Source organism: Hyla sarda, chromosome 2, assembly GCF_029499605.1.
Source record: "Hyla sarda isolate aHylSar1 chromosome 2, aHylSar1.hap1, whole genome shotgun sequence".
Classification (NCBI taxonomy): Eukaryota; Metazoa; Chordata; class Amphibia; order Anura; family Hylidae; genus Hyla; species Hyla sarda.
Window position 1 is genome coordinate 302,225,545 of NC_079190.1, and position 72,089 is coordinate 302,297,633.

Here is a 72,089-nt window from a genome sequence, read left to right on the forward strand (position 1 = left end):
GTGTGCCTCCAGCTGTTGCAAAACTACAACTCCCAGCATGCACGGTCTGTCAGTACATGCTGGGAGTTGTAGTTTGGAAACAGCTGGAGGTTTGCCCCCCCCCATGTGACCATACAGGGTACATTCACACGGGCAGGTTTACAGTAAGTTTCCTGCTTCAAGTATGTGCTGCCGCAGCGCATACTCCTAGCGGTAAGATTACTGTAAACCGCCGTCACTGTGAATGTACCCTAAAAACACTACACTATCACAAAATAAAGGGTAAAACACAACATATACACCTCCACACTGTTACCCCCCCCCCCCCCCCCAATAAAAATGAAAAACTGTATTGTACGGCAGTGTTTCCAAAACAGAGCCTCCAGCTGTTGCAAAACAACAACTCCCAGCATTTCCGGACAGCCACTGACTGTCCAGGCATGCTGGGAGTTTAGAAACAGCTGGAGGCACCCTGTTTGGGAATCACTGGCGTAGAATACCGCTATGTTCACCCCTATGCAATCCCTAATTTAGTCCTCAAATGCGCATGGCGCGCTCTCCCTTTGGAGCCCTGTCGTATTTCAAGGCAACAGTTTAGTGCCACATGTGGGGTATTCCCATACTCGGGAGAAATTGCACTACAAATTTTGGGGGCTTTTTCTCCTTTTACCACTTATGAAAAAGAAAAGTTGGGGTCTACACCAGCCTGTTAGTGTAAAAAAAAAAAAAATTACACTGACATGCTGGTGTTGCCCTATACTTTTTATTTTCACAAGAGGTAAAAGGAAAAAAACGACCTACAAAATTTGTAACGCAATTTTTCCTGAGTACGGAAATACCCCATATGTGGGTGTAAAATGCTCTGCGGATTCACAACACTGCTCAGGAGTAAGAGCGCACGATGTACATTTGAGGCCTAAATTGGTGATTTGCACAGGGGTGGCTGATTTTACAGCGGTTCTGACATAAATACGAAAAAATAAATACCCACATGTGACCCCATTTTGGAAACTACACCCCTCACGGAACATAACAAGGGGTATAGTGAGCCTTAACACCCCACAGGTGTTTGACAAATTTTCGTTAAAGTTCAAGGGGAAAGCGAAAAAAACATTTTTTAGCTAAAATGCTGGTGTTACCCAATATTTTTCATTTTCACAAAGGAAAATAGGAAAAAAGCCCACCAAAATTTGCAACCCCATTTCTTCTGATTAAGAACATACCCCATATGTGAATGTAAAGTGCTCTGCTGGCGAACTACAGGGCTCAGAAGAGAGGGAGCACCATTGGGCTTTTGGAGAGAAAATTTGTCCAGAATTGAAGGCCATGTGTGTTTACAAAGCCCCCATAGTGCCAGAACAATGGACCCCCCTCATGTGACCCCATTTTGGAAACTACACCCCTCACGTAATGTAAAAAGATGTACAGTGAGCATTTACACCCAACAAGTGTCTTAATTTTCACGGATCACTGTTCCAAAAATCTGTCAAAGTTATTTTTTATTTGCACAGCCCACTGTTCCAAAGATCTGTCAAACGCCAGTGGGGTGTAAATGCTAACTGCACCCCTTATTAAATTCTGTGAGCGGTGTAGTTTCCAAAATGGGGTCACATGTGGGGGGGGGTCCACTGTTCTGGCACCACGGGGGGCTTTGTAAATGCACAAGGTCCCCGACTTCTATTTCAACCAAATTCTCTCTCCAAAAGCTTAATGGCGCTCCTTCTCTTCTGAACATTGTAGTGCGCCAGCAGAGCACTTGACATCCACACATGGGGTATTTCCATACACAGAAGAAATGGGGTTACAAATGCTGGGGGGGGGGGCATTTTCTCCTATTACCCATAATCTCCTATTTGGGGAAAACCCAGCATCTGATTTTAATGAAAAGTCATCAAACACCTGTGGGATGTTAAGGCTCACTGTACCCTTTGTTACATTCCTTGAGGGGTGTAGTTGCCAAAACAGTATGCCATGTGATTTTTTATTTTTTTTTTGGCTGTTCTGGCACCATAGGGCTTCTTAAATGTGACATGCCCCCAAAAAAACCATTTCAGAAAAATTCCCTCTCCAAAATCCAATTGTCACTCTTTCCCTTCTGAGCCCTCTAGTGCACCCACGGAGCACTAGACATACACATGAGATATTTCCTTACTCGAGAGAAATTGGGTTACAAATTTTAGGAAGATTTCTCTCCTTTTACCCCTTGTAAAGATTCTAAAACTGGGTCTAAAAGAACATGCCAGTGTAAAAAAATGAAGATTTTGAATTTTCTACTTCACTTTGCTGCTATTCCTGTGAAACAGCTAAAGGGTTAACACATACTGAATGTCATTTTGAATACTTTGAGGGGTGCAGTTTTTACAATGGGCTCATTTATGGGGTATTTCTAATATGAAGGCTCCTCAAATCCACTTCAAATCTGAACTGGTCCCTGAAAAATTCAGATTAAAAAATTTTTGAGAAAAATTGGAAAATTGCTGCTGAACTTTGAAGCCCTCTGCTTTCTTCCAAAAGTAAAAACATGTCAACTTTATGATGCCAACATAAAGCAAACATATTGTATATGTGAATCAATATATCATTTATTTGGAATATCTATTTTCTTTATAAGCAGAGAGTTTCAAAGTTAAAAAAAAATGCAAATTTTTCATCACATTTTGGAATTTTCCACCAAGAAATGATGCAAGTATCGACAAAATTTTACCACTAACATAAAGTAGAATATGTCACGAAAAAACAGTCTCTGAATCAGAATGAAAAGTGAAAGCATCCCAGAGTTATTAATGCTTAAAGTGACAGTGGTCAGATTTGCAAAAAAGGGCTGCGTCCTTAAGGAGAAAATGAGCTGCGTTCAATAAGGGGTTAAATAACAATAAAGACGTGGTCTCAAATGGCAGGAGGTGCTCAACCCCAAATGCATTTATGCTGGGGGAACAGATCCTGCGCTTGTGATCTGTTGCTAAGGGCAATCCCCAGCATAAAATGCATACAATGGGGGATTCCTGCAACAGACTACAAGGGCCACAATGGCATCCTACACCAGATGAAAAGTGTGGATGTGTAACATATAGAATAATACATAAATTTATAGGTGCACTACTATGGTAGATGTAAACAATGACATATGGCTAACCCTCAAACTGATGATAAAATTGAGACATTAGCCAGTACAGGGGGAATTTATCATTGTATATAGAGCTTTTTTTGTCTATTTTTTAACGCAAAAAATTGTGCAAGAGTTTTTTTGCAGTTTTTTTTGTTGCACAAAATCTAATAGAATTCTTCATAGCCATGTCTACGGTTAAGTTTACCATATAGCACTTTCTACTGTAGAATCCAATTTATTAACTGCATGTTTTTTTTAACGCAAATGCACTTATCTTGCGCAAATATACACCACCTTGGAGGACACGTACCAAAGTGTTCTAAAGCATCTGAGAATGTGAAACTTGTGTTCCCTTTGTATTTTGGAAACATAATATATTAACTATTTTGGGACAGTTGGGACTACTACTCCCATCATGGGATAGTCCAGGGGCAGATCACACCAGGTCATTCTCCAGAGACCCGCTGCGATCCGCATTTATTAACTGTAAAAGCCGGCGGCACATGCAACTACAATGCGCTCCCGGCGGGGAATACTATATACAGCTGTCATCATTCATAATCCCCGCCACCGGGAGCTCTGATTGGTGAGTAGCTATAAGACAATATAGTTTTACAATATACTTTTACAAAACTGACATGAACAGTGTAAACCACGGCACAAAGCTCTTTGAAAAATGTGGTCGATACTTTTCGTGCCAAAATTGCTTTTTTTGTGCTAAATTCTTTGAGAATCTCCCCCTCTGTGTACTTTATAAAGATTTATGATTTTACTATTGTGCAGAGTTTTGTTCGGCACACACTGCTGCTCCGGCACTTCTAGCTATGTGAGCAGTTTACCATGTGAGGTAGAGAAGGAGTGTTTCTATTCTAACTTTAGTAAATCTTGGGCGAGAGTGTAAATTGACAAGCAGTGTAAAGGGGTAGATCTGTGTCTACAATAGACACCTAATGATAAATCTCCCCCTACATCCTTATATGAAGGACATACCTGAGCCTGCACACCAACGCCAAGGTTTCTCAATGCTGCTGTAATTGCCCGCTGGCCCCTGGTATTGCCCATACGGCACAGGTAGGTTTAGTGTTAGGTCCCGAGCCACCAGAGAAACCTTGGCGTTGGTGTGAGGGCTCAGGTATGTCCTTCATATAAGGATATACTGGTTAATGTCTAAATGTTATCATCAGTTTGAGGGTTAGCCAATGTCATTGTTTACATCTACCACAGTAGTGCACCTAAATTTATGTGTTAACGATATATATTATATATATTTAAGTATATATATATATATATATATATATATATATACACACATACATATATATATATACACATATATATATATATATATATATATATATATATATATATACATATATATATATATTTGTGCTCAGTGCTTCAGAATAGCTACCCTACCTAACTATAACTAACTTGACTAGGCAGTCTGAATTGTGCCACATACTGCTGCGTGAGGGTACACCTAGGGTAAATAAGAGGGCATACCTTAAATGAGAGCAGAGAGAAGAAAAGAGGGGAGGGCAGGGTGGGACAATGCGAGAGCCGTGGCGTACATGATGTGAGGAGCCTCTGGCTTTTAAAGGTGAGTACCACCCCTCCCACAAACACAGGTTAATTAAATAATCAATTAACCTTCACACTTGTGCTCAGTGCTTCAGAATAGTGAGCCTACCTAACTATAACTAACTTGACTAGGCAGTCTGAATTGTGCCATATACTGCCGCGTGAGGGTACACCTAGGGTAAATAAGAGGGCAAAACTCAGAAATCAGAACACAAAGCTTTATTAGCAATTACAACACAAGAGATTCAAAAGCATACTGCATTTCCGACTTCGGATTTGGAACATAACACATATAGGCGCTGGACCTCCAGAGACCTAATTTCATGATAACATGTGCAGGAACACCATGACGGGAAGCCGATGATGCTGCTCCTATTCGTAACGAATGACTGGATATAACTGAAGCATCGTGGTCTAAAGATTCAACTAAAACAAATAAATAACGTACAAAAACTGAGGTAGTAAGGGGAACATTATTAAATAACAACATTGGGCTCTCTGGATTGGCATGCATACGGAATGCAAGTAACGATTTAATGACCGACACTGGACACCATTTGTGAGAGGTTTTAAAATATTTGACAAGCACCTCCTGACCGGGAAGTGACGTCTTAGTTTCGAGAAGTACGAGAGCGTAATGATCCGTGACCCACTGCAACTGACCCAACTTAAATGATGTGGCACTGGTTTTACTCATAAATTCGCCTGGCCACAGGAATCCATAGTAAAGAAAGAGCAGCTTTCAGTATTAAACTATTACCTAGACCAAACGGAGAGCAATCAAGAGCATCTGACAACTCCCTAAACAGAGACCCTGAAATAGGCTGCCTACCGGAGGCTTGTGCACTCTGCTTTTGGCAACCCCTTTAAGAGCAGCCTTAATAGCATGCAATGAGAACAGTGATGCCCTATCTGGGAACTTTAGAGTAACAAAATGTTGTATGCCCGCCAAATAAATTTTTATAGTGTTGTATGCCAGCTGTAAGGAGGAGTGGCAAAACCCTATAAAACCTAAAAGAAAAGGCACTGAAAGAAAATCATCATGCGGATGAGACTGACAGAATTTGGAAAACAGATTAGAGGCTGTACGGTAAATTCTCTGAGTGTTGAGCGACAGTGAACTATTAATCAAGTCATGACCTACGGACACATAAGCATTCAGTTCATTACTAATTCGTGGAACGCGGGAACCTGGCATCCTGATGGATCGGCCTCTGGCATCACCTGGAAAAAGAGCGGAAAATTTAACCTAGACAGTGCATCGGCAGCCGTATTCTTTACACCCTCTATATGAGCACTAGAGAAATGAAAATTATGCAACAACGACAGCCACACCAATTTACGCAACAAAGACATAACCTGTGAGGACGTGGATCTACCTTTAAGCAAAATGTGAACCGTGGCTTCATTATCTGACACGAACAGACAGACTTCCTGAACCATAGGTGGCCCCATACCCTGGCGGCTGCAACTATAGGGTACAACTCGAACAGTGCTGAAGACCTGCTAAAACCCGGAGACTGGGAAACCTCAGCTGGCCAAGCACTAGCTATCAAATGATTATCCCAAATGGCTGCAAAGCCCAGTGATGAGGAAGCATCGGAATACACTAAAGGAGAGGTGTTGTCAACACCGGGAGTGAAGAAGGATACACCATTCCAGTTGGCCAGGAACGTATTCCACATGGCAAAATTGGCAACCGCGTGTCTATCAAACGTGACTACGTCATTCTGACCAGGCACAGAGTTCATAGCGTCTAACAACCTAGAAATGAAACTTCTACCCTGAGGAATCACACGCATGGCAAAGTTCAACATACCAAGAATGGATTGCAGCTCCACCTTGGTCACCCGAGGCGAATTAGCAAGATTGTGCATGGTTTGTTTAATGCGTGAGAGCTTGTCAGATGGCAGCTTAGCTACCATGGCCTGAGTGTCCAGGACAATACCTAAAAAAGTCAGTGACTTACAAGGGCCCTCCACCTTTTTATCTGACACCGGAACAGCCAGTTGCTGAAACACTGCTAACGAGGTTCTCAAGTCTCTAGGGCACGAACCACCTGGCTCAAACAAAAAATCATCTAAATAGTGAATAACGTGGGAACTGTCAAATCTGTTCTCCAGGAGCCAGGGTAGGGATTGCGCAAATTTATCAAACAACCAAGGACTGCTCCTGGAACCAAACGTTAACTTAATGGAAAAATAATACTTGTTGCGCCATTTAATACCGTACCACTTCCACAACTGAGGCATAATAGGCAGGAGTTTGAAGGCATCAGAGATATCAATCTTGGATAGCCACGTATTACCGTCCATGCTCAAAATCCCAGCTATTGCCTCATCTATGGAAGCATACTTCAAGGAGTACTCCTCTGCAGGGATAAGGGAATTCAAACTAGGTGTGTGTGCGCAGAGTAAGGGGCGGACAAATCATAAATTAAACTGTGTTTATTACTGAATTTCCCAGTCACCAACCCCAACGGACTTACTCTCCAAACGTCAAACGGGGACTCATCAAAAGGACCAATAATGAAACCCTTGTCTATCTCTGCTTTTATCAACAATAACAGGGTCCCCTAGAGCAGAACGTAAATTGTCACATTCATAAGTAACAGAGGGTAAAGTAATGAAGCCCGTGTGAAAACCTGACCGGAACCCATGAACCAAAAATTTAACAAAACGTTAATTTGGGTGATCAGCCAGAAAATATTCTAAACATAACACATCTATTACAGCTAGTCATGCTTTCGACTTCTGTGGACAACTGGATTTTGGGTGGGCTCTGAAACAGACTGCACAGACATGCAAGAGTCTACACTGGTTATAATTGCATGACCCAAAATTATAATTATTACAAATCTGCGATTTGCCAAGGTATTTAATGGGTCTACCCAGTTTGTCAGTTCAGCCGGCAAGTTTCTGATTTCTAGGCTGGAATGTGGATGAAGATGTACCAGGAGATACTTCAGACAGAGAATTAACAGTATTGCACCATTCAGTGGTATGGGTGATAGACTGACACCAAGAACAAACAGGTGCTTTAAGACCTGCAAAATGATTTCAGAAAATCTCGGTATCAACCAACGCCCAGTTAACTGTGTAATTATATTGAACCAGAGCTGCTGCCACCTTAGCTGAAAAAGACTTATGATAATCATAAAACGTAGACCCACCGTACTTATGTGCCAACTCGGTAACCTTGTAAAGGTACATATCAAACTCTTCACGTCTCTCTGGCTTGACTGAGCATATGACGTCACGATAAATGGCAAACTAAATTCTGCTAGCGAGAGCTTGCGATTTAATCTGTCGTCTTTGGCTTTCGGAATAACTGACACCTCCCCACAAGCTATAGTCTTGTTTTCTGAGAAATCATGCGATACAATAAGCAAGGAAGCGAGATTAATATCCTTACCATCGAGAATGTCCTTCTTCAGATTAGCCGGGATAAAGTGAGCTGGTGCGATATTCGGCACGAGCATATTAAGACCAACCGGTAATACTGAAGCTTGCGGAGTGCCAGAAACCTGAGGGGCAACAGAAATCTGAGGTAGGGCGGGAGCCGAATCCACCACTGGAGCGGGAACCTCAGAATTTTTACTCTCCAAGGTATCAACTCTAGAACACAGTGAATTAACTAACGTATGCAATTGCAGAATAGACGTATTGAGTGTCTGCATGGACACTTCTCCACTGCTGGTGCCTGCTTGGTCACTAGGACCCGACTGGTCAGAGACCAATATACGATAAAGTTCCGCCTTGCGAGCAGTGGCAGGGAACGGAATGCCTTTGCGGTCAAGTTCAGCCGTCAGCTTGGGAATAGTCCAACTACAAAGTGACGGGACGCTACCGTGATCAGATGTTATAGCAATGTTGTCCAGAACAGAGGCTGCATCTTCAATGTCTGAAGCATGAGACATTTCTGAAAATAAGATACACAACAATGAGACCCTGCCATAAACAAGCGTTAAATAAACCAGAGTGTAACTCACCTACCAAAACCAGACCAACACAGAAACCAAAGCCACCGACATAATGCAAATAGTACTGAAGAAGCTAAGTCTGAAAACGAACAGACTTGAAAAGTGAAGAGTGCCGTGTAGTGACAAAAAAACGTGCTAACAACGTGACAGTTACTGATGTTGAAACGAATCTCTGGCCCAAAGACACGATGGGCATGAGGTAAAGTTTACCCAAGGACGTGATGGGTAATTAACTAAAACACGTGACTACTACCTGTGCTTCCTGATAGTCCAAACAGAATGCGCCTAAAAGAAAAACGAATGAGAACCAAGATCCTGCTTAAAACAATATCTGAAGGAATAAAACTACCAACCTTAATTAGTGAGCGTCGTAGACTAGTAACGACCCGAACAGGTCGCTGGACCAACGGAGAAACAAGGTGAGGTGAGAACACCACCAGACTGAACTCTGCAAGCTAAAGGAGAGCCGTATAAACAAAACATCTAATACCACCACTAGGAGTGTAGACTGCACATACCTGTAACCGTAGACAAGCAAGCCAACTGGTCGTACACGACAGCAGACGTTAAGCCACTTGAGCGCACGTGGACAACTGCTGAAAAAAACAGACATATAACTAAAAGCATATGCTAATACGGATCCACACGAGGACCCAAAGACGAGTTGAGTCGGTGGAAGGATATTAACCGAGGCCCAAACACGAGTTTGGAGAAGAATAATCAACCTGCATGAACACAAAACATGATGTTATTTTAAGATTTTTTATATATATATTTTTTTTTTATGATACATATGAAGCGACTGGGCCTATGGTGAGGAAACCACGAACTCACGAAAAAATGATGGACTCGAGGCCTAGAAGGCATAGGATCTGGAAAATATTGAGATTAGGAACACACAGATGAACAGAAACAAGTGAATAATATTAAACCATAACCTAAACGAGACGACAAGTGCATACCTGACCAAGTGATCCGATCAACGTAGTACCAAGGGTTGGCACCCCCTAAGAACGGGGAAGGCAAGTATCACAGAGCAGCACCTACCCGCAAACGAAGTAAGCAGACTAGAAGAAAACGGAGAGTTACTAAATAACACATAACACTAAACCAAACCTGGATGAAAACGAAAAGAAGAACATTACCGTAACAACGAACAATGAGTCAACAAGAGAACGTACTGACGCAGGAACTGCTTTCCTAACGGGTATACTGAAATCAAAAAAACATGCGTAAATATACCGCCTGACCGGAAATAAAGCAAACAACTGCAGGAAACAACCCTACGTAAGCCACCATGTGTTTACCTAAAAAGATACTCAGTCACACAACTAAACTACCTAAAACTGCAAAACTGAGAATGAGCACTAAGTGTATATAACGGAAGTGAAAGAAGAACGCGCAACACAGCATGACTATGTTGGGTCTAGTAGATAGGTGGACTGAAAAGCAGGGTGCACAGTGAGGCTATAAAGGTAAAATCGAACCAGATAACCAAACAAAAAAGGTATCACATATAACAAACCTACTAGTAAAGTATGCCACGAGAGTATAAAATGACAAACTTGCAGCGTATACTGGAGAAGTATACTGCAAGGCCAACTGGACAGAGAAAAATCACATAACCGCCTACCACAACCAGTGGAGTATGATACTGAGATAACAGCGAGAAATGAATACCGTAAATGACTGACTAGTAATACAAGCTGTATAAGTGACCAAGCAGGAAATAACATGTATTAGAACAGGAGTGAAAATTAAGCGGCAGGCAAACCAAATATATAGAAAACAACGTTATTTGCACATGGTAAGTATCGGAGAATACAGCAGTAGCGAGACTGAGCAGATAATATTATAAACGATTGACAGAGTATGCAGTAGGAACGTAACTTTAACAAGCTGAGCACACAGTGATTTATATAGTACGTAATACAGCAGTGTGCAGCGAAAACATAACCGAATAGTGTATAAAGTAACAGCAAAGAACGCAGTTGAAGCGTAACCGTAACACACAAAACTTAACCGTACGGACCTACGGAACAGAGACAAGGTGCCACCTCCACCGAAAAATGCACTTATGCAAGAAGAAGCCCCCAAAACGGCATCTATTCTCTCTCTCTCTTTATTTTTTTTTTAAATGTTTGTTGTACAATGAACCCCCTTCTCTTATGCCTATACAAAGTAACCGATAATACATAACATGACTAGCAGAGTATGCAGCAGACGCATAAAGGTGACAAAAAAAGGAGTAAATGTGCAAGAAATGAGTAGCAGCGTAGGCAATAAGGAGCAATAGTGCGGAATAAATAGTGTAATAAAAGGGGGGGGGCAGAGTTTGCCGTGGAAATTAAGGTAGAGCTGAGTGTACATTGAAAAAATATAAGAAAGAAATGCAGTAGCAACACACTGAGCAGGCATGCTGAGACCTGTAGTCATCTCTGGCTGAAAACAACGCTAATACCCAAAAAAGCAAAAAATAACAGCAACCCCTACCATAATTTCACAAAATAAGCACCCAGTATGCAGAGACGAGCAGCAGGAAGCGTGCAACACTATATTACAGCCTGCCGCGGGTGCCGAGTGGTTAACAGTGCCGCAGAGCTCCTGGCAGAAAAGACAAGCTCCGGAGGTAACTGCCGCTGCCACCCCCCGGACCCGGCACCCATAACTAACCTTGACCATGAAGAGGAACGCGATCCGACGGACAGAGAGAGCACGAGGCAGGAGGAACAGAGCAGCGGGGAGCTTCCAGCGTCATGGGCCCAAACAACGCAAGAGCCGTGGCGTACAGGATGTGAGGAGCCTCTGGCTTTTAAAGGTGAGTACCGCCCCTCCCACAAACACAGGTTAATTAAATAATCAATTAACCTTCACACATATGTGTGTGTGTGTGTGTGTGTGTGTATATATCAGTTATTGAGCCAGCATGCTATGCACGCTCATTTTCATGTATTGAGCCCGCATGGTATGCACGCTCAATATCATGTAATGAGCCAACATGGTATGAACGCTCAATATCAGCTATTAAGCCAGAAAAATTCCATTAGCCCCAATAACTCAATAACTACAATTAGCCCCATTAATTCAAAAAATAACATTAGCCCCAATAACTTAAATAGTACAATTAGCCCTTATAACTCAAATAATAACATTAACCCCAATAACTCAGAAAATCCCATTAGTGAGACTATATGTGTAAAACTTAATGGAAATGTAAAGTGTATGTTCACAAATGCCAGAAGCCTAGCAAATAAAATTGGGGAGCTTGAGGCCTTGATACTGGAGGAACATATTGATATAGTTGGGGTCACTGAGACATGGCTGGACTCCTCACATGACTGGGCTGTCAATCTGCAGGGTTTACATTGTTTCGCAAGGATAGAATGAACAGAAAAGGTGGTGGAGTCTGTCCGTATGTTAGAAGTGGTATGAAAATCAGTGTGAACGATGCCATAGTGTGTGATGATTCTGAGGATGTGGAATCACTGTGGGTAGAATTACAAAAGGAGGGAAATACTGAAAAAATTATATTTGGTGTAATCTACAGACCCCCTAATATCACTGAAGAGATAGAAGGTCGGCTGCATAAACAAATAGAGAGGGCCGCCCGGGCAGGTACAGTGGTAATAATGGGAGATTTTAACTATCCAGATATAGATTGGGGCCGGGGGGCTGGCTAAAACTACAAAGGGGAGAAAATTCCTAAATTTATTGCAGGATCATTTTATGGGCCAGTTTGTGGAGGACCCAACAAGAAGTGATGCCTTGTTGGATCTGATCATTTCCAACAACGCAGAGCTGGTTGGTAATGTAACTGTGCGGGAAAACCTTGGTAATAGCGACCACAATATAGTTACTTTTGACTTAAAATGTAGAAAACAAAGACAGGCGGGGAAGGCAAAAACATATAACTTTAAAAAGGCAAATTTCCCTGGGCTGAGATCTGCACTACAGGACATAGACTGGGGGGAGGTGTTCTCAAATACTGATACAGAAGGTAAATGGGACATCTTTAAATCAACTCTAAATAATTATACAGCTAAATATATACCAAAGGGGTACAAATATAAACGATTAAAACTAAATCCTACATGGCTGACAAATGATGTTAAAAGAGCAATAAACAACAAAAAAAATAGCCTTCAAAAAATACAAATCTGATGGGTCAGCTATAACATTTAAAGGGAACCAATCATCAGATTTGACCCTATATAATGCTTGGCAAAGCGTTATATAGGGTAAAATTGTTGTCCTCACCATCCCCGGGGGACGCTCCTGCCCCCAAGGATGGTGAAGATATGAAGTTATAAACTAGTCACCGCTGCCGCCGTAAGTTGTCACCTGGGCAGGGAGCTCTTCTCACCTATTCCCGTTCTTCGTCCGGCAGCGACACCCCCTCTGCTTGATTGATGGGCCGCGTCATTGTTCCGCTCACTGAACAGACGGAGCAGAGCGATGATGCTGCCCATCAATCAAGCGGAGGGGGCGTCGCTGCCGGCCGAAGAACGGGAGTAGGTGAGAAGGGCTCCCCGCCCAGGTGACTACTTACGGCGGCGGTGGTTACTAGTTTATAACTTCCTATCTTCATATCACTGGGGGCAGGAGAGTCCCCCGAGAATGGTGAAAATAAAGATTTTACCCTATATATCACTATGCCAAGCGTTATATAGGGTAAAATCTGATGATTTGTTCCCTTTAACCTGTTCAGGACCCAAGACGTATGCATACGTCCTGAGTCATTCCGGTTTCCGCCGCTCGCAGGGCGGAGATCGGAACTGCATGCCTGCTGAAATCGTTCAGCAGGCATGCTGTGCAAATGCCGAGGGGGGTCCCGGGACCCCCACATGTCGGAGATCGGTGCAGATCGCAAGCGAATTCACGCCAGCGATCTGCGCCGATTCCAGTCATTCGGGTCAATTGTGACCCGATGATACGGTAATAAATGGTGATCGGCAGTGTACGGTACACCGCCAATCACCTGCCGTTGCTTGGGAGAGGTGACAATACTGGTCAACGCTGCTATTGGCTGGCGATCGCATCAGAGACTCCCAGGAAGAAGAGGACCCCATTAGATCAGGGTGAGCTTTTTTCCAGGGACAGGTAGGCAATCAAAAGTAAAAAACAGTAAAAAGTGAAAAAACTGAAAAGAAAAAACAAGTAACCCCCCCCCTGACCCCCTAATAGGTCCCCAAGGGTCCGCTGTCACCTGATCCGTGTGACCTCGGGCCCTATTAGGGGTTCAGGGTGCTGCGAGTGCCACCCATTTGTTTATTTTTTATTTTTTGGCCGCAGCTTTTTTTTTTCCTGTAAGTTTACACCAAGCACCACACACTACACACTTCCCTGCCCCCCCCCCCCCCCCCCCCCGCACACACACCCTCCCCACCACACCACCCCCGCCACCGTAGAAAAAAGGAGATGGCCCGCAGGGCATTTTCGGCAGTGGAGGCTTACGCTTTTTTAGCCTCTGACTCCGAATCTGCCAGTGAGGACGAGGAAGATCCTACTTTTTTGTGTTATTCCTCGTCCTCCTCATCATCTAGCAGTGATGACGAGTCCCCTGTACGGCGGCGGAGACGCCGCCAGGCGAGGCCACGCACCCCCCACCTAACCGTGCGGACCCCACATTTCAACTCAAGGTGACCTTTTATCGGGATGTATTGCAGACTGGTAACTATAATTTATCTATTCCACGTTTAGCATTTGGAATCTATACCATTTACGGGACTTGACGTACCTTACGTATAACATTTGGAATCCATACCTCTTAAGGGACTTTAAACTCATTTTTGGATTATCGGAGGCCGGATTTAAAGTAACATTGCATTGCTGAAATTCTTAATGATAGCTATCGGTGTTTGTATAAGTATTATATTGTAATTTTCCTCGGCACAAGGGCCCTTGTGTTTCGAGGATTTACTGTTTACAAAATATCTTTTATGTATTTTATATTGTGTAATAAATTTGCACTTTCATATTATAATTGAAGCACGATCCAGTCATCATTTTTGCCATTACATCATTGTATCAGGCAACTGATGCTAGCCTAGAGGGGTTGGCTACTTTTTTAGATTTGTAAATTACTTCTATAAAAAAAATCTTAATCCTTCCAGTACTTATTAGCTGCTTAATAATACAGAGGAAATTCTTTTCTTTTTGGAACACAGTGCTCTCTGCTGACATCACAAGCACAGTGCACAGAAAAGCATAAGTACTGGAAGGATGACTAAATTTAGAAAGTTAATTTGTTTTCCCTTAGTCTCCTCAGCAGCACAATGTGGGGTGTCTCCGCCCCAGTGAGCAAAGTAGGACATGGGATTTTTTAATGAATAAATAAAAAACCCTAAGGACCTCCCCCCTCAGCCAGTATAAATCACCAGGCTCACACCAGGACAGTGAGTAAATTATAAAGTAAACGTAAAAATGGGAGGGAAGCTTGTGCTGCTGAGGAGACTAAGGGAAAACAAATTAACTTTCTAAATTTAGTCTTCCCTAGCGTCCCTCAGCAGCACAATGTGAGGATCTAGCAAGAATCACCCCTAGGGAGGGCTCTCCTGCGTTACAGAATTAATAATGGTCTTAGCGAAGGCAGTTTCGCTAGACAAAAAGGTATCTACCCTTTAGTGTCTTAGTTAACGGAGAGCTCCAGGTCACAGTCTGACAGATGTGTTCGAGAGGAACAGAATTACGTTCTGCCCAAGAGGCAGACACAGATCTTGTGGAGTGTGCTTTCGTGAACTCAGGTGCAGTAAGCCCCCTAGAGGTGTAACATAGGTTTATATATTCACATATCCATCTAGAAATGGAGGGTTTAGATGCCTTAGCACCCTTCTTTACACCCTGATGCAAGATGAGAAGATTCTCAGCCTTTCTAAAGGGTTTAGTTCTCTTCAATATAGATTCTTAAACACCTTACCAGATGTAGGGAAGCAAGATCTTTCTGAGAAGATCCAGGCTCAGGAAAATACTCTGGAAGAGAAATAATTTGGTTAATATTTGCAAAAGAGGCAACCTTAGGCAAAAAGATGGAAGGAATCTCAGAAGGACCTTTCTGGGTAAGAACACTGTGTAAGGTTCTACCGGGCTAAAGCTTGTAGTTCACTAACCCTCTTAGCAGTGGTGACAGCTAAAAGTAGCACCACCTTAAGAGTGAGAAACCTAAGTTCCACTTCCTCCAAGGGTTCAAAGGGTTGAGCACACAGTTGTTGCAAGACCAATGCCAGATCCCAGTGAGCAACCGGTTTCACAGACATAGGACAAATTCTAGTAATAGCCTTGATGAATGACTTTACTACTGGTTCTTGAAAAAGACGTCTCTGTAAAGATGCAGACAGAGCTGCTAGTTGTACCCTAATGGAATTAGGAGAAAGTCCTTTATCAAACCAGTCCTGGAGAAATTCCAGAATTGATGGAATAGATCGGGAAGAAGTGTCAATCTTCTTAGCGATACACCAGGAAATAAAGATCTTCCTGATTCTAGCATAGGTCTTGTTATTTGACTCACTCCTAGAGTGAGATAGCGTCTCAAGTATGCGGTCCAAAAACCCTCTGGCTTTTAGTAAGGACCTATCAACTTCCATGCTGTCAGACTGAGTGTCTTGAGATTGTGGCAGAACTGAGTGCCCTGAGACACAAGGTTCTGCTTGGGAGGAAGTTTCCAATACATTCCCTTACTAATTTGGCTGAGCTGGGAGCACCAGGATCTCTTGGGCCAAAAGGGAATGATGGCGATTACTGAGGCTTGATCCTGTCTGATCTTCATTAATACCCTGGGTATCATTGAGATTGGAGGAAATATGTAGGCCAGCTTGAAATTCCACAGAATCGTCATGGCATCCACATAAAGAGGTTTGTCTGCAGGATAAAGGGAGCAGAACTTGTCTAGCTTGCAATTGGATCTTGTGGCCATCAGATCTATCTCCGGGAGACTCCAGTGGTCTACTAGCTGAAGGAATATACACCGAAAGATCCTTGCCACCTCCTGAAGTAGTGGAACTGATTTTGTTCCTCCTTGTTTGTTTATGTAATAAACAGCCGACATGTTGTCCGTTCTTACTTTGACGGCTTGTCCCAGCAGGAAGGGGGCGAAGTGAAGAAGGGCATAGTAAATTGCCCTTAGTTCCTTTATATTGGTCGAAAGAGGAAGTTCTTCTGTACTCCAATTCCCATTCACCTTTCTTCCCAGCAGGTGGGCTCTCCATCCTGACCCTGACGCGTCTGTCATCAAGAGTAATACCTGGGAGAAAGTCTTAGATGAGTGTCTAGGGAGGAGATCCTCCTGTCCCAACTCTGAAGGATTTCTGCCTGAAGTGGCCTCATGTGCCAGAGTGCCCACGGGACAGCCTCTGCTGAGGAGGATAGGAGACCTAAGAATCTCATAAGGGTCCTCAGGGTTATCCTGCGAGGGACTCGAAGGAATTGATATCCCCTGGATATCCTGTCCTTTCTTGCTGTAGATAGATGGATTGTCATGCTGTGGTAATCTAAACAGAAACCTTGGTTGGGTTTAGATGGGACTTGTGTTGATTTATTAACCAACCTAGTTTGTGAGGTAAGTCCAGCGTAATTGTGGTCTGACAGCGACACTCCTCCTGAGTTCTGGCCAATATAAGCCAGTCGTCCAGATAAGGTATTCTTCTGATACACTGAACTCTGAGCACTGCCATAATGGAAGAGACGACCTTCGTGAACACAAATGGGGCGGCTGAAATGCCGAATGGAAGGACTCGAAACTGGAGAACTCCTGTTATGAAGACTGCGATCCGCAGGAATCTTCTATGCCTCTGAAAGAAGGGTATGTGTAAATAGTAACGCCATATAATCGTCCTTCAGAATGAGGGACTTCACTGACTTTATGGTTTCCATCCGAAACCTTTTCTTTATTATGTACTGATTGGAATATTGTAAGTCTATTATAAGTCTCCACTTTCCCCCTGGCTTGGGTACTAGAAACACTGGGGAATAAATCCCCCTGCCCCTCTCTTCCAGGGGAACAGTTTCTACTGCAGCATTTGTAATCAGCTCCAGAATAGCCTCTTCCAAAACCTCTTGTTTTGGAGGATTTTGAGGAGGGGAGGATAGGTACCTCTCTGGAGGGTGACACCTCAAAGGAAGGAAATAACCTCTCTTTACCACATTTATAACCCAAGCATCCTTTATTAGTGCTTGCCAATTTGGCCGGGTTAAACTCTAGATTCCCTAGGATATATTTGGAGTGACTATCTCCTGGCCAGGGCCTTAACCAAAGTGCCCTCCTCCTACTACATGATGCCAGTTTAATCTGTTGACAATTTGCATCGTAAAGATAGCCTATACCTAGGATAATCTATTTGAATGATCTAAGAATATCGTGTCTACTGACACCCGAATCTATGTCATCCTTTATCCTAGAGAGCCAAGATTTTATTGCTCTAATCACTTCAAAGAATGCATTCCCTACAGCACACTGGCTGGAAGATGCTGTATAAGACCTCCTAAGGGTGACCTCTATCCGACGGTCCATAGTGTCTTTAAGGCTTGATCCGTCGTCCGACGGAATAACAGTTCTCTTGGAGAGCTTTGCTATGGCATAATCCACTTTAGGTGGGTTGACCCATACCTTGGAATTTTGACTGATCCAAGGGGTAAAGGGTCTTAAACCTCCTATCAAGGACTGGTGCCTTCTCCGGGTTGACCCACTCAGTCTTCATTAGATCTAGGATCGTGTCCTCCATAGAAAACACCCTGGGCCCCTTTGATGTAGAGGGAGCCTCTTCCCAGACAGCCGGTGCATTTTCTGTCTGTACGGCTCTAATGAATTTAGGGAACTTTTCTACAGGGAAATAGGTCTTTCCCTGTACTTCCTCTTCTTCTGAGCTAGCTGATCTCGTCTCATCTAATACTCTAAACTCTTCATCAGAGTGCATGATGACAGAAGAATCACCACGTATGGGCTTTTGTTTGGAGAAGGAGCAACTGCTAGTGTGTCCTTCAACTCCTTGATAGAGGAAAATACGAAATCCTTAACCCAGACGAACATATCCTGCATGGATGGCTTGCTATCTGGTGGTAATCTAGGGCGACATGATTAACAAGTGGGGTAATCATATCCATCTGGCAGTGGAATCTTGCATGTATTACACTCCAAGTGTTTTTGTTTGTGAGAGGATTTTCCATAAGCCTCTCTCCGCCCTCCAGATCCTCCAGACTCCATTGAGAACATCTCAAACCAAAAATGTAAATATATAGAAAAAAATCCAATATCAAGTATAAACATATCCACCCTCAGAGGGAAATACCTAGGCTTCAGATCTTTAGAACTGAAAGAAATCACAAACAGCAATATGTAAATCTGAAAAAGGGGGGGGGGGGAATTAAATAGTGGGCAAAATCATGCCAGGGAGAAGTCCCGCCCACATCCGGGTCACAAACCCAACAGTAAAGTAAAGGAAAAAATATTTTAAATAAACTATCTAAATAACTGTAAGGTTAATCCTAATAACTTTACAAGGCATTATTTAACATGTAAAAAAAGAAAAAGTTCTCCTGAATAAAAAGGTAATTTGCGGCCGCATCTGCAGATCCTCTGGATCGGAAGTGACATATCAGCTTAACTCCCTATGGGCTACGGTAAAATGGCCCCCAAACAGGAAATGGTGGAGTCCGGAGAAACAGTTCCTTCTCCAGACCACAACAAGATGGCGCCGCACATCGGAACATGCTACCCCAGCCCTAGGAGAAAAGAAATACAGGTAAATGTTAAAATCACAATACGGGGGAGCTTGGAAGTCCATGCTCACACTAGGACAGACAAAAACTCACTGTCCTGGTGTGAGCCTGGTGATTTATACCGGCTGAGGGGGGAGGTCCTTAGGGTTTTTTATTTATTCATTAAAAAATCCCATGTCCTACTTTGCTCACAGGGGCGGAGACACCCCACATTGTGCTGCTGAGGGATGCTAGGGAATAAGATTTTTTTAATAGAAGTAATTTACAAATCTGTTTAACTTTCTGCCACCAGTTGATTTGAAAAAAAACAAATAAAAATTTGTACCGGAGTACCCATTTAACATTATATTTTGATTGTTCTGACATTTACAAACCAAATATGTTTATTATTTTATTTTTTTTAATGCTTTTTAGGTTAAAATGGGAAAAAGAGAGATTAAAAGTTTTATTGGGGGAGGGGCTTTTTTTTTTTTTTACACTTATGTCCCCATAGAGCAGTCCTTATAGTGCACTGATTAGTATTATTGGTGTTCTTCTCTGACCACTGGAAGAGCGGCAGAGGCAGGTAAGGGGACCTCCATCCGCCATGTTGGTTGTTTGGATCCCTGCGGTCATGCCATGGCAGTCATTAGAACAGCCGCATTGCTGCAGATGCTGTGATCAGTATTGATCATGGCATCCGAGAGGTTAATGGCTGACATCAGCACCATACCGGAGGGTCCCTGGCTGCACATAGCAGCTGAGCATGAAACGAGCGCAGCTCCTTTGCTTGCTTCATGTACAAAACATAAATGTACATCCTGGTGCGTTAACCCCTTAAGGACCGGGGTTTTTCCGTTTTCGTTTTTTGCTCCTTGCCTTTAAAAAATCATAACTCTTTCAATTTTGCACCTAAAAATCCATATGATGGCTTATATTTTGCGCCACCAATTCTACTTTGTAATGACAGTCATTTTGCCCAAAAATCTACGGTGAAACGGAAAAAAAATCATTGTGCGACAAAATAGAAAAAAAAAACCGCTGTTTTGTAACTTTTGGGGGCTTCCGTTTCTACGTGGTACATTTTTCGGTAAAAATGACACCTTATCTTTATTCTGTAGGTCCATACGATTAAAATGATACCCTACTTATATAGGTTTGATTTTGTCGGACTTCTGGAAAAAATCATAACTACATGCAGGAAAATTAATACATTTAAAATTGTCATGTTCTGACCCCTATAACTTTTTTATTTTTCCGTGTATGGGGCGGTATGCAGACTAATTTTTTGCGCCGTGATCTGAAGTTTTTAACGGTACCATTTTTGCATTGATAGGACTTATTGATCGCTTTTTATTCATTTTTAAATGATATAAAAAGTGACCAAAAATGCACTATTTTGGACTTTGGAATTTTTTTGCGCACACGCCATTGACCGAGTGGTTTAATTAATGATATATTTTTATAATTCGGACATTTCCGCACGCGGTGATACCATATATGTTTATTTTTATTTACACTGTGTTTTTTTTTTATTGGAAAAGGGGGGTGATTCAAACTTTTAATAGGGGAGGAGTTAAATGATCTTTATTCACTTTTTTTTTGCAGTGTTATAGGTCCCATAGGGACCTATAACACTGCACACACTGATCTTCATCATTGATCACTGGTTTCTCATAAGAAACCAGTGATCAACGATTCTGCCGCATGACTGCTCATGCCTGGATCTCAGGCACTGAGCAGTCATTCGGCGATCGGACAGCGAGGAGGCAGGTAGGGGCCCTCCCGCTGTCCTGTCAGCTGTTCGGGATGCCGCGATTAGCCGCGGCTATCCCGAACAGCCCGACTGAGCTAGCCGGCAACTTTCACTTTCGCTTTTAGCCTATTAGAGGCGGGTCCCGGCTTCACTATGACGCCGGGCCCACCGTGATATGACGCGGGGTTACTGTGTAACCCCGCGTTATATCTGGAGAGCAGGACCAAGGACGTACCGGTACGTCCTTGGTCCTTAAGGGGTTAAAGGGGTATTCCAGGAATTGTTTTTATTTGACTATGCTACAGGGGCTGTAAAGTTAGTGTAGTTCATAATATAGTGTCTGTACCTGTGTGAGATGGTTTTCTCACAATTCTTCTGTGATTTTCACTCCAATATTTATTTTTCCCAGCATACAAAATGACTGCTGTGCCAAATTTTTCCCAGCTTGCAATGCGGCTGAGACCTGACCTCAGTAGTCAGCTGATGACAGGGAGCCTGTCTGCTTCAATGGGTGGAGTGATCGCTTTGTGGGAGAGAGATCAATCAGCACCCTGATTGAAAACCACAGGTCTTTTCATGGATGCAGCTCATTTATGTTTCAATGGGTGGGGTGGCTGATGTGTGGGCAGGAAGAAAATGGAATTGTGGGATTTGTAGTCAAAAAAGGAAAAGTCAAACAGAAATACCAGTTGACAAAAGGCTAGCCACAGTATTATGGTAATCTCACAACATAGCCATTTATCCCCAAGACAAGCGCAGATCCTTCCTAAGCATGTCCATTACTGTCTGCCAGGTACATACTAAAATCACCTGGTGGTGGATAACTCCTTTAAGTATCAGGACATACATTTACATCCTATGTTGCTAAGGAGTCATTGCTTCTTCTAGTGCCACTGTACTTGTATAAGCACTGTCTCACAGTGACATCTGGCCCTATAAGGCTACTTTCACACTGTGAAAGTTGCTCCGTTACAAACGGATGTTAAGGGCTCTTTTTTTCCCACTTTGACCGCTCTTAATGTCCGTTATTGTAACAGAGCCTAACGGGAGTCATAACGGGCAAAGAGGATCCCATTCACTTGAATGGGATTCCTCTAACATCCGTTATAACTCCCGTTATTGCGGCCAAAGATAGCGGGAGAAAAAGACGTGTCATGAACACATTTTTCTCCCGCTATCTTCCTAAGGGACGTCATCTACCGGGCGAAAACTTTAGTGTGAAAGGAGCCTAAGAGGGATATTTTTTTAATTTTAGAAAGTAAAAGAAATCCTATAGTGCATATGTGTCGCTGTTACTTTTATTTTACAGAAGCTTCTTAGCATTAGTAAGGGGTCAGGCAGGGGCAAACACGCACTTGCATAAAGACTGTGGAGTAAGAGCCATCATTCATGTGTGGTGGGCACTAGGAATCGACTGATTACCGGTTTGGCCGATATTATCGGCCGATATTCACGATTTTGGACTTTATCGGTATCGGCAATTACCTTGCCAATAATCCGATAATGCCCCGCCCCACCCAGAGATTGCCGCCGCCGCTGCCTCATTACCTCACCCTTTCCCGGTTTTATAATTACCTGTTCCCGGGGCCCTCGCTCCTACGGCGTCCTGTGTTACGATTTGCGCTGCGAAATGACGAGTGACGTCCTCAACGCGACGTCACCGTCAGTGTGCATAGTGACAGCTCAGGAGGACGCCGCCAGAGCCAGAAGTAGCGTGGACCCCGGGAACAGGTAATTATAAAACCGCGAATGGGGGAGGCAATGGGGCAGCGGCAGTCTCGGTGATAGGACTCAGGAGGACCCCAGGAAAGGCAGGGGGAGAAAAGCGGGTGGCGGCGGCAGTCTCTGGCCGGAACGGTGCGGTGGTGGGGGGGCGGTTGCGGTGGCAGTGATATGACTCAGGAGGACCCCAGGACAGGCAGGGGGAGAAAAGCGGGTGGTGACGGCGGTCTCTGGCACCTCAAAAGCTGCTGCAGTTCATTGATTTAACCCCTTAAGGACCAGGCCATTTTATACCTTAAGGACCGGAGCGTTTTTTGCAATTCTGACCACTGTCACTTTAAACATTAATAACTCTGGAATACTTTTAGTTATCATTCTGATTCCGAGATAGTTTTTTCGTGACATATTCTACTTTAACTTAGTGGTAAAATTTTATGGTAACTTGCATCCTTTCTTGGTGAAAAATCCCAAAATTTGATGAAAAAAATGAAAATTTTGCATTTTTCTAACTTTGAAGCTCTCTGCTTGTAAGGAAAATGGATATTCAAAATATATATTTTTTGGGTTCACATATACAATATGTCTACTTTATGTTTGCATCATAAAATTTATGAGTTTTTACTTTTGGAAGACACCAGAGGGCTTCAAAGTTCAGTAGCAATTTTGAAATTTTTCACAAAATTTTCAAACTCACTATTTTTCAGGGACCAGTTCAGTTTTGAAGTGGATTTGAAGGGTCTTCATATTAGAAATACCCCATAAAAGACCCCATTATAAAAACTACACCCCCTAAAGTATTCAAAAAAACATTCAGTAAGTGTATTAACCCTTTAGGTGTTTCACAGGAATAGCAGCAAAGTAAAGGAGAAAATTCAAAATCTTCATTTTTTACACTCGCATGTTCTTGTAGACCCAATTTTAGAATTTTTGCAAGGGATAAAAAGGAGAAAATTTTTACTTGTATTTGAAACCCAATTTCTCTCGAGTAAGCACATACCTCATATGTCTATGTTAATTGTTCGGTGGGCGCAGTAGAGGGCTCAGAAGGGAAGGAGCGACAAATGGTTTTTGGGGGGCATGCCGCATTTAGGAAGCCCCTAGACAGCAAAAAAAAAAACACATGGCATACCATTTTGGAAACTAGACCCCTCAGGGAACGTAACAAGGGGTAAAGTGAACCTTAATACCCCACAGGTGATTCACGACTTTTGCATATGTAAAAAAAATATATATTTTTTTTACCTAAAATGCTTGGTTTCCCAAAAATTTTACATTTTTAAAAAGGGTAATAGCAGAAAATACCCCCCAAAATTTGAAGCCCAATTTCTTCCGATACAGAAAACACCTCGCATGGGGGTGAAAAGTGCTCTGCTGGTGCACTACAGGTCTCAGAAGAGAAGGAGTCACATTTGGCTTTTTGGAAGCAAATTTTGCTCTGGGGGCATGCCGCATTTAGGAAGCCCCTATGGTGCCAGAACAGCAAAAAAAAAACACATGGCATACCATTTTGGAAACTAGACCCCTCGGGGAACGTAACAAGGGGTAAAGTGAACCTTAATGCCCTACAGGTGTTTCACGACTTTTACATATGTAAAAAAAAAAAATTATTTTTTACCTAAAATGCTTGTTTTCCCAAAATGTTTACATTTTTAAAAAGGGTAATAGCGGAAAATACCCCCCAAAATTTGAAGCCCAATTTCTCCCGATTCAGAAAACACCCCATATGGGGGTGAAAAGTGCTCTGCTGGCGCACTACAGGTCTCAGAAGAGAAGGAGTAACATTTGGCTTTTTGAAAGCAAATTTTGCTCTGGGGGCATGCCGCATTTAGGAAGCCCCTATGGTGCCAGAACAGCAAAAAAAAAACACATGGCATACCATTTTGGAAACTAGACCCCTCGGGGAACGTAACAAGGGGTAATGTGAACCTTAATACCCTACAGGTGTTTCACGACTTTTGCATATGTAAAAAAATATATATATTTTTTACCTAAAATGCTTGGTTTCCCAAAATTTTTACAATTTTAAAAAGGGTAATAGCAGAAAATACCCCCCAAAATTTGAAGCCCAATTTCTCCCGATTCAGAAAACACCCCATATGGGTGTGAAAAGTGCTCTGCTGGCGCACTACAGGTCTCAGAAGAGAAGGAGTCACATTTGGCTTTTTGAAAGCGAATTTTGCTCTGGGGGCATGCCGCATTTAGGAAGCCCCTATGGTGCCAGGACAGCAAAAAAAAACACATGGCATACCATTTTGGAAACTAGACCCCTCGGGGAACGTAACAAGGGGTAATTTGAACCTTAATACCCTACAGGTGTTTCACGACTTTTGCATATGTAAAAAAATATATATTTTTTTTCCCTAAAATGCTTGTTTTCCCAAAAATTTTACATTTTTTAAAAGGGTAATAGCAGAAAATACCCCCCAAAATTTGAAGCCCAATTTCTCCCGAGTACGGCGATACCCCATATGTGGCCCTAAACTGTTGCCTTGAAATACGACAGGGCTCCAAAGTGAGAGCGCCATGCGCATTTGAGGCCTAAATTAGGGACTTGCATAGGGGTGGACATAGGGGTATTCTACGCCAGTGATTCCCAAACAGGGTGCCTCCAGCTGTTGTAAAACTCCCAGCATGCCTGGACAGTCAACGGCTATCTGGCAATACTGGGAGTAGTTGTTTTGCAACAGCTGGAGGCTCCGTTTTGGAAACAGTGGCGTACCAGACGTTTTTCATTTTTATTGGGGAGGGGGGTTGTATAGGGGTATGTGTATATGTAGTGTTTTTTACTTTTTATTTTATTTTGTGTTAGTGTAGTGTAGTGTTTTTAGGGTACAGTCGCACGGGCGGGGGGTTCACAGTAGTTTCTCGCTGGCAGTTTGAGCTACGGCAGAAAATTTGATGCAGCTCAAACTTGCAGCCGGATACTTACTGTAATCCTCCGCCCATGTGAGTGTACCCTGTACGTTCACATTGGGGGGGGGGAACATCCAGCTGTTGCAAAACTACAACTCCCAGCATGTACGGTCTATCAGTGCATGCTGGGAGTTGTAGTTTTGCAACCGCTGGAGGCTCCGTTTTGGAAACAGTGGCGTACCAGACGTTTTTCATTTTTATTGGGGAGGGGGGCTGTGTAGGGGTATGTGTATATGTAGTGTTTTTTACTTTTTATTTTATTGTGTGTTAGTGTAGTGTAGTGTTTTTAGGGTACAGTCACACGGGCGGGGGGTTCACAGTAGTTTCTCGCTGGCAGTTTGAGCTGCGGCAGAAATTTTGCCGCACCTCAAACTTGCAGCCGGATACTAACTGTAATCCTCCGCCCATGTGAGTGTACCCTGTACGTTCACATTGGGGGGGAACATCCAGCTGTTGCAAAACTACAACTCCCAGCATGTACGGTCTATCAGTGCATGCTGGGAGTTGTAGTTTTGCAACAGCTGGAGGCACACTGGTTGTGAAACACCGAGTTTGGTAACAAACTCAGTGTTTTGCAACCAGTGTGCCTTCAGCTGTTGCAAAAGCTACAACCCCCAGCATGTACGGACAGCGGAAGGGCATGCTGGGTGTTGTAGTTATGCAACAGCTGGAGGCATACTACTTTGGCTGGGGATGCTGGGGATTGTAGTTATGCAACAGCTGGAGACACACTGGTTTACTACTTAACTCAGTGTGCCTTCAGCTGTTGCAAAACTACAACTCTCAGCAGTCACCGACAGCCAACGGGCATGCTGGGAGTTGTAGTTATGCAACCACCAGATGCACCACTACAACTCCCAGCATGCACTTTAGCTGATTGTGCAAGCTGGGAGTTGTAGTTACACAACAGCTGAAGGTACACTTTTCCATAGAAAGAATGTGCCTCCAGCTGTTGCAAAACTACAAGTCCCAGCATGCCCATAAGGGCATGCTGGGAGTTGTGGTGGTCTGCCTCCTGCTGTTGCATAACTACAGCTCCCAGCATGCCCTTTTTGCATGCTGGGAGCTGTTGCTAAGCAACAGCAGGAGGCTGTCACTCACCTCCAACGATCCTCGCCGCACAGGTCAGTCCCTCGTCGTCTCCGCCGCCGCCGCTGCTCCTGGGGCCCCGATCCCAACAGGGGCGCCGGGGATCGGGGTCCCCAGCACCCGGGGTGCACGTCCCGCACCCGCTCACGTCCTCCGGAAGAGGGGCGGAGCGGGTTGCGGGAGTGACACCCGCAGCAGGCGCCCTGATTGGTCGGCCGGTAATCCGGCCGACGAATCAGGGCGATTGTGAGGTGGCACCAGTGCCACCTCACCCCTGCTGGCTCTGGCTGATCGGAGCCGTCTCTGACGGCCCCGATCAGCCAATAATTCCGGGTCACCGGGTCACTGGAGACCCGATTGACCCGGAATCCGCCGCAGATCGCTGGACTGAATTGTCCAGCGATCTGCGGCCATCGCCGACATGGGGGGTCATAATGACCCCCCTGGGCGATATGCCCCGATGCCTGCTGAACGATTTCAGCAGGCATCGGGGACCGGCTCCGCTCCAGATGGTTGCGGGGGGCCGGTAAAACACATGACGTTCTCATACGTCATGTGTCCTTAAGGACTCGGAAATGGAGACGTATGAGAACGTCATGTGTCCTTAAGGGGTTAAAGTGCCCGCTTTAAATCAATGATCTGCAGCGGTGTCGCCGGGGGGATAAATAGCTGATAACTTATACCAGAATATCGGTATAAGTTATAGGCTATCGGCCCTAACCTTCAAAGAGTATCGGTATCGGCCCTAAAAAATCGATATCAGTCGATCCCTAGTGGGAGATTTATGAAAACCTGTCCAGAGGAAAAGTTGCTGAGTTACCTATAGCAACCAACCAGATTGCTTCACCAGCATCAGCTTCTTTGAAAAAAGAAAGAAGAAATTTGATTGGTTGCTATGGGCAACTTTTACTATGGGCTGGTTTTGATAAATCTCCCCGTGTGTGTGTGTTGGAGACTCGACTGGCCAATGAAACAGCCTAGTCCTGTGGCACCTTCAGTGTAGAGCAGTGTTTCCCAACCTTTTTCGACTCGGGACACCCCTCTAAAAAAAAAAAGGGAAAAGCGTCGCAGACACTTTTAGACACCAACTCACAAATGACGTCTTCTCTAATCAGCGTCGTTCCCTTTTCTTCTCCATCTGGTCCGGGCCATCATGACAATTTCTTACAGCCACAATTCTTCACCATTAAACCTGCAAAACAAACCTATTAGGCGCCGACCTTTTTTTTACATGGGTGACAGAGGGGTTTAGGAGTGTACATGGGTGACAAAGGGGTGTAGAAGAGTGTGCATGGGTGACAAAGGGGTGTAGAAGAGTGTGCATGGGTGGCAGAGGGGTGTAGAAGAGTGTGCATGGGTGGCAGAGGGGTGTAGAAGAGTAGAAGAATGTACATGGGTGACAGGGGGAAAAGGGGGTGATAGAGGGTTGTACAATGGTGACAAAGGGGTGTTGGGGGTGGACAGGAGTGTACATGGTTGACAGGAGTGTAGAGGGGTGTACATGGGTGACAGAGGGGTGTAGAGGAGTGAACATGGGTGGCAGAGGGGTGTAGAGAAGTGTACATGGCTGATAGGGGGTTGTAGAGGAGTGTACATGGGTGACAGAGGGGTGTACATGTGTGACAGAGGAGTGTAGAAGAGTGTACATGGGTGACAGAGGGGTGTACATGTGTGACAGAGGGGTGTAGAAGAGTGTACATGGGTGACAGGGGGTGTAGAGCAGTGTACATGGGTGTAGAGAAGTGTACATGGGTGACAGAGGGGTGTACATGGGAGACACAGGGGTGTAGAAGAGTGTACATGGGTGACGGGTGAACATGGGAGACAGGGATGTAGAGGAGTGTACATGGGAGACAGAGAGGTGTAGAAGAGTGTACATGGGTGTACATGGGAGACAGAGGGGTGTACATGGGAGACAGAGGCGTGTACATGGTTGGCAGAGTAGTGTACATGGGAGACAGAGGCGTGTACATGGTTGGCAGAGGCGTGTACATGGGAGACAGAGGGGTGTACATGGGAGACAGAGGCGTGTACATGGTTGGCAGAGGCGTGTACATGGGAGACAGAGGCGTGTACATGGGAGACCGAGGCGTGTACATGGGTGACAGAGGCGTGTACATGGGTGACAGAGGGGTGTACATGGGAGACAGAGGCGTGTACATGGGTGACAGAGGCGTGTACATGGGTGACAGAGGGGTGTACAAGGGTGACAGAGGCATGTACATGGGAGACAGTGGCGTGTACATGGTTGACATAGGCGTGTACATGGGAGACAGAGGGGTGTACATGGTTGGGGGAGGCGTGTTCATGGGTGACAGAGGCGTGTACATGGGTGACAGAGGGGTGTACATGGGTGACAGAGGCGTGTACATGGGAGACAGAGGCGTGTACATGGTTGGCATAGGCGTGTACATGGGAGACAGAGGGGTGTACATGGTTGGGAGAGGCGTGTACATGGGAGACAGAGGCGTGTACATGGGTGACAGAGGCGTGTACATGGTTGGCAGAGGCGTGTACATGGGAGACAGAGGGGTGTACATGGGAGACAGAGGGGTGTACATGGGAGACAGAGGGGTGTACATGGGAGACAGAGGCGTGTACATGGGAGACAGAGGCGTGTACATGGGAGACAGAGGCGTGTACATGGGAGACAGAGGCGTGTACATGGGTGACAGAGGCGTGTACATGGGAGACAGAGGCGTGTAGACGAGTGTGCATGGGTGACATGGGTAGAATCTGCTAGACAAATATTTTAGGCTCTTTTCTCCAGTACAATCCCCCCACCTCCTTACAACTGCCCATATGTATTGCCCCAAAAGAAATAGTGCCCACTTTGTAGTCCCACGAAGTAGGCAACCTCCTTGTCCCCATGTAGTAGTTGGGTCCTCATACTGTCACAATATACCATTGAAGCCCTGATCGCTGGGACCCATAGCAGTGGCCTCTAAGGTAAGTACAGTCCTAAGGATTCTTGGGGTGTCATACCACACTTTCCTTACTATTTTTGCATTTCCGAATCAAAAGTACTGGCCATAAACCAGCTTCTTTCTATTTTTACCATATAAGTAGACACGGCACATATCTGCCTCCTATGTGCTTGTACCGATCTAATATCCACCCGGTGAACGCCCCTGCCGGCTGCACACAGGCGCGGGTCATGTACATGGAAGGCGGTTCCCCCATTGTTGTGGGTCGCCCCCTGCTGTTTGGACTATGGGGATAAAGAGGCCAGGTTGTCTCCCAAGAGCAGCAACCGCCGCCTCCGCCCCCGGTCCCCTCCCACCCGATGACATCACACGACCCGCCCCGCCCCTCCAAGCCTTTAATCTGCTCTGATAGTATAAATATAGGAGCGGGGGAGGGGAGGGGTAATTGTCCTCTCCTGCACATACACGGGGTAAGTAGAGCGCTCGCATTATGCCTAGATACGGGTTGGACCCGGCGACGGGGGCATTTCCTGGGCGCTTCGGGGTGCCATGTGCTACGTGCGCTGCTGTTTTTTTTTTGTTTGTTTCCCGGGCAGATTCTGGGCGGCAGACGCTTGGATTGATGGCGATCCTCGGTACCGCACCCGGGAGGGCTGGCGGCGCCATGAATGTGGGCTGGACGGCCGTATTGTGGGCAGGCAGCTCCGGTGTGCTTGTCGTGGAGGAGAGCATTGGGCGCGGAAGATGAATGAATGTGGCGGTGTGCGCGGTTCCATGGCTTCCTGGCCGTGCCATTAGAAATAACTATAGGTGCTGTGTGCTTGGCGCCAGAGTGCGGCCTCAGGGGAGGACAATGCTAGAGACTGGGGTAGAGCCTGTGGAGGAGTTGCTGGGGCCCATGGACACCTATTGGTTCGCTACTGGGCACCTCCTACTCACTATAGAGCAGGTATATAAGCATGCCACATGGTGACCATGTGTATCATGCCATGTGGTACCAGGGTCTGAGCTTCCGAACAAAAGCACAAGGGCCATACTATGACTGACTTTCTCCAGGCCACCTGCTCTGTGGGGTGCAGCACCTCCCAGGGCAAGGGAGCCTGGCATCACTTTGTGATAGGGAAGCTGCTCCTGGTGACATAACTCAACACTATAAACCAGTGGTCTCCAACCTGCTGACCTCCAAATGTTGCAAAACTACAACTCCCAGCATGCCCGGACAGCCGTTGGCTGTCCGGGCATACTGGAAGTTGTAGTTTTGCCACATCTGGAGGTCAGCAGGTTGGAGACCACTGCTATAAACCCTGAAGGTTTACAGAGGAATCCTAGCGAGAACACTCCTCATGCCGCTGCTCTTGACTATAAAAGTGAGGTCTGGACGGGCTGCGAGGGATAACCCCATGACTGGGAGCCCCCCATAACTGTAGTATGTTGTCCTGTCAGTAGTTCTTGTCCCTGGTTCAAGCAGAATAAAACTGATAGAATATAAAAATCCCTGAACTCAAGGGAAGCTGACTGGTATGGAAATGAAATAGCTGGTCCTGTCCATAATAGAGAAATTCCCAGAGATTAGTATGGCTTTTTTTATGACTGGCAAAATACCTGCTTACACTTCCTATTGATTTCAATGATAAATTTCTGCTGTGTAGATAAGATTTCAATAATCGAATCTACTTTGACGTCCCTGCGGATTTTGCATGCAAATTTCAACTTGAAAAATCTGCAAACAGTCTAGTGTGAGTTTCTTAAGGGTAGGGCTCGACAAACTTGTTACGACTTTAGGAGCCAGCAAAGGGTTAAAAGGAAGGATGCGGCATGTAATGTCATATGATCAGTGTCCTCTCCTATGTAAGGCTGGGTTCACACTACGTTTTTGCCATACTCTTTTCAATCCGTTTTTCTAAAGAAAACCGTATGGCAAAAAACGAATGGAACAGTATGGAAAAAAGTAAACCGTATGCGTTTTTAAACAATATACTGTTTTTAAAAGTGCATACAATTCTGTCAGGTTTTTATAGAAAATAAACCCATACGTTTTGGAATGTCCATTTTTAATGGGAGGGGTCTTGGATGGGGACTTTAGGATTCAAATGCGCATGTGCAAAGTAAAAACATATACATTTTTCCCGTATGGAACCGTATACATGTGCGTTTCCCATTGACGTCCATGTTAAAAAAAAAAAAAAACTATGTGGTTGCAGTATGGTTTTTAAACCGAAGTCAAAACCGTGGTTGACCACGATTTTGTCTCTGGTTTAAAAACCGGACTGCAACCGCATACACTTTTTTTTAACATGGACGTCAATGGGAAACGCACATGTATACGGTTCCATACGGGAAAAATGTATGTTTTTACTTTGCACATGCGCATTTGAATCCTAAAGTCCCCATCCAAGACCCCTCCCATTAAAAATGGACAAAATTTTCAAAAAACGTGTTTTTTTTTTCTATAAAAACTGACAGAACTTTATGCACTTTTAAAAACAGTATACTGTTTAAAAACTCATACGGTTTACTTTTTTCCATAATGTTCCATCCGTTTTTTTTTTTGCTATACTCTTTTCAATCCGTTTTTCTAAAGAAAACCGTATGGCAAAAAAGATGGAACAGTATGGAAAAAAGTAAACCATATGAGTTTTCGGGAACCGTATTTAATGTATGTCTATGAGCCGACCGGAATGAACCGCAGCCTCCAGTCGGCTTCGTTTTCGGCCGCATGCGGTTTCCCTACCACAGGCAAAGACGTGGTCGACCACGTTTTTGCCTACAGTCGGGGAAACCACATACGGCCAAAAACTAAGCCGACTGGAGGCTGCGGTTCACTCCTGTCGGCTCATAGACATACATTAAATACGGTTCCCGAATACGGCTGAGTGCGGGTGCCGCGATTAAGCCCCGCCCCTCCCAGCCGTATACGGGAACCGTATTTAACAAAACGTGGTGTGAACCCAGCCGAAGTCATCGATGTTCCGTTTATATCCTGTCAGTCATTAGTGTCCATCCCCTAATCTCCCCATCTGTGTGCCTGTGTCCCCCATTCTTCCCCCATGTGACTGTTGCCTCACCATCCTATCCCCTTCCTCTGTGTGCTCTCTTTCCCCCCAATAATGTGTGACAGATCTGCAGTTAAAGATCTGAAACTATGGATTTTTCAAGTACATTTTTGAGTACTGCAGCCATAGAACACTTACCTGCAGCATGACGCCATGACCCCCCTCCCCTCCATGTATCTCTATGGGAGAGGCGGAGATGCAGCGTTCCTGCTGAATGCAGGGGGTAGGTCTGTCAACTTTAGTGAGGTTGACGACACGAGCCTTAGCCACGCGGAGTCGCGGCAGTGCCAGGTCCCCGTATGGGAGATCGCAGGGCGTCCCAGCAGTCGGGCCCTCTGCGATCAATCACTTATCCGCTATCCTGCGGATTGGCGATAAGTGTTCTATGGCTGCAGCAGATTTGGTGTGAATGCACCCTTTAGAGGAGGTTTAACAAAATCTGTGTAGAAGAGCGGTGCAGTTGCCCATAGCAACCAGTTTCTTCATTCAGTGAAAAATAAAAGCATTCTGAATGGTTGCTATGGGAAACTGCACCACTCTTCTACACAATTTTGATAAACCTCCCCCTTGGTGGTTTTCATGTTGTGGTAATGGTGTAGCAGTGCTAAATCATTACCACACCCCAAAACTTGTGTGTAGAGGCATTTTTTTTTTTTATTAGGAAGAATTCTAGTGATAAGAATGCCTGTGACTTTTGGGGTACAGCTACCACCGTTAGATTAGTGTTAAATGAATTAGGCAGTATAACAACTTCTCAGGCGGTGTGTAGGCCACAGTTTTGTCCCGTGGTCAACACACTGCATTCATGCAGAGATCCAGGGCACTGGGCGGGAGATCATCGGGGTCCCAGCAGTTGGACCTCTCCTGAGATCTGACATTTATCCTAGTGGGATAAGATTTGTTATATTGGACTACTAGTTTAATGCTAACCTAATAAAACTATACTAGCAGGTAAAAACTCCACAAGTAAATAGTTCTCTAAAGTGCCAAAAAATTACAAAAACTATTATAGTATGAAGTAGGGCTGGGCAGGATGACCAAATATGTGTATCACGGTATTTTTGTAACTTATGGCGGTTCCACAGTATAATGGTATTCTCCCCCCCCCCCCCCAAATTAATAGCGCTGCGCTGTCCCCATCAGGGTAAATACTCACATCACCCGCAAGCACTGCCCTCCTTGTTCTCCTGTTTGTTGCGGCTGCCGGCGCTGACACTCTGTAGCTGTATCCCTATGCCCGGACTGCAAAAGGTAAACAAAAATAAACTTTAACGCAAGTTCCTATGTTGGCCTTGCGCTCTTCCTGGGGACGTGAACATCGGAGAGCAGAAGCCGGCTTCTTACATGACGGTGCGCTCAGCCTATCACTGGCTGAGGCAGAACATCACTGCGGTCGGTGATAGGCTGATGGCTGTCCGACGTTCCATTCCCTAGGAAGCTGGGGACAGCGCAGCACTGGGCTGATAATTCATTCATTCCTGAGGGGGGGCGCCAAACCAGTATTGCGGTATGGGTTAAAATTCCTATCGTGCAGCACAATGTCGGTATTCCGTATCAACTGGTATACTGCCCAGCCCTAGTATGAAGTAATGACCCTTCATTAAATAAGCAACACTGTGAAATCGGGCTCACTGACTCCATGGTATATTTTAGATAACCACACCAGGGGACTATTATCCAGTCAAGGATAATCTCCATAAAAAAATGTGTATTTACTGTTGCCATAAAGTGCTTTCAGCTTGACTGGCACTGAGCTAATGTAGAATTTAGAGCACACTCTGTTTTTACAAATGGTTTTTTTCCTGTTTGAGGGGATAAAATGTTCTTAATCAGGATTTTATGTTTTGCAATCTTTGCATAGGTGTCAGCATGAGTGACTCAAAGGCCAAGACTGCAGCAAAAGGGGCTTCTGCAGAGGAGACTGAGAAACGAGGTAGAGGTCGTCCTCGAAAAAAGCCACAGGTATGTGCTACAACGCAAAAATTTTTATTTTGTGGAACCCATTTGGTTCAGCTAATATGATCAGTCCTTGTAAACACACCCTTTGTCATTTTGTCACACAATGGGAGAGATTTATCATTGAATATAGAAATTTTTATTTGTCTGTCCTTGGCACTGTTAAGGCACAATACTTGTTTATTAGCAACTTTTGTGCAACTTTTTTAAAGTAGACATTAAGTTTTTGAATTGCAGTGCACTTTTTTCACATTTAGACATGCAGTGCACCCTTATTTATCATATGCGACTTTTACGAAAAGTTGCAACATTTCTAGACTTAAAGGACATCTATAGTGCAAAATAACTTATCCCTTATCCGAAGGATAGGGGATAAGTTATAGATTGCGGGGGTCCGAGCGCTGGGGCCCCCCCCCCCCCGCGATCTTCGGTACGGGGTCGCGGCAATATACAGCAAAGGGGGCGTTCCGTCCCCGCATGACGCGGCGGCCGACACGCCACCTCCATAAATCCCATAGAGATACATGGAGGGGGGTGTCTGCTGCGGCTTTCTGCTGGGAACAAAACTTCACTTCGGCAGACTGCCGCAGCCCCGTCCAGGAGATCCCGGGGGGCCCCACCGCTCGGACCCCCCACAATCTATAACTTATCCCCTGTCCTTTGGATAGGGGATAAGTTATTTTGCGCTGGAGTACTCCTTTAAACATACACCACCCTGAAGTATCCATAGAAATTTCCTCTACCCTATGGAAATCGGCAATATAGAAAACATAGCAATACAAACTCTTAATTGGTCCTGCCACCCTTGTCTGCATGAGGTGTCTTTTTTCGACCTCCATACGTTGATGGCCATTGTGAAGAATCTGGCATGTCGGACCCAATAAAGTTAAAAACTAACATTAGCCAAATGTGAACTGAGGTCAGGGCTTTCAGACTTTCTAATGCTGACCCCTGTTATGGGTTATAATTATGTTTTGGGATTTTTTGATCATGGATTTCTGTAAGGTTAGGCTAACTGTTCTTCATAAAGCTAGGGGTTACTGAAATTAAGGACTTGGGAATAGGGATATTATGATTGCACCCACAGAGCTGACTGCATGGTGACTGAAACCGGGAGCCGCACACCCGGGCTCTCTACTACCTCAACAGAAGGATGCAAAGTAAGCCATGGAAAGAGAGGGTGGGTAGACTTCTGTATGACACTTCTTGGCTGCACCAAAGAAGCTGACACTCATTCATGTTTCCCCATTTCCATTGGGTCGAGAGGCCAACAGATGCTTCACTAGGCTCCTCATTCAATTCAGGGACATTTTAATTCTCCATAGACTCCAGCAGATCACAGGCTGCTGAGGTGGAGGGTCAGGCCTTTTTTTCTTGACCTGCTGGAGTCAGTCATGTCCCCTTGCACACCATGAGACAGGTGGACTGAAGGATTCCCGGAACACACTAAGGTAATGATGTAAACAGTGCGAGAAGATGAGTAGAGATGAGCAAACTTAAAGTAATTCGATTCATCACAAACTTCTCGGCTCGGCAGTTGCTGACTTTAGCCTGCATAAATTAGTTCAGCTTTCAGGTGCTCCAGTGGGCTGGAAAAGGTCGATACAGTCCTAGGAGAGTCTCCTGGGACGATCTACCTTCTCCAGCCCACCGAAGCACCTGAAAGCTGAACTAATTTATGCAGACTAAAGTCAGCAACTGCCGAGCCGAGAAGTTTGTGACTAATTGAATCACTAAGTTCACTCGTATCTAATGTCCAGCTGCAGGACAGTCTACAATCTTTGTAACCTACACCTTTCCTCGAGCGCTTCATTGGGGGGGACACAGGACCATGGATATATGCTGCTTGCCACTAGGAGGCTGACCCTGTTCTCACCCTATGAGGTGGGTTGTGGGGTCAGTGACTCCTTCCTCTTCTCCCCTCTTGCTGCCTCAGCATGGACAAAGTGCTACACTGCTCATTTCTGCTTCCTGCAGCCCACTGCTGCGCCTCCAGCTTCCCCCTACCCCCGTTCCCGGCAGACGGCTACTGCGCTGGTCACTTACTATGTCTGCTGTCTGTAAAGCCAAATTGCCAGGCAGTTCCTCTGAACCCACCTGTGAGTCCCTGCGCGCCAGTCCTCCCCTGTCTACTGTCCAGGGTGTTCCTCCAGACGGCGGTCAGTCTGATCCCGCTCCAGAATGGGTCTCATCTGTCAATCTTTGATTTGGCCAGGGTCTCCTGGGGAGGTGGTGTCCACCTTGGAGTGGTCCTTTGTGCTCTCCTGCTAGGGAGACGGCGATGGGGGGGGCCCTCCCGCCCTCCCCTTCAGCTCTCCTGTGGCTGCTTGGGGTGTCTAATCTCAGCTTCCTCTCCAGAGTCGTGCAGGGTGCCCGCTCTCATTTCACCACCTCCTAGGTGTCAGTTACCGGTTGCACAGGGTCCGTTCCCAGTCTCCATGCCCACTCTCCTGGTCCACTTCCTCCCGCTCCAGAGTTCACTCCTGCCCTAAATCGGACACACCGTTTGGATCCACAGCGGAGGACTTCTTCCTTTTGCCCTTTTCGTTTCCTGGCCTGCACAGACACACCCGACCTCTAGGAGTGCTCCATCTTTAAAGACTCGTCCCTCCTGGAAATGGGGTCCTCACTCCAACTGTCCCTCTTCCAAATCTGACTCTCCAGCCCCCATGGCATGAGGGTGCGCCCCGATCCGAGTCTTCCCCCTCGGATAGGGGGTGGCCTCTCCCTTTTTTTGGGACGTTTGGCTGGCACAAGTCCAGGATGCTTGGGTTTGGGAGGTCGTTCTACTCCAATCATTGTGGTTCCCAAAAAGGACAGCTCCTTTTGCCAAATCCAACCTGTCCTGGTCCCTGGTTTTTCTCAGAATCTGCTTCCACACGGCAGCTGCTCAGGTCTCCCGCCTGGAGGACAAGCTCAGAGCTCCTGTTGGGGATCTGCTCCCTTCAGCACCAATTTTATTTTATTTTTTTTCCTCTGTAGGCCTGTCCTCTGTTTGCAGCACATGCCGGCTTCTCTGTAGATGTGTGGCTCCAATATTCCCCAGGGCAGTAGTGGGAGCCTGGATGGGGCATTGGTGTTCGGAGATGCTCCAGCAATGCCTGGAGTGCTTAGATTTGACTGCTGCTGGTGCACTACAGTGTAGTTAGTTTACAAAAGTTTCTTTAATGACAGGTACTCTAACTCAGGCTATGTTCCCTAACTGCACTGAGCGCAGCAATTTCGAAATCAATGAAAGCTTGCAGCTAGGGAGACACCCTAGTGGCCACATTTTCAAAATGAAAATACACATAAAAGGAAGCAAACTTTTTTTTATTAAATCAAATTACAAAATTCTATATACAATCAGCTCTAACATATCAAACATTTTATATTTATATTTTTTGATGAAAGGTACTCTTTAAGCCGTTATACAGTGCATATCTATTTGTTGTGGAGTCATAGATGCACCTAATCTCAGTGTTAATAGGCCCAGGAAGATAATGAGTCTGGTCTTCCTGCCACGGAGATTAAATGCAACCAGTCATGTAGCCTGTAAAAGCCAAAATTTGATACCTCCGACCTTGCTGGTTTTAAAGATGTGAAAATCAGCCCGAGGTAGAACAGAAGGCAGCTCTAAACCCTCAAGCACGGTACCTGAGAGTGAATGAAGGTGAAGTATTCTACATTTTGGTAGGATGCAAAAATTTCTGTATTTCTTTCTGGGGTTTAAAGTAGGGGTCTACCGATTACCGCTTTGGCCAATATTCACGATTTTGGGCATTATCGGTATCGGCAATTACCTTGCTGATATGCCAATATTGCCCAGCCTGCCTTTCCAATCCCCGGTTTTATAATTACCTGTTCCCGGGGTCAACGCTACTTCTGGCTCCTGCTGTGCGCAATGACGAGTGACGCGTCATCACTGTCAGTGCACACAGTGACGGCTCAGGATGCCACCGGAGCCAGATGTAGCGTGGGCCCCGGGAATAGGTCATTATAAAACCGGGGATGGGGAGGCAATGGGGCGGTGGGGTGTGCGGTGATAGGACTCAGGATTCCCGGACAGGCAGGGGGAGAGAAGCACCGCAAAAGCCGCTGCAGTTAATTGATTTAATGCGCCCGCTTTAAATCAATGATCTGCAGTGGGGGGGGGGGGGTAAATAGCCGATAATTAATACCGGAATATCGGTATAAATTATCATCTATCGGCCCTAACCTCCACAGATAATCGGTATCGGTCGTAAAAAAAAATCGGTCGATCCTTAGTTTAAAGGTACGTTCACCTACAGTATATGCATATTTTGCTGCATATTTTCTGCTTCCAATTTTGCTACCTATTGACTTCAATGGGCAGGAAAATCTGCTGCAGACAATATGCTTCAAATACAGCATATGAACATAACCCTTAAATAAAATTCTAGTAATAAAAGTGAGCAGTTAAGGCCTTTCTGCCTCTAACTAAATAGCTATGTCCCTCCATATTTGCATATTAAGAGGAATACTTTTTTTTTTTTTTTTTTTTTTTTTTTTTTTTTTTAAGCAAACACAAAGTATACTTGCCTAGCCTTGTTCACCCCTATCTGGTCCCCAAATCTTCTCTACTTTCTGCTTCCAAGACAAGGACCATCTCTCTCAGCCAGTCATAAGCTGCAGTGGTGTCCTATCTTTGAGAGAAGTGGTTTTCTTTCCAGAGGAAGATAGCTGGGAGATTTTATAAAAACCTGTAAAGATTAGTTGCCCATTGCAACCAATCAGATTGCTTTTCTACTTTCTTAAAAATGTAAGAAGCACTTTAGTTATGATGGACAACTAGTAAACTCTTCCTGTACATAGATTCCAAGGTGTATTTATACGACCAAACTCTCCTCTTGGAATTTCCCAGACACCAAAGGTATTAGAAAGGAAGCCATCTCCAATGTGATTTTAAGTACAAAGGACTTTCTTGGGATTTCATATTTGGTTTACTTATAATAGCTTAAAAGGGTACTTCCCTGCCAACATCTTATCCCCTATCCAGCGGCGGGACCCCTGCAATCTCTGCTGCGGCCCCCGAAGTCAATCACTGCTTGGAGCAAACTCCACTCTGCCCAATGACTGGCGATGCCACAGCCCCTCCATTCACCTCTGTGGTAAGAGACATGATGGCTATGTACGAGCTATCACGTCCCCTCCCATAGACATGAATGGAGGGGGCATGTCATGAGGTAAAAACATAGAAGCTTCAAGCTTGTGTTCCGGCCGCTGCCAACCCAGAGCTCGTGGGGTCCACAGTGGCAGGACCTCTGCGAACTAATCTTTGTATAGGGATCAGATGTTATCAGGGGAGTACCCCTTTAATATGCTAACATTTTGTCTTTGGACGTTGCTAAATCTTGCAGTTTTTGGGATAGAACATGATCTTGAAGAAAATAAAACCTTATCCCATTTAAAGTGTACATTTTCTAGGGGCACTTTCTAGACTTCTGACCAAGTCTTCATCCTTAAATATAATTAAATGGAACTTAAACTAGACTTTTTTTTTCAAATGAGACAGCAGGTCTTCCTTCATTCACTTTATTTCCTTTTTAGTCAGCCAGAGCTGCTTCACATATACTTTTACCTTTGTAAAATAAAAAAGCCATAGTCCTGGTAACCTTTTCAGCCAAGTCAGTTCATGGTTCCTTTGTTTTTAAACTAGAACATTTCCCCTAGGTCATGAGGATAGTTGTGGCTAAAGTTGGACCTAGTGGCAGGGACCTCTTTCATATCCTATGACCAAAATAGATTTTTTTTGTTTATTGCGTTTTGATTGCATGCAGGGCAATACATATTTTTTTTTTTTTTTTTATTAGAAATATGGTAAAAGGGAGTGATTTAGAATTTTTATTAGGGTATGAACTTTATCTTTTCCCCCTTATTACAAATCTTCACGCTCTAAATGGAACTAAGCGCTAGATTTTGCCATATATCTCGTCAACAGTGTTTTTTTTTTTTTTGTTTACATGCCGCAATAAGTATTGATTGGGAAATCTATAGCGGTGAGTCCAGGCTGCTAGTAGCTCATAACCACCAACTATAAAGGGAACAGAGCTATCTTCATGTTAAGAATGATGCCGGCATTCTGCATGAACTGTTAAAAAAAAAAAAAAAAAAAAAATGGTTTTATACATAAGTAATATGTACCATAAGTGAACAGGAAAAACGCCTTTCTCATGGGACTCGTATTCAACTGATTATAAAGGAATTTACCTATGTTTGAATGAGTAGTAGATTTACCTAGTGTTTCTCTTATAAGGAGACTACCAGCAAAGCCAGTAAATCGTCCTCCCCAGTAGAGAGTGATTCAAAGGAAAGCAGGGTAAGATTTTTTTAATACTTCAAAATGTGATTTAATGACTGGTTCTATACACTGACAAGGAAACATTGCTGCTTCACATTCCTTTCCCATTGACCCACCCCTATTTAAAAGGGTATTCCTGCCCTAGACCTCTTACCCCATTTCCAAAGGATAAGATGTCTGATTGTGTATAATGGGATATTGTGTATAATCAGCCTCATAGAGCAAGTCTATAGGAGGGGTGGTATGGATGCCACACCCCCTCCTGTAGACTTTCATTAAGGGGGTGAGGCGTGATGGCACAAGGGTGCGGGGCCATGACGTCACGATACTCCGGCCCTGTGATCGTGAGTCATCAAACTCGGAGCGATCTTCGCTCCATGAGGCTAATAATGGGTGCTGCATGAGAGATTTCAGGGGTCCCCAGCGGTCAGGGGTCCTTTGGATAGGGGATAAAATGTCTAGGGCCGGAGTACCCCTTTAAAATTCAACACACAGGCATGTAGTAAGTGCTTGGTAAAGTTCCACTGTCAGTTACTACAAAGGTTTGGGGCAGGTGGCAGACAGGGCTGATTTTAGCACTGCTGATTGGCCATTTCACATATACACAGCTTAGGACCACCCTCTGCACTAGGGCAAAGTACTTGAAGGTCCTTTTTAAACGGGTGTGTTATGGGGGCAAAATAGCATTTCTAAATTTTATTTTATATTTTTTTTATTCCAGAGAGCTGGCCTGTGTAAAAGGGCCAGCAATCAGCCAATCACATGTTGTGTGGACAGCAAGTTATCAGCCACATGTTGCCCTGTTTACGCAGATGATGTGTGGCTGACATAGATAAATATAAAGAGCCACATTTGATGGAGCCTCTTTAGTACCAATCTGAAAGGCCCTTTTATCTGCATTTTGGGCCTGAACTAATTCTTGCAAACCTGATTCATTTAGGTTGGGGCGGTTTAGGTTGGGACATTTAGATTTGGATGGTTTAGATGTGGAGGTATAAGGGTATGGTCTCACTGAGGAATTGGCAAGGAATTATTTTGGGCAGGAAAGTCAGCAAATCTGCCATCTTCTGCTTGGTGCAGAATTTGAAGAGGAAATCAGGAGAAGGTTAAGGAAATGCAGTGGAGAAAGTTCAGCTTTTTTGGGGTCTGATCTGCTTGAAAATTAGCTGAGTGGAATTATGCTTAATTCTAATCAGGAAAAATAGTCCCACTTGACATCCATGAGCTTTTAACCACTGATTTCACTGGAGAATGAACATATATTTTAATATTCTGATGGAATAAGATTGCACATCAGAATTTCGTCCGCAGAAATTCCTCGGTGTCAACAGAACTGCCGAAAGACCATTAAAGTCAATGGATGGGTGTCTCTGATTGTGATGCATGATTTCAATGGCTAATATTTTTAATTTGTGTACAGGACCCAAGTGGTTCTCCAACCACAAAGCGTCCACGTGGTCGCCCAAAAGGCAGTACAAAGAAGCGCGGTGCAAACAGTAAGGTGAGTGTTAAACTAGGTAGAATCAGCAGCTTGTTTTGTCTTAGTTTGAAACCTGCATGCCTCAGCCCAGATGTTAATGAATAGCAAATGCAATGTAAGGCTGCATTCACATCACTTTTTCAGCCTACGGCTGCCGAATAGGGTACAGGAGCGCCCGTCTTTTTCTAGACAGTTGCTGAAATCCATTCACTTTAATGCGCTGACCAGAGTCAAACACTGACTCCGGTCAGCTTATTTTTGCCCTGTATCTGGTTGTGACCAGACCTAAAACCGTAGTATACAGATTTCCCATCCCCAAGCCAGATCCGGCAGCCGTAGGCTGCAAACATGATGTGAATGCAGCCTGAATCTATGTATTGCAGTGGCAGCAAAGTGGATGTCTTATTCTCATACTGTAGAAAAATCTACACAACTTGAACAGAAATTGACCTGCAAATGTTAAATGCACAGAATGTCAATTTATATCTGTAAACTTTTTACTTTGACTGCAGTGGGGATTTTAAAATTCACAAATCTTGTGAAATCTTTAACTGCAGATTTTAGGAACATTCTTTACACCCTAATAAAGTTACTGCCATGTCTTGTAAAATCAAAAAAAAAAAAAATTATCCAGCTGGTGTAGTAATGTAATTATCCCTAAAACAGTTATGCACAATAGGCATATATCTTGGATGTAAAACTTTTTTTTTCTTTGAAATTGTCAATTCTAATTTAAAAAAGAGAACTTGTTTTCTTCTCTTTAAGGGTACCCACTATCACTGCAGTTTTGCTGCGGTGTGTATTCCTTTAGGACAGTGGTCTCAAACTAGTGGCCCTCGAGATTTAAATTGCCACCCCCTTTAGCTAATGTTACTTTATAGTAACTATGATGCGTGGCCCCGCTTCATAGCGGGTCGGGCCCGGCCTCTAACAACGGCTGGGACCTGTGGCTAATAGCACGCGGCACTGATCGGGGTGCCGCGCGCTGTTAACCCTTTAGACGCAGCGTTAAAAGTTGAACAGTGTCTAAAGTGAAAGTAAAACAATGGCAGTTAGCTCAGGGAGCGGTTTGGGATCGCCGTGGCGATAAAATCGCAGCATCCCGAACAGCTTACATGACAGCCGAAGGGTCCCTACCTGCCTCCTCGCTGTCCGATCGCCAAATGACTGATCAGTGCCTGAGATCCAGGCATGAGCAGTCAAGCGGCAGAATCATCGATCAGTGGTTTCCTAGGAGAAACCAGTGATCAATGTAAAAGATCAATGTGTGCAAAGAAAAGTGAATAAAGATCATTTAACACCTTCCCTAATAAAAGTTTGAATCACCCCCCCCCCCCTTTCCCTTAAAAAAAAGTGTAAATAAACATGGGGGATTAAACTGTCAGTCACTGGTAGAGAAGGATCTGGGTGTACTTGTAGATCACAGACTACAGAATAGCATGCAATGTCAGGCTGCTGCTTCCAAAGCCAGCAGGAGATTGTAATGTATCAAAAGAGGCATGGACTCAAGGGACAGGGACATAATACTCCCCCTTTATAAAGCATTGGTACGGCCTCACCTGGAATATGCTGTTCAGTTTTGGGCACCTGTCCATAAAAGGGACACTGCGGAGTTGGAAAGGGTGCAGAGACGTGCGACTAAACTAATATGGGGCATGGAACATCTTAGCTATGAGGAGCGATTAAAGGAGTTACAATTGTTTAGTCTTGAGAAGAGACGTTTAAGGGGGGATATGATGAACGTATATAAGTATATTAATGGCCCATACAAAAAATATGGAGAAAAACTGTTCCAGGTTAAACCCCCCCAAAGGACGAGGGGCACTCCCTCCGTCTGGAGAAGAGAAAGTTTAGTCTCAAGGGGCGACACTCCTTCTTTACCGTGAGGACTGTGAATTTATGGAACGGTCTACCTCAGGAACTGGTCACAGAAGGAACAATTAACAGCTTTAAAACAGGATTAGATACATTCCTGGAACAAAATAACTAATGCTTATGAAGAAATATAAAATCCCATCCCTTCCCCCAATATCGCGCCACACCCCTACCCCTTAATTCCCTGGTTGAACTTGATGGACATATGTCTTTTTTCGACCATACTAACTATGTAACTATGTATCGCTGCGTGCGGAAATGTCCAATTATAAAAAATATATTGTTAATTAAACCGCACAGTCAATGGCGTACGCGCAAAAAGTCCAAAATGGTGCATTTTTGGTCACTTTTTTTATATCATGACAAAATGAATAAAAGCGTTCAATAAGTCCTATCAATGCAAAAATGGTACCGCTAAAAACTTCAGATCATGAGGCAAAAAATAGCTCTCATAACTCCCCATACGCGGAAAAATAAGTTATAGGGGTCAAAGATGACCATTTTAAACTTATTAATTTTCCTGCATGTAGTTATGATTTTTTCCAGAAGTACGACAAAATCAAACCTACTTAAGTAGGGTATCATTTTAATCCTATGGACCTTCAGAATAAAGGTGTCATGTTTACCGAAAAATGTACTGCGTAGAAACGGAAGCCCCCAAAAGTTACAAAATTGTTTTTTTCTATTTGTTTTGTTTCCGTTTCACTGTAGATTTTTGGGTAAAATGACTCATTACAAAGTAGAATTGGTGTTGCAAAAAATAAGCAATCATATGGATTTTTAGGTGCAAAATTGAAAAGTTTTGATTTTTTTTTTTTTAAGGTAAGGAGGAAGAAAAAATGCAAAAAATGGAAAACCCCAGTTCCTTAAGGGGTTAAAAAAAAAATGAAGAAATTATAAACTGATCAGGGAAAAAGCAAATATATTAAACAAATTATTCTCCACTGTATTCACCGAGGAATATGAAATGCCAGGTGAAATACAGCGACAATAGGTAAACTCCCCAGTACCGGTCACCTGTTTAACACAGAAAGTAGAACAGTGCCACCTCTCAAAACTAAATAGACAAATCAGATGGCATTCACCCCCATGTTCTAAAGGAATTAGCGTATTTTTCGCTCCATAAGACGCACCTAGGTTTTGGAGGAGAACCAGGGAAAAAAAGTTCTGAACCAAACCCCCTCCCCTTGTAGTTGCTTACCAGTATATCACTACCGGTGCCCTGTTCTGCTGTCCGTATAATGGAGTCTATGGAGGAGTATGTGACACACACGTCACTCCCCTGCGCCCAGCGTAACTGTACGCTTGGCGCAGGGGAGTGTGTGTGTGTCGCATTCTCTTCCATAAGATGCCATTATGCGGACAGAAGAACGGGACAGTGGCAGTAAAGGGATGGAAGAACAGGGCAGTGGCGTGAATCAGAGGCAGCAGAGCACTACAGACCCAGGAGGCTTAAAAATATTTCTAAATGACTGAATACTGTTCTTTACTCCAGTGTAATTGCCTACAAAACATGATAAAAAGCTAAATTTAAATTTTGTACTGTAATAAGGCTTAAAAAATCTCAAATATAATCAAACGCTTACACCCCCCGTTATCTGGCAAGCAGGCAGTGAGGAGTGACACTCCCATTCGGAGGGTGCAAATAAATTAAGTCCTATGAGGCTCTGCCAGAGAATTACAAACTGTCCACTGTTGGGAGGTGTTCACTAAGATTTCACTGTTTAGTGAAAACCCCAATCATCACAAGTTTGACAAATCACAGCTTGAACTCTTTGCATGTAATGAGTCTCTCATATTAGTTTCACCTTTTTAAGTTGCATTACTGAAATTAACTTTTGGACGCTATTCAAATTTGAAGTATCGCCTGTAAAGGAGAAGCAAGTATAGCCTATTTTGATGGGTCTTGGCTTAAGGGCATTTACTGACTGATTGTATTTACATATACAGTTAAACCTCCAAAAGACCAGTCTTATTAATGCTAGGTGGTATAACTGTTCATACCAAATAGTTTATTTTACAATAGATTTTCATATACCGGTCGGGCCACCCCCAAATTATCAGCTGCAGCGCTCTGTCCCCACATCGGGACTAATCATGATACCCGCAGGCACTGCTGTTTCTCCTGTGAGTTGCAGCAATGGCCGCAGCGCTGCACATCCTCCACATGTCTGAGATGAATCATTTGTGAGCCACGGGCACAGGGCTTCTGTCCTGGAAACGGAAGCTGTCGCCTCCCCCTGCAATTGCTGAAAGCCAGTGAGCCGCAGGGCTTCTGTTTTGATCAGAAGCTCCTGCGGCTCACTGGCTTTCAGGGGAGGTGTCCGCTTCTGTTCTCTGATCAGAACAGAAGCCCCTCATTTCCTGATGTGGGGAGGATGTTCAGCGCTGTGGCCAGTGCTGCAACTCACAGGAGAAGCAGAGCAGTGCCTGTGGGTAATATGATTAGTTCAGCAATGTGGGGACTGTGCTGCGGCTGATTATTTTTTTTCACACAGAATGAATTCTGATACCATGATATACATTTTTGGTCATACCGCCCAGAACTACATTTTATCCTGATCTTAGGGTGGGTTCACAATACGTTTTCTCCCATACGGGAGCGCATACGGCAGGGGGGAGCTAAAACCTTGCGCTCCCGTATGTCACCGTATGCGCTCCCGTATGTCATTCATTTCAATGAGCCGGCCGGAGTGAAACGTTCGGTCCGGTCGGCTCATTTTTGCGCCGTATGCGCTTTTACAACCGGACCTAAAACCGTGGTTGACCACGGTTTTAGGTCCGGTTGTAAAAGCGCATACGGCGCAAAAATGAGCCGCCCGAACGTTTCACGCCGGCCGGCTCATTGAAATGAATGACGTACGGGAGCGCATACGGTGACATACGGGAGCGCGAGGTTTTAGCTCCCCCCTGCCATATGTGCTCCCGTATGGGGGAAAACATAGTGTGAACCCAGCCTTACAGGTGATCGCAGGTGGTCTGACCGCTGGGACCCCCCCCCCCCCCCCCCCCCCCTGCAATCTCCCGAAGGGGACTCTGCTCAGTGCATATGGTACTGCCAAATTCATTTTGGCTGCAGTAACCCTTTAATGTGTATAGAACACAATGGGCCATTGATTTTTAAAGTGATATTTTTTTTACAGAAATCTGAAAGTGGAAAAGAAAGTGTGAAAAATAAAGCCACTAAAAAGCAGGTAAGTGCTTTATATGCATATTTTTGCAACTTTTTTACTTTAAAAAAAACTTTAGTTTCTATACAGATCTAGATGTCTCAAGGCTATGTGCATTTTCTGCACAGTGCAAGGTTACTACTTTAGATTTAAAGTTAAGACTAGGGACCTAAAACACATTATGTATGAAAAATGAACTAGTGATTAGTGCTCAGGTGTTGGATATAACTTAAAATCTTACATCGCTGCAATTAATACTTTTTTAACCTTCCCGACCCATGACAGACATGTCATGGGTTAGATGAGCGGACATGATGCTGTCCTGCAGGTTAGGTCCGTGTCATAACCGAGATGCCCGCTGTGATCAGCAGCTGACATCTGCCGGTAATTACTGACATCGGAGATGGGGAAGCCTGAGGCCTAACCTAGTCCTGGCATCCTCTCATTCAAGCTGAAACCCTACTGTGTTGAATAATAGGAAGGCAAAAAAAAAACACATGAGACTGATACAAATTACATTGATCTATGGAAGCAATGGCTTATGATAGTGCCAATTTAAGGGGTTAACATTTTTTATTAGCCTCTCATTAAAAAATGTTTTGCTATTGCACTCCTTATGGTAAATAATATTTCTAATATACTTTCTTCGAAACAATGAAGTTTTCTATGTTTTGTGGTTAAAAAAAAAAAAAAGCTTTATAGCACATTTCCCCCCCCCCCCCCCCCCCCCATCTCATACACATACTTTGGACTGAAGTGCAGCCTAGAATGCTGAGGGTGTGTCCAACCAACAGCATATAGCAGTGAAGTGAGAGGAGCTATGATTGGATGAGGCTGGACACACCCCCCCTCAGCACTCCAGGCTGCACTTCATGTTTGGACTTTGGTCCAAAGATGGAGGAAAACATGCTTTTAGCTTTTTTAAGCACAAATAAAACATATATACTTTGTTTAAAAAAAATGACTTTTTCTAAGAAATATATATTTGATTTACCATTAGGAGTGCAATAGCAAAAACTTGATTTAACGAGTTACCCTTTAAGGACTGAGGGTTTTTAAGTTTTTCACTTAAATTTTTCCCTCATCGCCTTCTAAAAATCAGAACTCTTTAAATTTTGCACCTAAAATTCCATATTATGGCTTTTTTTTTGTGCCACCAATTCTACTTTGTAGTGACATCAGTCATTTTACCAAAATATCCACGACTAAACAGAAAATTCATTGTGCAACAAAATTGAAGTAAATTTTGGCGGCTTCAATTTCTATGCAGTGCATTTTTTGGTAAAAAGAGCACCTTATCTTTATTCTGTAGGTCCATACGGTTAAAATGATACCCTACTTGGGTTTGATTTTGTATTGCTTCTAATATTACTACATGCAGGAAAATGTAGACATTTTAAAATTGTCATCTTGACCCCTATAACTTTATTTTTCCATGTATCGGCCAGTATGAGGGATTTTTTTTTTTTTGCCCTGATCTGAAGTTATCGGTACCACTTTTTATATTTATCGGACTTCTTGATAGCTTTTTATTCTTTTCAATGAATAAGTGACCAAAAATACGCAATTTTGGACTTTGGAATTTTTTTTGCGCATACACCATTGACCATGTGGATTAATTAACAATATATTTTTACAGTTCAGACACTTCCGCACATGGAGATACTACATTTTTTTTTAAATGGGAAAAGGGGGTGAGTCTTTCTTTTATTAGGGAAGGGGTTAAAGAACCTCCCTTTTTTTTTTTTCCACACTACTTTGCCAGTGTTATAGGCCTCCACCCCGTGGCAATTACACTGCACACACTGATCTGCTACACAGATCATTGATACGGCAAAGATCAGGGTTATTGGGGGTCGATTGCTCAAGCCTGGATTTCAGGCTGGGAGCAATCAATCGCCGATCAGACGCGACTGAGGCAGGTAAGGGGACATCTGCTCGCATTCTAGCTGATTGGGACATCATAATTTCACCGCGATGGTCCCCATCAGCCTGACTGAGCTGCCGGGAAACTTTCACTGTCATTTTAGACATGGCGATCAACTTTGAACGCCGCACCTAAAGGGGTTAATAGTGCGTGTGACAACTATCTGTGCCGCACTCTATTGGCCAAGGGTCCCGGCTTTCATTAGCCACTGGGACAGACTCTTTATGATGTGGGGACCTGGCACGAACCCGCGTTATATTGGGACCTGGCACAGGGCGTACAGGTACACCCTGTGTCCTTAAGAGGTTAATCACTCCTTTCACATTTTAACACTGTAAAAAAGAATACACATTTTGGTATTGCCACGTGTGTAATTATTTCAACTATTAAATTACATTCCTGATCCCACACGGTCAGCGACTTAAATGCTAAAATTCTTAACGCCCAAACTTTTTTTTTTGTTTTTGTTAAATCACATCCCAAAGAAGTTTAATGGGTGATCAAAAAGCCAGAAACGCACAAATGGAACCATTTAGCTACAGCCCATGATACACAAAATAAACCCTGACATGGCTCCGTATAGTGGTGAAAACATGGTAATGAACAAACAGTTCATATTATTATTATTATTATTATTATTTTTATTTTTTTTACCATAACTAAACAAATTTAAAGTTTGCCAGCATTGGAATCGTACTGACTCATAGTTTGCATGTCTGTTTTACTGAATTGTGGTGAAAATTGTGAGATTCAATATTTAAAATTTTGCCCTAAATATGATTTTGTGGCTTCGTTATAAATTAGATGATAAAGTTTATTAGGCTTTTTTTGCAGGACATGTACCTTCCATTGGCACTTTAAATTTTATTTTCAGTGGAAAAATTAAATAAAGGTCAGGAGGGAAAAAAAGTGAGCCAGAAATACATACACCCCTACCAGGGGCATAGCTAGAAACCACAGGGCCCCGATGCGAATAATTGTCCTGGGCCCCCTACCCCCTGACGACCTGCTTTCCCAATCCCCCACCTTACTTGGTCGCACAAAGACATGAGTGACTACAGCACTGATGGGACAGTCAGGAGAATACATAGTGATTTAAGGCAGGTCTGGACTGGGACTGAAAATGGGCCCAGACATTTTAAAATAAGCAGCCCATTTTTATGGTGGGGGTCAGACTGCTGGGACCTCCACCTATCACCTCTGTTCAAGTGGCTCTCCAGCTGTTGCAAAATGAACTTCCTTAAACAGGTACTCCACCCCTAGACATCTTATCCCCTATCCAAAGGATAGGGGATAAGATGTCTGATCGCTGGGGACCCCCACAATATAGCTCTCAGCACCCACCTGTTACTGCTTCGGAAGCGCTGGAGGGTCTGGCTCCGGACCACGGGGGACGAAGATCGTGACATAACGACTCTGCCCCTGTGACGCCTCGCCCCCTCAATGCAAGTCTATGGGATGGGGCGTGACAGCTGGAGCAGTAACAAGTGGGTGCTGCGTCCTATATTGTGGGACCCCCGCGATCAGACATCTTATCCCCTATCCTTTGAATAGGGGATAAGATATCTAGGGGTGGAGTACCCCTTTAATTCCTGATGTTCTTCAGACATGATGGGAGTTGCAGCTTTGCAACAGCTGGAGAGCCACAGAATGGGGGTACAGTGTCACCCATCACTACTGAACTTACAAGTGACTCCAGCTCTGATGGGACAGTCAGGAGAATACATAATATCAGTGACCTGAGTGATGTCTTCTCTGTCTTTCCTTTCCTCCTTTATCTGGTCCAGACATCAGGACTTCCAGCTCCATGTTCTCTGCAGAGTCTGATGCCCGGACATCATTGGTTCCTTAACTTGTCAGCAGATCCAAATCCTCTGTATAAAGACAATATTCATTATAACACATTATAATTCTGCCAAATACTGTACCCCCTGAATATTAGTGCAGCACTGTACCCCCTGAATATTAGTGCAGCACTGTACCCCCTGAATATTAGTGCAGCACTGTACCCCCTGAATATTAGTGCAGCACTGTATCCTCTGCAGGGGTGTGGAATTTTTTTTTTTTTTTTAAACTACTTGTCCAAGGGACTAAAACGGAGCAGAATCTACTTGTCTCTCATAACAATCCACTTGTCCTGGAACAAAATAATTGTAACCCAAATAGTATGTAAATAAGGTCTTTTCTTAATAAAAACTTGATGGGCAGACCAGTATGTCACCCCATTAGGGGGATAGGGTCCCTGATAAGTAAGTCCGCCCCATTAATGGAATACTGCATTGCAAAATAACTGATCCTGACTGCTGGGATTCCCCTCCCTTCTGATGCCCCTCGTGTCATTATATTTCAGGCCAACCCCCCCTCTCCTCTCCCACATTATTTACCAAACCTCCCCTGCTACCTGTACTCCGGCCCCATGTGTGCTCTGGCAGGCTCAGGGGCTTGGCGGTCACTTTTGTTACTGGACCATTAAGAATATAGTTTTGCCCCCTGGTGATCAGGCAGGTCCTCGTATTAGGAAAGTTTATCACTCTCACTCTGAATTAACACAGATCCGCTCACACTGTTACTGTACTTGCATCTCCCTGCAGCAGTCTATAATGAGACTTCCTTGCGGGGATGCGCGTGATAGGTGATGTCATCACAGGCGCCGCATGGGACGTTGGCGTCCTGAGCTGCATATGTGGTGACGTCACCAATCGTGCGCATCCCCGCAAGGAAGTCTAGTTATAGACTGCTGCAGGGAGATGTAAGTACAGTAACGGTGTGAGCGGACCTGTGTGAATTCTTCTGGCATTTAATGCTGCTTGCCCAAAGCAGGGCTAAATGCCTGAAGAAATCGCCTGCCCGGAGTCTGGAACTGCTTGTCGGGCGATAGGAATTCCTCATCCCTGCCTCTGAATATAATACTGCCACACACTGCATACCCCTCACCCCATCCTCTCATCAACCCCCCCCCACCCCATGCTTGGTCAGCTTATCACCCCAATGCCCCTCCATCCTCATCAAACCCCACCCTTGGCTCTTCACCCCCGCACTCCATATTACACTTCATCATTGCCTTCCCACACCCCATACTTGTGCTTATCACACACTACCCCCGCCCATAACCTATCCTCAGTCTCCTAATCATTCCACCCCCCCTTCCTCCTCATCGCATTCCCCCCCCCCATGTAGTTTGGAAACTACACCCTCACATAATTTAATAAGGGTGCAGTGAGTATTTACACCCCACTTGCATTTGACTGATCTTTGGAACAGTGGGCTGTGCAAATGAAAAATTTTAATTTTTCATTTTAACGGACCACTATTCCAAAAATCTTACTTGTGGGGCATAAATGCTCACTGTACCCCTTATTACATTACATGAGGGGTGTACTTTCCAAAATGGGGTCACATGTGAGGGGTCATTGTTCTGGCACTATGGGGGCTTTGTAAACACGAGGCCTGCAATTCCGGACACATTTTCTCTTTAAAAGCCCAATGTTGCTCCTTCTCTTCTGAGCATTGTAGTTAGCCCACAGAGCACTCTACATCCACATGGGGTGTGTTCTTAGGAAAAAAGCCCCCCAAAATTTGTAACACATTTCCTCTATTTTCCCTTGTGAAAATGAAACATTTAGGGTAATACCAGCATTTTTGTGAAAACTTTTTTTTTTTTTTTTTTCCCCCCATCCAACTTTAACAAATATAACACCTGTGGGGTATTAAGGCTCACTATACCCCTTGTTACATTCCGTGAGGGGTGTAGTTTCCAAAATGGGGTCACAAGTGGGTATTTTTGCGTTCGTCAGAACCACTGTAAAATCGGCCACCCCTGTGCAAATCACCAATTTAGGCCTCAAATGTACATAGTGTGCTCTCACTCCTGAGTCTTGTTATGCGTCTGCAGAGCATTTTACGTCCACATATGGGGTATTTCCGTACTCAAGAAAAATTGCGTTACAAATTTGAGGGTAAAAGGTAAAAAGTATGGGGCAACACCAGCCTGTTGGTGTAAAAAAAAATAAAGTTTTGCACTAACAGGCTGGAGTACGGAAATACCCCATATGTGGCCCTAAACTGTTTACTTGAAATACAACAGGGCACCATGCGCATTTGAGGACTAGATTAGGAATTATATTGGGTTACTCTACGTCAGTGATTCCCGAACAGGGTGCCTGGACAGTCGGGGGGCTGTCCAGAAATGCTGGGAGTTGTTGTTTTGCAACAGCTGGAGCCTCAGTTTTGGAAACGCTGCTGTACAATACTTCATTTTTATTGGGGGCGATTTGCGGCGATCGCCAACATGGGGGGTCTGACACCCCTGGGCATTTGCGCAGGGTGCCTGCTGATCGATATCAGCAGTCATCCTAGTCCAGACCAGAACGTCATGGGTCCTGTAGGGGTTAAACCCTTAACTACCACGGACGTATATATACATCCGTGGAGCTTTGTAACTGCTGGGTCCAGGTTGCTACAGGCAACCAGGACCTGTGGCTAATACTGGACATCGCCAGTCTGATCGGCGGTCTGATATTAACCTCTTCTTAAGGGTGTGTTCCCACAGGGCGTATACGCAGCGTATTTGACGGTGCGCAAAATTTAAGGCAGCAGCGGGAAATACGCTGCCTATCCCTTCCTCACTATACACAGGGCTTTCCGGCAGCAGCCCTATGTGTGCAGTGAGTTTTGGAGGCGGGGCCGCGCGTCAGACACGCCGGCACACAGCTCCGCCTCCAAAACCCACTACACACATAGGGCTGCCGCTGGAAAGCCGTGTGTGTGTGGTGAGCAAGGGATACGCAGCGTCTTTCCTGCTGCTGCCGTAAAATTTTTGCAGCGCCAAATACGCTGCGTATACGCCCTGTGGGAACACGCCCTAAATTCAAATCACCCCCTCTTCCCAAATTCCATATAAAACATAAATATAAACACAACTTATCGCCTCATGCGTAAATGTCCAAACAATAAAAATATAATAAACCGCTCTGTTAATGGCGTATACAAATTTTGTCACTTTGTATACTTGAAAAAAGTGTAAAAACCGATAAAGTCCCATCAAAACAAAATGGTACAGATGAAACCTTCAGATCATGTTGCAAAAAATGAGCCCTCATACCGCCCCATATATGGAAAAATACCGTATTTATCGGCGTATAACACGCACTTTTTAGGCTAAAATTTTTAGCCTAAAGTCTGTGTGCGTGTTATACGCCGATACACCCCCAGGAAAGGCAGGGGGAGAGAAGCGGCGCCGACAGCCAGGGGGAGAGAAGGGGCAGCGGCACCCATTGCAGGCGCCGCTGCCCCGTTGCCTCCCCCCATCCCCGGTGGCATAATTACCTGAGTCGGGTCCGCGCTGCTCCAGGCCTCCGTCGTGCGTCCCCGGCGTCATTACTATGCACTGAACGGCGCGGCGCATGACGTCAGAGCGTCGCGCCGTGCATAGCAACGACACTGGGGACGCACGACTGAGGCCTGGAGCAGCGCGGACCCGACTCGGGTAATTATGCCACCGGGGATGGGGGGGGAGGCAGCGGCGCCGGCAATGGGTGCCGCTGCCCCTTCTCTCCCCCTGGCTGTTGGCGACTCTTCTCTCCCCCTGGCTATCGGCGCCGGCACCGATAGTCAGGGGGACAGAACGGGCAGCGGCGCCGATAACCGGGGGTGAAAAGGGCCGACAGCAGCGCTCTAGACCCCAGGAAAGGCAGGGGGAGAGAAGCGGGCAGCGACGGCCTCTCTCCCCCTGCCTTTCCTGGGGGTATATCGGGGTATACACACGCACCCTCATTTTATCATGGATATTTGGGTAAAAAAATTTTTTTACCCAAATATCCTTGGTAAAATGATGGTGCGTGTTATAGGCCGGTGCGTGGTATACCCCGATAAATACGGTAGTTATAGGGGTCAGAAGAGGACAATTTTAAACATACTAATTTTGGTGCATGTAGTTATATAGGTTTCTTTCACTACTTTAAAAAAATTATAACTTGGGTATCATTGTAAATATATGGACCTACAGAATATATGGTGTAATTTTTACCGAAAAGTGCATTGCGTAGAATCGGAAGACCCCAAAAGTTACAATGACTTTTTCCAATTTTGCCCCAGATTTCTTTTCTTCTGGATTTGCTGTAAATTTTGTGGTGAAATTATTGAAGTCATTACAAAGTACAATTGGTCGTAAAAAATAAGCCCTCATGATTTTAAGGTGATGAGGAAAAACAAAACTGTTTTTCACCTACAGACTCATAAGTGCAAAACTGAAACCTCTGGTTCTGAAGGGGTTAAACTTATGGACAGAATAGGGAAGAAGTGCCTGATAACTGGGTCTAATCACTTGGGGACACTCCACCCCCAGATCTTGAACAGGGCCAGGAGTCTGCCATTAGAATAAAGTAGTCAATTATGCATCTCTTCTCTATGCTCAGCTGTTTCTAGCAGCTCCCATGATCACACTTTGTCTAAAACTCATATTGAAGGGTTATTCCTTATTCTGTCACTCTTCATTTAATCAGATTTTTTGGAATACTGATCTTTGTACTTTGCCTTATTTTATGAAGTCTCTAAAATATAATACTCTGGATTTAACTATTTGTTTCCCCAGGAGGATGAGGAGGAAGAAGAGGGAGGAACAGCAGAGTCTTCAGAAGATCAATGACCTCATTCCAATCAACAAACTCGTCCTCTTACCAACCTCAGCTTCAATTTTGAGCCCACATTTATAGTTAGACACATCTGTGTGACCCTTTAAACTACTGACGGGACAAAAGTACTAATGTTTTCTGCTACAATACTCAGGTCATTATTAGTGCTGGCAGCTCTGCTGTACTAGTACTGTATATTTTTGAATTCATGCCTTCCTTTAAATCACTGCCAGCATTAATGTTATCTCTAGATCAGCCATTCCCATTCTAGGAGCATGTAGTAGAAAGTTCCCTGCACAAACAAAAAAAAAATTTGTCATTGTTAAATACTATAGACCCTTGGTACGTTACTCACTTAAAATTCTTTAGTACAACACTTTGTTGCTTAGTTTAAATTTTAACTATGAATTAGTATATTGACTGCATTAACTCATCTAGCGCAATCTATTCTCAGGCAGTCCATCTTTTAACCAGTAACTTGGTGTATATCCTCATGTGCCTGGGTTACTATGGCAGGAGTGTGGCCATTAATGGGAACACTCAGTGCAAATTGTTCTAAATGGTGCTAGTTATGCCCATGTTTCTTGAGTTGTGCAATAGTTTTGTTAGAAATCTGTTTCCATAATTGTTTTAGGCTCCTTTTCTAAATAAATGGCTGACTTTGCAGTGGAATCCAATAATATGATGTGCGTCCAGACAAACTCAAGTGCTGTAACTGTAGATGACATTGTGTGTGTGGCAGAATGAGTTTTACTATGGTTACAAGGATAGTAAATGTTAAATAGCAGTGAATATTGCTGACTGGCAGTCTGTGCTTATGTGGTTAGTCTGCAAATACAATGTGCTAACTTGTTTTACTAAATTGGTGTTTCCAGTCATCCTGTTTTGTTCAGACTTTATGTCCTATTTGTGGCTAAGGACACCGGAGTTCTGATTTGAATACTGCACTAGATTCATATTTGCTTAATTACAATAAAATTCTCATTTTTTGTGCAAATGTCATTCATTCATTCACTCCAAACTCTTATTAGTGAACATTCTTTTTAGGTTTAAGTTCGAGTCTAGATCCAGTGAACAAAAGGACAATACTTGTTTGCTTTTTTTTTTTAGGATAGACTTCATTTGTTACTCTTTGATATTATACCACTTTTGTAGGGAAAGCTACTAGGATGGCCCATCGGACAAGATTATGCAAACTCAACAAAAAAGAAAAGTATAATTGAGTCTTTCTGCAGAATGTGCATGGTATTTGAAATCTCATGCGACTGCTAGTCATTTTTGCAGTTTTTAAATGTTGAAAATGCTCTGCAAATGCTACATGCAGCCTTATCATTGTAAACTGACTTGACATTAAAAATGTAACCCTGGGAACAAACATCTCTTGCTCACATTGGTCTAAAATATAGCAATGGAGTGTGGATTATCTGAAAGTCATTTGTGATGAATCAACAGTCTGCACTGTCCAGACCAAGGTTGCCCAAGCAGGGAGCTTCCAGCTGTTGCAAAACTACAACTCCCAGCATGCCAGGACAGCTTTTTTATATTGGATCATGTGTTCCTAATAGGAAATAAAGTTATCTTCCGGTTTTATGGCAGCATGCCATATATTGAGGTTAAATGTTGGTTAAGATGGTATTTGTACTTTGACAGTCAATTGCAGAAATGTCAATTCTAGTACAAAAGTTTATCTGCCTGTCTTAGACAATGGACTCAACTCAAACTATATTATTTTTTTTTTAAAGACTGCAGAATCTTTACAGGTAAACTTTATAAATAAAAACACCCTGGGGTTTTGATTTGCCTAAATCATGCACATAGCTGTGTAGTGTCACTTGTAACAAAAATTTAATGTGAGCACAATAGAGATGAGCAAACTTACAGTAAATTCGATTCATCACGAACTTCTCGCCTCGGCAGTTGATGACTTATCCTGCATAAATGAGTTCAGCTTTCAGGTGCTCCCGTGGGCTGGAAAAGGTGGATACAGTGCTTGGACTGTATCCACCTTTTCCAGACCACCGGAGCGCCTGAAAACTGAACAAATTTATGCAGGATAAGTCATCAACTGCCGAGCCGCGAAGTTTGTGACGAATCAAATTTACTGTAAGTTTGCTTATCTCTAGAGCACAACATAAAAACTTCAAAAACACAAACTGATTATACCTTTTTCACTTCATGGCAGTATATCTAAAGATTATGCTTAAACATCTTTCTAGGAGAAGCCATTGGGGGGGACAAATGAGCTGTGGATATCTTACTGACACTGAACATTAACAAAAAGATGTCTGCCCACTATGAGCTAATCAGTTTAGTCCCAAAGCAGTTGGAGGAAACTGGCAAATCATTGGCCCTGAACTGTCTGGTTCTTTTCCCCAGGATTGGTTTTTCAGGACTGAACTATTTGGTAGCTGTCAAACTATGTCCCTAACCCAGGAATCCTGGACCTATGTCCTGAAAGAGGGACAGGTCGACCACCCACCCAAGAGGAAGGCTCAGGCAAAGGCAGGTTTGCAAGTACCTGGCTTTGCATAGAAGTGTCCAGAACAGCCATCCTGCTTCCAAGAGGGGTGTGTTTTGAAGGTAGGAGCCTTCGGAAACTGCAAAGCTGCTGGTTTGTCTTGGCGCCTGAGGCAACAGGCTGAAACGAAGAGGTCTTACGGCAAAAATCTTTGCAACACTTTATTTAGAGGGAGCAGTGAGCTCTTACTGCCTGTAGCAGCGGAGATGATTTCGTCCAAGCCTTTTCATAAAAAAAGGCGGATGCCAGTGAAGGAGATCTCAGTGAGCGATTTCTTGGAGCCTGCATCGCCATTCCAGGCCTTCAACCACAGAGCGGCAGATAGCCACAGAGTTGCCAAAACCAAAGGCTGCACAGCGTACGGACTCCAGAGATGCTGAGCACATATCACCAGCGTTGGAGAGATGGAGGGCTAGCTCAGCCAGATCATCTGGGGGAGCCCCGGATAAAACACCTTGGCAAAGTTGGGAAACCCATGCTGACAAGGCCTTGGATACTTAAGTTGTGGTTGAAAGCAAGGACAAGCCTACTACTTCAAATGTGAATTTTGTTAAATTCTCAGTTTGCTTGCAAGGATGCTGCCTGGTAGGTGGGGCAGAGGTGGAAGACCCTTACAGAGATAGAGGTTACCAGCTGAGGTGGAGGTCCATGCTGAGAGGAATAGCAACATGGACAGAGAGACCACAACAGAAAGGAGTGTCTAGCTACAGCAGCAAACAGGTGTGAGACCAGTGATGTCACAGGCAATTGAGCTGCCCCCCTGGGGAGTTCATAGCCTCCCCATAGATAGCCAGGCTAAAGGGGAAGGAGATACATGAACCCAGGAGGGCATTGGCCAGGACCTAGGAAGAGCACCGAACCGCACAAAACAGGAGGGCAGAGCTACCTCTCGGGAATGACCAGGGCCAAAGCCGCAGGCTAAATTAACAGCCCCAGTCCCTGGAATAAGCGCTGTTCAGAAGGAAGCCCAGCCACATAAAGCCCCCATTCCTGCCGAGACTGTCGCAGCGGGGAGCCGGAACAGAGCCGTGTAGCAGCTGTGCAGGCTGCCACGGCCGAAGTGCAGAATACTCTAGGTGCGCAAGAATAGGGAAGGCACCTTGTGTGCCGTGCAGGGATGCCTTGCGACAGAATACTGTCACAATTATACAGTGCAGGGACACCATGCGACAGAATACTGTCACAATTATACAGTGCAGGGACGCCATGCGACAGAATACTGTTGCAAATATACAGAAGGCACCTCGTGTGCAGCATGGGTGCAGGGACCAATACATTTTTAACCCCCAGTCAGAGTACCGCCTATTAACCCAGAGGGTGGAAGGGGTGTACTTACCTCAAAGGAAATGTTCCTTATCTACTCACCCACCGAAGTCTTTAACCAGCCAAGTGCCACACTGCATCATACCAGGCTGTCATAGTGGGGCGAGCAGGGGCAAGAGCGGACTTGGACAAAGGGCACATCTTATCGCTGCTGACCAGCGCTAGGGAAGTTAACTGTGCGTACTGTATGTACCGTGCCCCTTCCTCGCAAGTGGGGTATTAGGCAGCACCATGCAACCTAAATAAAACAATAAAAAGAGAGAGAAACAAACTCTATAAAAAACTGGTAAGTGGGCAGGATATATCCTGCCAGAAGGCTGACTTCTTTGTTAAAGGAAAACTGTCAGCTTTTTCACCTCGCACTAACCAGTGGTACTGGTACGCTGATCAGTTTGATCCTTACCGTGCCGAATCCACCGCGCCGTTCAGACGTAACCACTAATTTGCACTGGCTGGGCTAACTGGCACTCTGACGTTAGTGCTGCTGGCCACAGTGCCGCCCAGCTCATCAATATACTTCCCCCTCTGGTCATTACAGGGAGGGGAGGAATATTGATGAGCTGGGCTGTGCTGCAGCCAGCGGCACTGACGACAGTGCCAGTTAGCACCTCATTTGCATATACCGAAAATAGAAGACTGCAGATTAACAGCATAGTGGATCTGGGCACAGTAAGGATCAAACTGAACAGCGTCACCAGCACTACCAGCCAGTACCGCTGGTTAGTGCGTTAGGAGAAAGCTGACAGTTTTCCTTTAATGCATAGTGTCAGCAAGATATACCCACAGTTCCTGTGCGGCCCCCCCCCCCCCCCCCCCCATTCCAATAGAGCTGAACGAGAAATGCATTTTAAAAAGTACCTGTCGCCAAAAACTTTTCTAAACTAGCTCAGGTTATGTTCCCAAACTACTCATTACACTCCTCCAACCCCAAGGGTGCCTTCTCACCTGGTGTATACGCAGCGTATTTCGCGCTGTGCAAAATTTACGTCAGCAGCGGGAAATACGCTGCGTATTCCTCGCTCACTATACACAGGGCTTTGCGGTGGCAGCCCTATGCGTGTAGTGAGTTTGAGGCGGGGTCCTGTGCCGGTGTGACTAACAGCTCCACCTCCAAAACTCCCTGCATATATAGTGAGCGACTAATCCGCAGCGTATTTCCTGCTGCTGCAGCAAATTTTGCGTAGCATGAAATATGCTGCGTATACGCCAGGTGGGAACGCACCCTTATTTAACCCCTTAAGGACGCAGCCCTTTTTCGCAATTATGACCACCGTCACTTTACGAATTAACGCGAAAACGCTTTTACCGAATATTCTGATTCTGAGTGTTTTTTCGTGACATATTCTACTTTATTTTAGTGGTAAATTTTCGGCGTTAATTGCATCCTTTTTTTGGTGAAAAATCCCCAAATTTCATGAAAATATTGAAAATTTTGCATTTTTCTAACTTTGAAGCTCTCTAATTGTAAGGAAAATGGATATTCCAAATAAATTTTATTTTTCTTCACAAACACAATATGTCCACTTTATGTTGGCATCATAAAATTGACATATTTTTGCTTTTTAAAAAAATTAGAGGGCTTCAAATTAGAGCAGCAATTTTCTAAAATGTCATGAAAATTGCTAAATCTGAAGGGACAGATGTTACAGAACTGCAACTCCCAGCATGCCTGGGCAGTCAAGGCATGCTGAGAGTTGTAGTTTGGCAACATCTGGAGGGCTACTGTTTGGGCACCACTAACAGTGGTCTCCAAACTGTGACCCTCCAGATGTTGCAAAACTACAACTCCCAGCATGCCCAGACAGCCTTTGGTCACCAGAGACCCGATCAGCCCGGAATTGGAGAAAATCGCATGTCTGAATTGACATGCGATTTTCTCCGATCGCCGACACATTGTTGCAGTGCTGTGATGAATAGAAGACCTCAATCTCTTGATTTCAGTGAGGCTCTGCAGCTTTCAGTGAGGTGCTTTGCAGCTTTCAGTCTGCATATATCAGTGAGACTCTGTGCAGCTGTCAATCAAGCTCAGTGCAGAGAAGAACTTCCTGAGTTTGGTATCCTGCCAGGCCCGGAGGAGACCAAACTCACTAATTGTGTCAGGGAACAAAACAGCGCCACCTAGTGACCGTTTAAAATGTAAGAACGATAAAACATTTATGTTGTGTTAATGATTTTAAAAGCAAGTGAATAGGAAAGTGTCTGCTAATTACACAAGAAGCACTTAAGTTTTATTTGGTGATGGGTATTCTTTAACCTGTCCAGGACACAAAGGCATACATGTACGCCCTGGCATCCTGGGACATAAGGACAAAGGGCATACCTGTAGGCCCTGGAAGTTTCTGTCCACTGCCGGTAACCAGGTGGTAAACTGAATGGGATGTCTGCTGAAATCATTCAGCAGGCATCCCGTTCAAACCCCTGGGGGTCCTGTACCAGGTACATTCATGGGTGAGGGTTTGCAAGTTTGAGATGTGGCAAATTTTCCGTTGCAGCTCAAACTCCCAGCAGGATACTCGCTGTGAACCCCTGCCCCTGTGAATGTACCCTAAAAGACACTACACCCCCCCCCTTAGAGTTTTATATATATATATATATATATATATATATATATATATATATATATACACACACACACACACACACACACTCCATTTACGCCTTATGAAAAGGTAAAGTTGATGTCTACACCAACATGTTAGAGTAAAAAAATTAACATTTTTGACAATAACATGCAGGTGTTGCCCCATACTTTCCATTTTCACAAGAGGTAAAAAGGGGAAAAAAAAAATACCCATATGTGGATGTAAAATGCTCTGCGGGCGTACAACAGCACTCAGGAGTGAGAGCACTATGTACATTCCAGGCCTAAATTGGTGATTTGCACGGGTGGATGATTTTACAGCGGTTCTGACAAACTCAAAAAAATAAATACCCACATGTTATTCCATTTTGGAACCTACACCCCTCACTGAATGTAACAAGGGGTATAGTGAGCCTTAACAGCCCACAGGTGTTTGACGAATTGTTTAAGTTTGATGTGAAAATTAGTGTTTTCACAAATGCTGGTGTTCCCCTAAATTTTTCATTTTGACATATAAGAAATGTGGTTACAAATTTTGGGGGGCTTTCATATTTTCCCTGAGTATGGAAATACCCCTTATGTGGATGTAAAGTGCTCTGCGGGCGCACTACAATGAGGAGAGAGAGACAGAGAGAGAGAGAGCATCAAAGCTGCAAGAACGTACCCCCTGAGTGACCTCCAACACTAAGAGCCAGATTACAGGACCAGGTCCAAGATCAAACGCCCCACCCAGTGTCTCTGCGAAGACAGAGGATTCATAGTGTTTTTTCAGTGTGGATTTGCAATTGGAAATGGTTGAAAACACACCCGCTAAAATGGCATACAAAAGACCCACTATATTATTATCTTCTAGTCCATGCTGCACTATAAAAGAACAACATTTGCTAGAATGCTTCTTTCATGAATGCCTAATCTAGTTATCTATATTCTAATTAGAATTAACCCCTTAAGGACTCTGGGTTTTTCCGTTTTTGCACTTTCGTTTTTTCCTCCTTACCTTTTAAAAATCATAACCCTTTCAATTTTCCACCTAAAAATCCATATTAAGGCTTATTTTTTGCGTCATCAATTCTACTTTGCAGTGACATCAGTCATTTTACCCCAAAATTCACGACGAAACGAAAAAAAAAAAAAAAATCATTGTGCAATAAAATCGAAGAAAAAACGCCATTTTGTAACTTTTGGGGGCTTCCGTTTCTACGCAGTGCATATTTCGGTAAAAATGACACCTTATTATTCTGTAGGTCCATACGGTTAAAATGATACCCTACTTATATAGGTTTGATTTTGTCATACTTCTGGAAAAAATCATAACTACATGCAGGAAAATTTATACGTTAAAAAATGTCCTCTTCTGACCCCTATAACTTTTTTATTTTTCCACGTACAGGGCGGTATGAGGGCTCATTTGTGATCTGAAGTTTTTATCGGTAAGTTTTTTGTTTTGATCGGACTTTTTGATCACTTTTTATTCATTTTTTTAATGGTATAAAAAGTGACCAAAATACCACTTTTTGGACTTTTGAATTTTTTTGCGCGTACGCCACTGACTGTGCGGTTTAATTAACAATATATTTTTATAGTTCGGACATTTACGCACGCGGCGATACCACATATGTTTATTTTTATTTACACTTATTTTTTTTATGGGAAAAGGGGGGTGATTCAAACTTTTATTAGGGAAGGGGTTAAATGACCTTTAACAACACTTTTTTTTTTTTTTTTTTTTTTTTTTAAACTCCCACACACTGATCTCCTATGCTGATCACTGGCATGTATTAACACGCCTGTGATCAGTGTTATCGGCGCTTGACTGCTCCTGCCTGGATCTCAGGCACGGAGCACTCATTCGTCGATCGGACACTGAGGAGGCAGGTAAGGGCCCTCCCGATGTCCTGCAAGCTGTTCGGGACGCCGCGATTTCACCGCGGCGGTCCCGAACAGCCCGACTAACTAGCCGGGATACTTTCACTTTAGAAGCGGCGGTCAGCTTTGACCGCCGCTTCTAAAGGGTTAATACCGCACATTACCGTGATCGGCGATGTGTGGTATTAGCCGCGGGTCCCGGCCGTTTATGAGCGCCGGGACCGACGCGATGTGATGCGGGGTCGCACTGCGACCCCGCTTCATATCGCGGGAGCCGGCGCAGGACGTAAATATATGTTAAAACAATGGATATTTTTGAGAAACGATAAAATAAATGCTTATCATCTTTGATATTCTCTTGTTTCTGGGTAATGGTGACCAAATATTAATTCAACAGTCCTCCAACAGGAGTATAAGGCCCATGTTCACACGTCAGAATTTCTGTGCCGGATTCTGCATTGGAATCCGGCACAGAGGGAGAGATTTATCAAAGCCTGTGAAGAGAAAAAAAATAAAAAAAAAACTTTCCAAGTTGCCCATAGAAACCAATCAGCGTGCTACTTTCATTTTTTAGGAAGGCCTGTGAAAAATGAAAGATGCAATCTGGTTGCTATGGGCAACTGGACAACTTGTCCTCTGCACAGGTTTTGATACTGCTTCTGCAGCAGAGTCCGATTGCACAGAGCAGCAGAATCCCGTTGAATTCAAACCGCTGAATTTCTGTGCCAATTTTCCATGTCCACAGAAAGAATGAACAAGTTCATTTGCGTGGAGTCCGCTTGGAATGCATAGCTGTCTGAGACTGAACATACCTATGCAGTCCTAGAGCTGGCATGTTATGCCGGAGCCCCACTGTGTCCATACTGTCCCTAACACCCTCATCTCTGCTGGGCATACAGCCTCTGACTGTGTGACCCAGTCAGAGGCTGTATGCCCAGCAGAGGTGAGCGGATTGAGCGTGTTAGGGTTCCATCCGAAGTGAGGCCACCTCCGTGTTGTGGTGGATGGGGGACACATTTTGATCAAATAGTGCGCTAAGAACCTCAATTTTTTTTTTTTTTTTTTTTAACCAAGAGTGCTGCAGCAACTTTCTTTTTTGTATACCATGCAATCTATTGGCTGCATACACTGATCAATGCTATGGCATAGCATTCATAAGTGTTATCGGTACTCTGCTGCTCCAGCCTGCTATGCAGGCTTGGAGCAGCAGATCACCAATCGGACGGCTAGGAAGCAGGTGAGTACCCTCCTGCAGTCTTCTCAGCGGACGGGACATCACTGTTTCACCACAAAGGTCCAGATCAGGGCCGCTGAGCTGTCGGGTTAGACCCTACGATTAACGTTGATAATTTGTCTCTCCATAAGGTAGATGGCCCCAGTAGAGGCAAGGTATTGGGAAATACTAGTGGTGGGTAGGTAACGGCCCCTAGTAGGTAGACAATGCCCCCCGTTCGGTAGATAATGCAGGTATATAGTTCTCATGCTGACACCAGAACCTCCTCTTTCGGTCTTAGCGGAGCAGGATTTCTTCACAATGCGCAGCGCTCTGCTTACCCTGCACACTACTCAATGTCATGTCATCTCATCGTGCATGACATGCAGGGTAAGAAAGGGGCTGCCCGGGTACTGTACTGGAGCAGTGATGCATGGTATGCAATCCCACTCATTCTACCTTTTTGGGGGTGGGGAGTCACTGAATCCAAATCCCCTGCCAGTGGCTAGAGATTTAAAGTTTTCCGCCCCCAGTTTTTGAGACAAAGTCAGAAGTGAATCCATTCCACTGACTGCACAGCACCAGCAGATGATGCTGGGGCTAGGAATGCCTGATATGCGCCATCTCATAGATGGCAATGTATTTCCGTGCAGACTCCACAGAAAGAATATCGATTCTTTCTGCAGACTCTGAAATCAGGATTTCTGCAGCAGAAACATCTGCTGCGGAAATTCTGCCGTGTGTACAGCACAGCCTCTGATATTTCTGCACGGAAATTCTATCATGTGAATATACACAGTCCTTTATTTATATTTCTCACTTCCTTTGACTACACTTCTGGCTTTGGCTCAAAAAATGCAGTGGCAGTTTTTCAAAGAACAAGAACTTTTACAAATTCTTATTTGAAGGTTTTTTGTGTGTGTGTGTGTCATATCAATAAGGGAAATAAATAGTAAATATTTGCTTTTCCTGTGTGATTTTTGAAGCCAGACCAAGGAGTGGATCTATGTGGTTATGCCATTTATTATCAGGATACTTACTGTTGGGCCAGTTATACTTTTGGATTGCTTAGATGATTCTTTAGCATCTCTGGCACTCCATAGAGGAAAAAGGATGATGTGGCATCTGCAGCTCCAAGAAAAGCTGCGGCCTTGTTCTAGAGATCGCAGAAGGTCCCAGCAGTCAAATAGGGAATAAGTTATTTTTGACTGGACTTATTGCTAAAATAACTTGCCTCTGGTTTGGGTCATTACCTTACCGGATATGAAAACCATAAAATGGTTATAGGAACACAAAATTGTGCAATGAGATCACTACTGGAACTAGCATTTGCAATGAAAACAGGACAGAGCATCAGATCCTGGGTATACCTAACCCCTTGGCAACATCCACTGCATTTATACAGCGCTAAAACCAAGGGGTCACCACAATAAGCCATACAGAGAGGGCAGAAATGGCACAAGATGAACTCAGGAAGTGACACTGCAGGTGTCAGCTGTAACATACAGCTCACATTCTGGTGCAATACCTGGTATCAGTACTATCTCCTATTGCTTCCGTTTATCCCAATAACCACAGATTGGCCTCTAAGGATCTAAATGAAATAGTACCTGTCGCCAAATAAAAAAACTTATAATGTAGTGTTCCTTGTGTAATTAGCAGACACTTTCCCATTCACTTATGTTAATTTTAAAAGTAAGTATGTTTAATATGTAATAGGAAAAACGGCCACCCAGTGACTCTGTTCCCTGCTGCAATTAATGCAGTGAGTTTGGTCTCCTCCCGGCCTGGCAGAAGGCCAAACTCAGGAAGTGCTTCTCTGCACTGAGCTTGATTGACAGCTGCACAGAGCCTGACTGACAGCTGTATAAAACCTCACCGAAAGATACATAGACTGAAAGCTGCACAGAGCCTGAGGTCTTCTATTCATCAAAGCCCTGCAACCATATGAGGGAAGTGGTCCCCCAGCAGGCTTCAGTGATGTCATGCCTGCTGGGAAACGCCCTCTTTCACCAGCTGGGAGATTGAGCAAAAATAAAAGATATGATACAGAGCTTTTTAAAGCTCTGAATTATTATTATTATTTTTTTAAGGTTGGGAGGGGTGTTACGAGTAGTAAGGGAACATAGCCTGAGTTAGTTTAGAACAGTTTATTTGGTGATAGTTACTTTTTTAAAAAGGACAGAATTTTTTTTACATAAATAAAACATGAAGTTACAAAAAAAATAAACAACTTACCTTTTACCATCCTAAGGCCCTTGTGACTAAGAAAATAAAACCTATACATAAATTATCAACGCATTAGTAAGAACCCAAAGTATAAAATGGATTATTTTGTGCAACAGAGGTAAATAAAAACAGAAAAAACAAAATATATATAAATTAGATTTTGTTGTAATTATACTGAATGCCACACACACAAACACTAAAGAAGATGTTCATCTTAAGAAATGTATCCCCCCCGACCGCTGGGACCCCGACTCTGCTCTGCTAGAAGGCCCCTTCCATTCATTTCTATAGGAGAGGTGGAGACACGAACGCAGTTTCTCCCATAGAGATGAATTTGGGGGGGGGGGGGCGCGCGTGTTTCGACCAGCTGATGTGCTGGGTGCAAAATGTCACAAAGCAGAGCCGGGGCCCCGAGCACAAGATTGCGGTGGGTCCCAGTGGTCGGACCCCCCACAAATCCTCTATCATGTGGGTAGGGAATACATTTCTTACCACTGGACATCTTCTTTAAGCCATTCATCTAAATGGGTCAGGTAATTATGATAATATGGAGGAAATGTGGTAAAGTGATTGAGCGATCTCCGGTCAGGAAGCATTCATTCCTGGGGGGCATATTTGCCAATGAGCTTTTGATGCGCCTTTCTTCGATAATCTAAAATGAAACCACACTGGTTCCCACTACAGTTGTGCAAAACCCTGGAGGTTTAGCAGAACATCTCATGTAGTGTGGTCATAGGAGAGTAGAAAAATATAAAAGTTACTTGCCAGGAATGGATCTTATAAAGAAAAGACTGAGATTTCTCCTGTTTTTATGTTCCTGGCTTTGTATTTAACAATTGCAATTAAAACATAAAAGGAAGCCAAGGCAATCCAAGATGTGGTTAAACATAGACAGTCTTTTATTGGTTAATATACATTTAGTATATATAGTTTTTATGGTAAAACAGACGTGGTAAGCAATGCCAATGTTTTAGCCCCTCAGGCCTCAATTATGGAATAAAATCTTGTAGATATGTAAATAATATCTCAGAGTAGAGTTATGATGAAACAGGTCCAGGTAGGTTGTAAAGGATTTTGGTGTAGAAATCAGAGAATTTAGGGATGTGATCAAGGTCTGGAAGGGGCTGAAACAATGTCTCCATGGCTTCTATGATCTTAAGTGATATGCATTGCTTACCATACATGCTTCACAAAATCCATGATCATGTAAAAGACTATTAGGGGGAAATTTTTCATACGTAGTGCTGAGAAACAGTGGAGTAATTCCTCATTGCAACCAGATTCCAGCTTTCATTTTTAAAAGAGGCCTCTTAAACATAAAAGTTGGAATCCAAATGGTTGCAATGGGGGAACAGCTCCATTGTTTCTCTACACAAGTGTTGATACCTTTCCTCCATTGTTTAATCATATCTACTAGATATGAGCGAAGTTACAGTAATTCGATTTGTCACGAACTTCTCGGCTCGGCAGTTGTTGACTTTAGCCTGCATAAATGAGTTCAGCTTTCAGGTGCTCCGGTGGGCTGGAGACTCTCTCCTAGGACTGTTTCCACCTTTTCCAGCCCGCCGGAGCACCTGAAAGCTGAACTCATTTATGCAGGCTAAAGTCAACAACTGCCGAGCCGTGAGGTTCGTGACAAATCGAATCACTAACTTCGCTCATCTCTAATATCTACTATTGAAAACCCTTGGTTTTTTCGACTGTTACTATTGAATGTACCAATCTTACCATAGAGCACCAACAAACCCTCACACATGTTCACTAGTTGTCCCAGACAGACCATTCGCTTCCATTTTGATTATGGCTGTGACATCAGCAAACGGTGAGCTTTTCAGTTTTTTCCCCTACACCACACTTGCCAATTTTTTTTCCTTATAAGGACTTAAATACATGATGTACTGGCATGTGTGTGCTATTCTGCTCTCCAGATCTATGCAGGTTTTAGTCATGTGCTTCTCTATTTTTAAATACCAGAACTTCAGACAAGGAGGCTAAAGTACTAAAGGGAGATAGTACGTTAATTGACAAACAGTAAGCTATACTTTTGCAATAACTTTTACAGAGACAAGTCATTTTATGTTCTTTATCCAAACCACAATAGTAAATAATAATCACTTACATTTTATAAAATAATCTTATATAAATTACAAAACATTTATTAGCAGTCAACAATTAAAGGTTGGGAACCATACTGTACCCTACAACTCCGTACCAAATCACACACTTAGGGATCAGAAAACAGGAAACTCTTCCAAAGGGGTACTGACTATATATATATATATACACACACACACACACACACACACACACACACACACACACACACACATATACATGCTATAAATGCCTGGTAGGTAAGGGTATCCATCACCTCTGGGACGTGCCCCCTGTTCCAAAAAAATGGAAGCAGTTCTTTCAAGTGGAAACTTAGGTTTTATTTTTTTTTTTTACTGCCTGTCAAATTCTCTGTTGCAACAAACACTTGATTCGCCATTACTACCAAAGTGTGTGTGTATATTATATATTTTTTTTTTTTATATTATTTTTATTTATTTTTCCTTAAACAAGGAACTGGTCACCTTTTATGCTGCCAAAACCACAAGTCATTGAGACAGAGCCCAGTGGCTTCTGCCAGCAATGATTGATAGAGCTCTCCCTATTTCTAAACAGTCAGGGCTAGTGGAGTAAGGAGAAGCTACCAGGAAATACCCCAATAACTCATCGTCCAGGCAGCATGAAAGTGAGGTCAGATTCCCTTTAAAAAGTATATATTCATTATTAAAAAATAGGAGTATTTTTTTCAAACATGAAACAAGATTTGCTGCATGTTTGTAGATAAAACTCATAACTGAAATGATCAGATGTAATCTGTAAAAAGGCCTGCCCTTGTTATAAGGCACTTATAAACATACCATCTTGTAAGTCAGAAGCATAAATAAAATCTGACAAATTAAAAGGGTAACTTATGTTGTGGCGGAGGCAAGATACACATTCAAGCTTCCAACAACTCAGTAGCCCACTGATAAATCAAGCAGTCTACAGAATTGTCAGAAGTCCCATGCAAGGACACTCCGAGGGAGATTTATCAAAACTTGTGTAGAGGAAGAATGTTGCAGTTGCCTATGGAAACCAATCAGATCGCTTCTTTCACTTTTAAAGAGGCCTGTGAAAAATGAAAGAAGAAATCTGATTGATGCAGTTGCCTATAGCAACCACTCTTCCTCTACACAGGTTTTGATAAATCTCCCCCATTATCTTTAATGGTACTCCTGCTCTATGGAAGTGATGAACATGAATAAGCACAAGCCCTTGGCTATGGTTCTTAGGCCCACGGAGTTGAATAGAGCAGAAATGCACATGGCAGTCTGCCTCTCCATTTATGGGCACACTAGACCATATAATCAGCAGTCTGACTCCGACTGATAACACATACATCATCTGTGGAGAAGTGATCAGTGTCCATAGTGGGAAAACTCTTACATGGAAAAATGCATTGAAAAGTGTGAGCAGGGGTACAATTATCAAAGCCAAATGTCGGCAGCTGAGCTTATGGAAACAGTACACACTTATGACAAGTGTACACTTAAAACAGTAAGTCAACATTGCATCACCTAGAAACCGAATACTATGCATTTGGCATTATACAAGACCCATTAGAAACACATAACGGATTTAGGATTTATTCACAAAGAAACATGTTTTAAGTAAAAAAGGAGATTAGATCCCACGAGAGGTGATGAAGAGGAGCCTCTGACACAAAGCTCACATGGAACATCCATAAACTTAAAGGGGTATTCTAGGCCAAAACTTTGTTTTATATATCAACTGGCTCCGGAAAGTTAAACAGATTTGTAAATTACTTCTATTAAAATTTTTTAATCCTTCCAATAGTTATTAGCTTCTGAAGTTGAGTTGTTGTTTTCTGTCTAACTGCTCTCTGATGACTCACGTCTCGGGAGCTGTGCAGTTCCTATGGGGATATTCTCCCATCATACACAGCTCCCGGGACATGACATCATCATTGAGCAGTTAGATAGAAAACTTCAGAAGCTAATAACTATTGGAAGGATTAAGATTTTTTTAATAGAAGTAATTTACAAATCTGTTTAACTTTCCGGAGCCAGTTGATGTATATAAAAAAAAGGTTTTGCCTGGAATACCCCTTTAAGTTTCATTGAACTGGATCCCACTAGAACAGAAAGTATGAGTGCTTCAATTAAATGTAGA

The 72,089-nt window shown here is 43.9% G+C and overlaps 1 protein-coding gene across 1 annotated transcript; it reads left to right on the top strand.

Moving 5' to 3' along the window:
• Positions 1–30,075: 30,075 nt before the first annotated feature.
• LOC130356297 (high mobility group protein HMG-I/HMG-Y-like) lies at positions 30,076–56,796 on the top strand. Its single transcript, XM_056557581.1, has 6 exons — positions 30,076–30,211; positions 34,645–34,756; positions 41,007–41,069; positions 42,472–42,552; positions 47,550–47,600; positions 56,093–56,796. Exons 2-6 carry the CDS (start codon positions 34,664–34,666, stop codon positions 56,144–56,146), a joined length of 342 nt encoding a protein of 113 aa, XP_056413556.1. The 5' UTR covers positions 30,076–30,211; positions 34,645–34,663; the 3' UTR covers positions 56,147–56,796.
• Positions 56,797–72,089: the final 15,293 nt, after the last annotated feature.

Excerpts from the sequence above, each read along its gene's own strand:
- LOC130356297 (XM_056557581.1), top strand. The coding sequence starts at position 34,664 with ATGAGTGACTCAAAGGCCAAGACTGCAGCAAAAGGGGCTTCTGCAGAG. Across the intron at positions 34,757-41,006 it reads GTCCTCGAAAAAAGCCACAG|GAGACTACCAGCAAAGCCAG; the intron begins GTATGTGCTACA and ends TTCTCTTATAAG. Across the intron at positions 41,070-42,471 it reads GTGATTCAAAGGAAAGCAGG|GACCCAAGTGGTTCTCCAAC; the intron begins GTAAGATTTTTT and ends ATTTGTGTACAG.